General features: G+C 44.2%; 1 long non-coding RNA gene across 1 annotated transcript; it reads right to left on the bottom strand.

Annotated features, from left to right (window-relative positions):
• Positions 1-25809: 25809 nt before the first annotated feature.
• On the bottom strand, positions 25810-39218 carry LOC141165170 (uncharacterized). The gene is made up of 3 exons (XR_012251078.1): positions 38961-39218; positions 38010-38094; positions 25810-26088 (listed from the first exon to the last, which is right to left on the bottom strand). It is a non-coding gene; the product is annotated as an uncharacterized lncRNA (long non-coding RNA).
• Positions 39219-72089: the final 32871 nt, after the last annotated feature.

Genomic DNA, 72089 nt, shown 5'->3' with positions numbered 1-72089 from the left:
CTCCATAGTCAAGTTAACTTGAGATGTTGGTACGAGCTTTTGATGACTGCTGTATGTTCTATACTACAGAAAAGGAAAATGAATTGAAAGAGAAATAATAACAAGAAAAGCAAAGGATATCTTGGGGAATGGACAGAGAGATGATCATGGTAAGCGTGAGAGTGAGCAGAACATGATCGTCAGAATGACGAGTGGAGTGGGGTGAGAAGCTGCCACAAGGCCAAGAGATGACACTTTAAAATGGGAAACATCGCAAAAATGTAATGGTATTTACCAGCCAAGATCTCACTGAAAATGCACAACGGGATCCAGCAGACCTCCTTAATAGAGGTAGGTAACACAGGTGCAGAATGCTGATGAACAATCACTCTCAACCTCTCACTCCATGCCATGGAGGGGATGATTGCCCAGCATAAAAACTGCACACAGGTTAAACTTGCAATAAGTTACTTGCAATGTTACTTGCATGGGGCTGCATGCTGGAAGTCTGCATGGGGAAGGAGGGGGTCCTGTGACTTGCATGGGGCTGCATGCTTTGGGTCTGCGTGGGTAAGGATGGGGTCCTGTTACTTGCATGGCGCTGTGTGCTGGGGGTCTGCGTAAGGAAGGAGGGGGTGCTGGTATTTGCCTTGGGCTGCGTGCTTAGGGTCTACGTGGGGAAGGAAGGAATCTGAATGTTACACGCATGCTACTAGGTTCAGATAGGGGCGATACAGGTTACATGAATTCTTTGGAATCCTGGGGGAACCGTTACTCAGGGCGACCATAGACCATGTGCTGCAGCTTCTTTCAGGCACACAGGGGTATTGACCCTCAGACACAGACACGTAGGTTGTTTCACTTGCTGACCAGACACACTTGACAAGAGTCCTCATAAATGGTAGAACAGTAGAAATAAATAAGAAGCCGCACAGCCAGTGCAAGTTAAGTCTTATGAGCAACAAGCTCCAGTGACAAACAGTACAGTTTCCTTAGCAGCACAGCAGTTCACAGTCTTCCCAGTAGTACAGGACCGCACAGTTCTAATGGAAAGGCACGTTAATGAACACAGTATTCTTTACAGCACAGTGAGATGGAGGAGAGGGGAGGGTTTGCTGAGGGAGTTGATCCCTGTGACACCATTTTTTTCAGTCCTTATCTTTCTGCCTGACAATACTCTGCACTGTTAGTTCAGGAACTCTCCCTGACCTGTGCTTAGCTTCACTCCTGACTTGAATCCTTTTCACTTGCAGGGGTGCTTCTGTGAGATACAGAACACACACCACCTTTCTCTTCGGTTCTAGCCAGACAGTAAACAGCTTCCCCACAATTCCCCTGGGGCTCTGCTAAAACACTCCCCTTCTCCTGTGACTGTGTTAACCCCTCTAGTTGCTGGATGCTTCTGGAGCACAACACTTCCTGTCTCATGTGCTTATGTTCCTTCTATTAGTTGCTGAATGCTTTTAAAGCAACAGCACTACTTCTGCATGTCACACTCTTCCCTCCTTTTTGAATGTCGTCCTCGACATTCATCTTAATTGGTCAATCTGACCAATTGTGAGACAGTGGTGAAAGTTGGATAATTTTATATACAAATTGGCATTGCGAAATTTTTATATCGTTCATAAACATTGATAACAACCTAATCTTACGACCTTTTTCTTGTAGGATACATGTAAGAAATAAACAATTAACACAATTAAAACAATCACAATCTCTTCAGCTGGAGCTTTTCGTATGTCTTCAACCAGCTCTCTCTCTTTCTATGCTTTAACAGTTCTTTATTTCTACAAAGTCTTTTAAGGAAAATCAAAGCATGAAAGCGAGTCTTTCCACCAGACAACATCTTCCATACCGTCTCTCGGTGGTGGATACCACTCAAGTGGGCTTACCTGGTCCGCAGGCAGAGATACCTGATTCCAGTCGACAGTCCTTGGCACTTGACTCGGTTCACCAAGTGTCTCATATGTCAGCATCATGGGTCTCCTCACTTCTCCAGTCGATATCCTCCTGGTGGGTTATTCCTCAGAGACCACGGGTTCTTCAGTCACAGAAGTTTCTTCCGCTGCACTCATTTCCCGTGCTTCCTCAGATTCTCTTGGAGCTGCCTCTGTAAGTTCCTGTACTTGTCCTGAGTCGCTTGTTTCCACACAGTCTGGTAATTCTGCTCCTCCTGAGTGTCGATAGGTATCCTCAGGGGCCATTGTTTGATCATCAGATCTGAATTGGACTTCATCTGTACTCCTTGGTACGAACTCTCCTGAGGCTAGTACATCCTTCTCCTTGCCAGTCCGAAAAATACAACGGTGTGTTCTTCTCCACCGGAGCTTTCAAGGTCACTATCCACCTCCGGAGCATCAGTTTGTGGTGGTCCCTTAGTCGATCTCAGATGATGTCGGTCTACTTCTGGGAAGTCTTGCTGTGGTGGGAGATAATCACAGGGTAGTAGTAAATTCCGATGGACTATTCTGGTTTTCTTGTCTCCCGTTTCCAATCGGATTTCATACACTGGGCTGTCATCAGCTTGCCTCCTTACGACCACATACACCTTGTCTTCCCAGTACGAACAAAGTTTCCTGGACCGCCTTTCTCACGTACGTTCTTGACTATCACCCGGCTTCCCGGTGCCAATTCTGCTCCATAACATTTTCGATCATGGTACTCCTTACTTTTGCTCTATCCTTGCATAACCACTTTGGACGCTATGTTGTATGCCTCTACCATCTTTTCCTTCCATTTCCGAACGTACTTCCGATATGTTCTGTAAGTCTCTGACACTGGTGTATCCAACATGATGTAGATTGGCAGTCTTGGCGATAGTCCATACAATAGGAAAAAGGGTGAGTAACCCGTTGCATCGCTCTTTGTACAGTTATAGGCATGTACCACTTTTGACAGAGAACTCTTCCAGTCTTTCTTCTCATCAGCTGATAAAGTGAGCAACTTCGACAATAATGTCCGGTTAAAACGTTCCAGTTGTCCATTACCCTCTGGGTGATAGGGCGTTGTGTGGGATCTCTGAATTCTACAGTACTTTCCTAGCTTGGCAAAGAGCTGGTTCACAAATTCTCTTCCTTGGTCGTGGTGTAACCTCGTAGGGTTACCCAAATTTGAAAGCAAAATCATTGAAAATCTTCTCTGCTGCTGTTCGACCTGATTTATTTGTGGTGGCATATGCTTGAGCAAATCGAGTGAAATGGTCCATCACCACCAAGATGTATTCGTAACCACCCTTGCGTGTCTCGAGACATAGAAAGTCTATTGAGACCATCTCAAATGGATACGTAGTTTGGATGTTGCCCATAGGTGCCCGGGTTGATGTGTTGGGACGTTTAATCTTTCAGACACCCACACTCCCTGGTCACGTACCTCTCAATATCTTTCTGCATGTACGGCCAGAATAAACGTTCATGGAACCAATTTGTTGTCCTTTCCACTCCCAGATGTCCCATGTTTTCATGGAGTTCTTTGAAGACCAACCTACGGAATACTCTGGGTAGTACCAACTGCCGGTTTTGTCCTCCTTTACGATGCAGGATACAGTCTTCACTGAGGTAGAGCTTCGTCCATTCTTTAACTAAAACAGATACTGCTGGTGTCTCATTGTCTCTATCCTGTTTACTTGGAAACCAATTTTGGTCCACATAAATTAGTATTCTACCAATTATCTGATCTTCCCATTGTGCTCTATGGATTTTCCCTTTTGGTAGTTGTTGAATAGACTGGGGGTGATCTTGTTCTCTCGCTTTTATGGTGGTTTCCACCGTCAACGGACACCACAATGGTGTGTCTTCCTCCTGATAAGCTTGTACTACTTGGGTAGTGCTCTCAATTGCTTCCAGACTGACTTCCTCTGAGCATTCTTGCATGAACTCCTCAGGCTCTAGTGGCATTCTTGCATCCACATTGCATTTGCCTGGCCTGTACTTGATGCTGAAATTGAAGTCAGCTAGTTCAGCGACCCATCTCTGACCCATTGCATTCAGTTTGGCTATAGTAAGGACATAGGTCAAAGGGTTGTTGTCAGTGTATACCTCAAACTCTTTGCTGTAGTAGAGATAATCTCTAAATCGTTCACAGATAGCCCATTTCAATGCCAGGAACTCCAATTTTCCAGAATGTAGATGGTAATTCTTCTCGGCGTCTGTCAGTGTTCTAGAACCATAACCGATGACCCTCAATTTTCCATCTTGATGCTGATACAGGGCAGCTCTCAGTCCAACTTGAGAAGTGTCACAATGAAGAACAAATGGTAAATTGAAATCAGGATATTCCAAGATGGGTGGTTTTACCAGGTAATCTACTAGTTCTTCTAATACCTCCTGGTGATCTGCTGTCCAGAGAATGGGCATTGTTTCTTTTAAGCCCGGTCCTACCCGCATTCTTCTTTTTCTCCGTGGGTGTTGTACTCTCTGTCATTGTCCCCCCAAGAGGGGGTATAGTGGGGCAATCCTGGAGAAGTTCCGAATGTAAGTACGATAGTAGGAGAGGTATCCTAATATCTGCCTCAACTCCCCGACGGTAGAGGGCCGCTTTTCTTTTAAGGCCAGTAATGGAGCGATTTCTGCTGGGTTCATGGAATATCCTTCTCCGAACACAATTTTCCCTAGAAATTGGACTTGCCTTTTGAACAGTTCACATTTCTTTGGGGTCAACTTAACTCCATGTTGTTGATACCGTTTTAATACGGTCCTCACGTGTTCAACATGCTCCCAGATGGTTTTGCTGTGTATCACACTGTCATCCAAGTACGGCTGACAGATATCATCCCTCAATCCTTCTAAACATGTCTCCATGCTCCTCTGGAATTCTGCTGGAGCTGAACTGAGCCCAAACGGTATGCAGATCAACTCATATAATCCTCACGGTGTGATGAATGCTGTCAAGGGTCTACTGGACTCTTCAACAAACCCTTGGTGGTATGCCTTACCATGATCGAGGACAGAGAACCAGGTACTTCCTGATAGGCTATCCAGCATATCTTGGATCTTTGGTATCGGGTGTCGATCAGGTACTCAGGTACTGACTTTCAGTTTAGTTCCCAGTAATCACAGCAGAGTCTCAACGTACCGTCCTTCTTCCTAACACAGACAATAGGAGAGGAATAAGACGACATTGACTTTTGGACCCAACCTCTGTTGATGAGATCTTGTAAATATTCTTTCACTTCCCGGTGTAATGGTTTTGGCACAGACATGTAACTTCTGGTTACTGGGGTCGTGTCTTTCAAATTGATTTTCAATTGCAACGACGGGATACAGCCTATATCAGAGTCACCTTTAGAGAATGCATGACACTCTTCTCTCAGCATCTGTTTTGCTATCGCTAAATCTTCAGCACACAAGTGTTCCAGGGATACTGGGGGATCCCAGGACCCTGAGGTGGGTCTTGCAATTTCCTCCCCTGGGCAACTCCTGTTCCTTGGTGGGGAGACTGAATTCACTGTAGACCCCTGGGCTGGTCTCACACTGGCTGGATATACCGTTTTAAGGGTTTCGATGTGATCTAGCACAGTCTTTGGATTCAGTCTAATTTCGGGTTTCGTAGTATTCATCACAGGTACTGTCACTCGAGCAAACCCACCAGTAGGAATCGTAAGCACAGTCTCAACTTGAACTAGGCCTTCCGGAAGTTCTGAGGAGTCTTTTGGCACTAACAGTCTTTTCTGGACTTTTCTTGCCGGTTCTACCCGGACTCCACACCTCACCCCCACCATTTGGTTTGCAGGGATGATGGTTGGGCGCAAGCCTACCTTGACTTCCTTTAGGTCCATTGTATTCTGTGCTTTCTTTACTCTATGAATCACATTTTCAGCCATGGCGTTGGGTATGACGAACGATGTGGCGATGCATCCACCACCATCGCCCCTGTCTTGTGTTTCGTGATGACCTCATTGATTACATTATAACCCAGGATAGGATCCTCTGCCACGTTCTGATAACTGGTCACGAGAAAAGGTACCAAAAGCTCAATGGTGTTGCTGTTCTTTGTGGCCCTGAGTTGGAAAGTCACTTCCACCCAGCCTATGAAAGGGATTCTGGTCTGGTTGACGGCTTTGCCGTGGAGTTCCACTGGTCCCAAGAGTTCTTTTAGTGACCGAAGGCAAGTGTGTGGCAGGTAGCGCCTTCTCCATTCTTCATTTAAAAGGCTCGCTTGGGCTCCTGTATCCCACAGTGCTTTTACTAGGAGTCCATCTAGCTGGCACTGTATAAAGCACCTTTCACCAATTAGGCTGATGAGGCTATCTTTACTGACCGAGGAATCCTCCTACCAGGAGTACATCGTTTGACCTCCGCACTGGGCATTAAGTAACTGATGCCCCTGTCTCCCTTGCAGCTGTTGTAGATGGGAACACACTTGGTTATAGTACTGACGCAGCCGTTTTGCCTCATGTGCCGTTCTGGGGTTTGGTCAGATTTGGATTTACTTATGGGGCCTCCTCCGTGTCGCGGTTACCAGTCGCCCCACGCTGGTAACCTCCTGTCTTTTAACCCAAACAACCGTAACCATTGGCATTCCTTGGCATAATGTCCTTCCTCACCACATCTTAGACAGTGGACACCCACGGTACTCTGATTTGATGAACGGCACACTTCACAAGCCGGGTATCTTCTGTTTTGGAACCCACTCCTGGGTCTGAGGGATACCGGTTCTGGCCTGGAACAAATCAACTTTTTCACCTCAATCGACTTGGCTTGCAGTTCTCCTATTACTTCCTCCCCGTCAGCGCTGGCAGGCCTCTCTTTTGTTGGTGATTTAAGGTTCCCTCTCGGAGGTGGTACTTGAGGGTCTCTATGATGATCTTCGGACTGGCCACCGGGTGTCCCCAACTTCAGCTGACTCATTTTGGTGATTTTAGGAGCAGAGCCTTTCTGTAACTTCTGTTCGCTCTCTGACTCCAAACTAGCGGCCTCATTCATTTTTTCAATTAGGACTTCGTCCAAAATGCCAGGATCTTCTAGGTACTGTTTCAGCTGCAATTTGATATCTTTGCTGATTAATCCCGTTCCCAATGATCTCAAGAACTTCTTCTGGACTAGTCCAGCATCAAACTTCTCTTCCTCTTCTACATCTCTGGATGCAAGCAACAGTCTATCCTTCAGTGCAATTGCGCTGAACAAGAAATTTTGGGGTGATTCATTATTTTTCTGTGAGAGTCGGAACAATTCTGAAGTACTCTCTTCTTTATAGTGCCCTTTTAAAATCATCTTCAGCTGTTGCAAGGTCAATTGACTTTTCATTTCTAGCATACTACGGAGGTTCAGTCCTGGGCTGATCGTTTTCACCACCCTCTCAACGATCTCATCTGGCTGGTAGGCTTTCTGTAAGCCTGCATCAATCTGGTGCAACAAGTTCATATAAGACAGTCTCTCTTTCTGTTCACATTCTCCAATCTGTTCCAGGATCTTGAATTCTTTCCTTATGGTGATTTGTGGTGTTAGAGAGGACTGTCTCCCTGATTTATCTAACCCGAGCAGGTTAAAGGTCCTGTCCGAGTCTATCACCCGTTCAGAGGATTTGGTCGATTCCTGCAGGGCTGTTGGGGCTTTGAACTGTTCTTTCAATTGCTGTAGTTCAGTCTGTGGATGGAGATTCCCGCTTTTGGTAATTGGTGCCGCCCCTCCATCCTCCAACTTCAACCTGGTTAGAAACTGCGTTAGTTCCTGGAGGAATGTCCCCATGACGTCTTCAGCTTGTTTCTCCCCCAGCTCATCCATTTTTGCATTAATGGCAGCTAACAGTTGCCTGCAGTTGTGTGGTTTGGAAATCTGTTCTACTGACATCTTTATATGTTCTGCTACTGTTCTCAATTCTTCACAGGTTAACTGAAGAAGCAGCTCACTAATTCTGTCAAATAGTATTTCCACATCCATTGCTGCTAGTGAGTTTTTCTTTAACTGGTGTAGCAGAGTTTAGTTGAGGTGCTGTGCTGCTGTGTTTTTCCAGACACTTTTCCTCTTCTCCCTCTACACGCTAATTCCCGCTCAGGATCAGATAGGGGCGAGTCAGGTTACATGAATTATTTGGAAAACTGGGGGAACCGTTACTCAGGGCGACCATAGACCATGTGCTGCAGCTTCTCTCAGGCACACAGGGGTATTGACCCTCAGACACAGACACGTAAGTTGTTTCACTTGCTGACCAGACACACTTGACAAGAGTCCTCATAAACGTTAGAAGAGTATCATTAAATAAGAAGCCGCACAGCCAGTGCAAGTTAAGTCTTACGAGCAACAGGCTCCAGTGACAAACAGTACAGTTTCCTTAGCAGCAGAGCAGTTCACAGTCTTCCCAGTAGTACAGGACAGCACAGTTCTATTGCAAAGGCACATTAATGAACACAGCATTCTTTACAGCACAGTGAGATAGAGGAGGGGGGGAGGGTTTGCTGAGGGAGTTGATCCCTGTGACACCATTTCTTCCAGTCCTTATCTTTCTGCCTTACAATACTCTGCACTGTTAGTTCAGGAACTCTACCTGATCTGTGCTTAGCTTCACTCCTGACTTGAATCCTTTTCACTTGAAGGGGCGCTACTGTGAGATACAGAACACACACCACCTTTCTCTTTCACTCCAGCCAGACAGTAAACAACTTCCCCACAATCCCCCTGGGGCTCTGCTAAAACACTCCCCTTCTCCTGTGACTGTGTTAACCCCTCTAGTTGCTGGATGCTTCTGGAGCACAACACTTCCTGTCTCATTCGCTTGTGTTCCTTCTAATAGTTGCTGAATGCTTTTAAAGCAACAGCACTACTTATGCATGTCACATGTTACTTACATGGGGCTGCCTTTGGGGGTCTGCATGGGGAAAAAAGGTGTCCTGTTACTTGCATGGGTCTACGTGCTTGGTGGTCTGCGTAAGGAAGGAGGGGTGCTGGTATTCGCCTGCAGCTACGTGCTGGGGTTCTGCGTGGGGAATGGAGGGGTGCTGTTACTTGCATGGGGCTGTGTGCTTGGGGTCTGCGAGGGGATGGAGAGAGTCCTGTTACTAGCATGGGGCTGCGCGCTGAGGGTCTGCGTGGGACAGGAGGGGGTGCTGTTACTTGCGTGGGCTGCGTGATGGGTGTCTACGTGGGGAAGGAGGGCTGCTGTTATTTGCGTGTGGCTTGGGGTCTGCGTGGGAAAAGAGGGAGTGCTGGTACTCACGTGGGGATGTGTGCTGGGGGTCTATGTGGGAAAGGAGGAGGAGTACTCACGTGAGACTACGAGCTGGAGGTCTGCATGGGGGAGGAGAGGGTCCTGTTACTTGTGTGGGGCTGCGTGCTGGTGGTCTACGTGGGGAAAGAGAGGGTGCTGGTACTCGCATGGGGCTGCGTGCTGGGGGTCCGCGTGGGGAAGGAGGGGGTCCTGTTACATGCATGGGGCTGTGTGCTGGGGGTCTGCGTTGGGAAGGAGGGGGTGATGTTAATTGCGTGGGGCTGGGAGTCTGCGTGGGTAATGAGTGGGTGCTGGTTTTCGCCTGGGTCTGCGTGCTTAGGGTCTGAGTGGGGAAGGAGTGGGTCCTGTTATTTGTGTGGGGCTGCGTGCTTGCGATCTACGTGGGGAAGAGGGGGTGCTGGTACTTGAGTGTGGCAGCGTGCTAGGGGTCTGTGTGGTGAAGGAGGAGGCACCGTTACTTGCGTGGTGCTGGGGGTCCTATGTCTGTCCCCCCCACTTTCCCGTGTGTTTCCCTTCTTTTCCCGTGTGTTTCCCTTCCTTTCCCATGTCTATTTCCCATCCCTCTTTCCCGTGTCTGCCCCTCCCCTTTCCCGGGTCTGTTCTCCCCCCTCTTTCCCGTATCTGTTCCCCCCCTCTTTCCCTTGTCTATTTCCCCCCCTCTTTCCCAAGTCTGTCCCCCCTATCCTTTCCACTGTCCTCGGCGTTTACCATTACAAAAGGAGGGGTGGGGCGGAGCAGGAGGAGTGAGGGAAACACAAATCTATATAGGGAGAGCAGCTGCCTAGGCAAATCAGGGATTAGCTTCTGCCCTATAAAAAGCCCCACCCTTGTGGATAAGCTGAAAGGCACGGCTGATATTAACCCCTCAAGTTGCTGACCTGCTTAATATAGTGCAAGGGATGAGAATAAAGGGGGGAGGACAGATCCCAAACTAAAATCACTGACAAATATCCCCAGTCCAGGACCCCGTCCCTATACTGTCTGTGGTCCATTAGACTGTTGATATGAACACATGTAGCCGATAAACATAAACTCCCCCTTTATAGAAAGAAACACTGACACCATGGAACTTCTTTATTCATATGAATGTTAACCAATACGCTAATTCTTTCTCTTTAACCAAACACTCGAGCTGAAACGGTATGCACCAGCGGACTCCGGGTGGGCAAGTCAGTCTTCAGATCGTTCAATAAACCTCCACTGGCTTCTGCTCCAAGGGTGCTGAGTTGCCTGGTAGTCTCTCAAAATGAGGCTTTTATCGCAACTAGATTGCAAATTTTGTTCTGCCTATAGGGTACCATGATACTCAACCTCCCCCACCCAGCTTGGGAGTCAGTGGGTAATGGGGGTTGGAGAGTGGGATTTGTGTCCCCTCAAGCAGTTTTCACAGGGTTTATTTTCCTGGGCTCCTGCCGGTGTTGGCATTGCTGCGGGCTCCCTTTCTGCCTGTTTTCTCCTATCCTTGCACTATTCCTTTCCTCGGCAAACATCCAGACAGAAGACCTAGGTGCCTTCTGTCACCATTGCCATTTGGGGACACCGCGTAGTTTCACAGCTCCTGAATCTTTTCTGTTAGTAATATGCGCCCTCCTGAGCCCATTTTCATTTTTTACAGGCAACCCATCATCATGCTGGGAGCCACACAGGCCGCCTCCTGTGGTCATTTCAGCTTGGGGGGACATCTCTCCTTCAGGGAGATCTGGATGGCTCACATGGACACCACCTCCCTGACCCTGGTATATCTCGGGGTTACAAGGTGAAATGCCCATGAGTGGCAGGGCGTATACTCACGCTCTTGTGTCTGATAATGTATTCAACCAGAAGGAATTTTATGGTAAATATAGAAATCACATTTTTCAACAATTTTTAAAACTAAAGCGCTGGGGACTCACCCTAATGTCCAACTTGGCTTTATTCTACATATTGTTTTGTAAAGTTAAATGTTCTACAGTTGTATGTATAAATATATTTATATCTGTCTCCTTTTTGTTATATAAATAATTCTATGTGTTTTAATAAAACTGTTTGAGAACTATGGGCTGAATTTTCATTTCTAGAATTATAAATCTTGGTATGATATTAGTGAAGAGAAACTGCAGGTGGATCTGTATCAGATCGTGTTCAGACATTGCGATTTGTTGAAGAAATGATCTACAGCAAAGTCCTCACATGTAGAGCCACACTAAATCTTTCAGATATCACCGACAATTTCTTTTGTCTTCAGCAGCAACCTTTAACCCCTTTCCGACATGTGCCATACTATTAAGACACATGTCGGGCGCACCTTTCCGGGCACATGTCAGCTGATCTGTACAGCTATCATGTGCCCCTAATAGCCGCAGGTGGAGTCGTGATCCACCCGCAGCTGTTAACTAGTTAAATGTCAATCTCTGACAGCAGCATTTAACTCGCGCTTACAGGAAGTAAGACACTAATGCCACCCGTCGCCGCCCGTGTATATGATGGCAGGTCGTCGATGGGTTGGCATGACAACCTGGGGTCTGCAGGAGATCCCTGCGGTTGTCATTACCAGATTGCTATGAGCGCAGACCGCAAGTGAGCATTTCTGCTACACACAGGCGTTCTGATCATCGCCTGTGTGTAGCAGAGGCAATCAGAAAATTGCAGCTTCTATTGAAACATGCAAAATGTAAAAAAAAAAATGTTTAAAAAAAAAAAAAAGTTTAAATCACTCCCCTTTCGCCCCATTCAAAATAAAACAAACAAAAAATTAAATATACATATTTGGTATTGTCGCATTCAGAATCGCCTGATCTATCAATATATAAAAGGAATTAATCTGATCGGTAAATGGCGTAACAAGAAAAAAAATCAAAACGCTACAGTTACTTTTTTTAGGTCGTCGCAACATTGCAATAAAATGCAATAAAGGGCGATCAAAACATCGAATCTACCCGAAAATGGAATCAGTAAAAACATCTGGTCAGCGCGCAAAAAATAAGTCCTTCCCCGGCCCCAGATCACAAAAAAGTGAGACACTACGGGTCTCGGAAAATAGCGCCATTTTTTTTTTTTTTTTTTTTTTACAAACTTTGGATTTTTTTTTCAACACTTAAATAAAAAAGAACCTCTACATGGCATCTACAAACTCGCAATGACCTGGAGAATCATAATGGCAGGTCAGTTTTAGCATTTAGTGAACATGGTAAAAAAAACACTTTGGAATTTCACTTTTTTTGCAATTTCACTGCACTTGGAATTTTTTTCCCGTTTTCCAGTACACAATATGGTTAAATCAAAAGTACAACTTGTCCTGCAAAAAATAAGCCCTCACATGGCCATAATGACCAAAAAATAAAAAAGTTATGGCTCTGGGAAGAAGGGGAGCAAAAAACTAAAACTGAAAATGGCCCGGTCATGAAGGGGTTAAAAAACAAACAAAAATATACTCGATTATGTGACTTGGCTTTCCATGTGGCCCATACAGCCTGGTGGGCCGTCCAGGTCATATGTGGGGCAAAACATTTTTTGACAGACTTTTTTTGTTTGTAATGAGGCATTTTCGTAAAGTTGCTTTTCGCTGAGGGTCTGACTGCTTGTGCTGCTGCTGTTCCATAGGACAGAATCTGTCAGAAGTCTCTTTACATATTTTACAGAGCGTTAAAATTGCACCTCTTACAAATTTTGAAGAGTATTTTTAGTCAAGGAGGAGGACATAATTTGCAGTTACTCAAATCTAGAGTACGTGGATACAAAATACTGTTTTATCTCATCAATAGTATCTTTACTCATGCTTGATAGCATTGTTATGAGTAGTGTTGAGCGAATTTGTTCGGCATTTCAAATTCGTGTTCGGGGTTCCGGCTTTTTCGGGCCAAAAAATCGACTCCGCCCAAGAACATCCCTGATTTGCCACTTTGTCACCAGTACTGGTTCTCACTAGTAGAGAAAACTTGTTTTCACCGGATCACCCCCTTATCGCTCATCCTATCCGGCACAATGCAGCACTTTTATCTCATGTAGAATTGAGCAGCAGTGCACATGCTCAGTCTGACCTCCATTATCACCCTATGGGGATCTCCAGCGATGCTGTTTTTTTCTGGCAGCCACATAGCAATGGTCAGACATCCAACCTACTTCTTAAGGCGCATTTCAGACATCCGTGTTTCCAGTACATTTGGTGTCCGTTTCCCCACGTACTGGAGACACCGACACACGTAGACCCATTTTAATGAATCGGTCTGTGCACATGTCAGTGTGTTTCCTCGGACTGTGTGTCATTGAGCAAAACACGCTGACATGTCCGTTTTTTTCTCGCAGCACTGGCCGCAAAACTTCCCGCACAAAGTGATGATGTGTGTCATCAGTGTGACACGTAGCGGCGTTTGGGAATCAGTGTACCGTTAGCGCTGTTCCCAAGCGCCGGGTGCTGAAAGCTACCCTCATCATTGTCCCCTGCTTGCTGTGATCAGTGCTTGCAAGGGACAATGATGAGAGTAGTATTCAGTCCCCGCTGTGTCCAGCAAGTGTTAAAATAAGAATATAAAAAAAACAACTTATACTCATCTGTCCTAAGTGTCCCACGCTGTAATCCACCTGATCGCTCACAATGAGGAGCCAGGGAGAATGACTCACTGCAGCGAGCGAGCTCCGAACCTTCACTTAGCTCAGTGAGTGACAGGACACCACTCAGTGAGCTCAGCGGAGGTCCAGGGCCCGCTCGCTGCAGCGAGTCATTCTCCCCAGCGTGAGTGGTCAGATGGATTACAGCGGGGGACATCTTCTGACAGGTGAGTATAAGGATTTTTTAAATTTGATTCTTATTTTTACATCAGGACACAGCGGGAGCAGAATACTACTCTCATCATTGTCCCTTGCTAGCGCTGATCGCAGCGCAAGCAGGAGACAATGATGAGGGCAGTGTTGAGCACCCGGCACTTGGGAACAGCGCTCACTGTATGCTGATTCCCAGGCGCTGATACTTGTGATACTGATGCGGCACATGGCTGCCACACGTATCACACACACGGACACTGATATCTCTAGTACTGTTTTTTCCAGTATCGGAAATATCCGGACGTGTGAAAGAGGCCTAATTCTGTAATTCCCCATTATATTTCCCCTTTTTCCAAGCAGTGTGAGTTGGACACTCATTGATCAGCAAGTTTTCTCCTGTCTCTTGGATCAGTGGTAACTTGTTTTCACTACACAAACCCTGTAAGGCCCATAAACACCCAATCCCTACAATCCTTTAGTGCAATGGTCTCTCATGACAGGAGTGCTTAGCCAAACGTTCTTGTGCTCTGTATTAGAGAGCAGGTGTCAAGCTCCTCTGGTGGCAGCTTATCTTCAGAGAGAGCAAGAGGATCAACTACTGGAATTCCAATGCGCCAGATCCTTCTCTCCCCTGACATCAGTTATCAAGGGAGAGGCAGGAAGCCCCAATACACGTCAGATTGTTGGCTGATCCTGCTGACTTTAGCTTTGTGTGTATGGAAGCCTTAGGCTATGTTCACACATGTTGTATTTTGCTGCATATTTTGCAGCAGATTTTTCTGTAAATTTTCAGCTGCGTCTAGCAGTACCAGCAAAGTCTATGAGAAACCAGAATTCTCTGTTCACACATGTTGCTTTTTGTTTGCTGCATATTTTCTGCCTTGCTTGCGTATTTGGAAAATAGAGCATGTCACTTCTCTCAGCGTTTCTGCAGCGGAAAACGCACCTGCGTTTTTGCTGCGTATTTTCACCAATAGGAAGTAATGGGTGGACAAAAATACGCAGCAAAAAACTCAACCAATACGCACGTTTTTTACTCAGCTGTTTTCCTGCCAGAGAAAAGTTAGCAGATTTGCAGCAGAAAAAAACACGTGTGTGAACATAGCCTTAGAGTAATCTGTGTAAGGGCTCATTCAGACGTCCATGCACCTCAGTCTGATCTCAGAATGCAATGCATGGACTTGCCGAGGCTCTGCCAACCAGAGCATGACAGCCTCATAGAAATATATGAAGGCTCATGCTTGAGTCGGGAGACCCACGGCCAGTACGTGCATTGCATTCCGAGATGTGTATGGATATCTGAATGAGCCATGATAAACAGTACTGGCGGTGCAGAAATCATGAACCTCCGTGCAGTAACTCCGATCTAGTCATCTCTGTAGTGAGATAGCTAGAATGGAGTTGCTGTATGGAGGACGTCCTTATTCTGTGTGCCCAGAAATCTTGAACCTCAATGCAGTAACTCCATTCTAGTCATCTCTGTAGTGAGACAAACCTCAAGAAAAGAAACAAGTTGAGCCTATACCAGGTCCACACTGATGTTCTGCCTTATCTGGCAGATGCCCGTTGGGCTGCTCTGGTAGGTCATAAAATGGGCCGCCTGGCTGCTGTTGTCAGTGTACCATTGTGTAGCAGTGAGTCCTGCATTCTGTGCAGTCTGAGGTCATCTGTTCATCTACTTATTTTTATGGTAGATAAATAAACAAAAATGTCTGGATAACTCAGTGTTCTAAGAGTTTAGGAAGGTCACTCCACAAAGCATCTGGACACAGATTTGACAAGCAAGTCTCCTATATTGTGCACTAATTAGTAGCTTCCAAATCTTCCTGGTTGCAGAGTTTGCCCTGAAGTTCATCATTGTCAGAACAGATATTCACACAGGTATATAAGTGCTAACTTCCTACAGTATTTACTGGAAAAATTTTAATGTGGTCACAAAATGACAAGTGTCCATGAATCAGAGCTGAACAATGTTCAGTTGGCAGGGGTACCAGAAGTGACATGGTGACGGGATGAGACAATTTGAGATGGCCTCTTAATTTTATGGATGATGGGCTCAGAAATTTGGCACATTTACTGAGGCACCTCTGTTCACCGTGCCAGAAATTTTACTCCAGTCGTAGACTGGAGTAATATTTTTGGTGCAAGAAACGCTGCCAGTTTATATGAATTTTTTAATGTGTTTTCTACCACATCTTTAAAAAACAAACATACCTGGTTTCACGTGTTTACCGCGACAGAGAAGAGCCAGAAGACCACAGCATCTGAGTTCACGTACTGCTGGATTTAATAGAAGCACATTTCTGTCTTATTAAATGGTGCTGGCTTCTTTCAGCAGTGCAGGAGTTAAACTGCTCAACCTTGAGTCTCTGTAGCTTCCTTCTTGGAAGTTCTCAGCTGTGCAGTATCAGCCACTTCCCTCTCCTATATAGTCTCTGCTCTGGCAATCTGGATTGCCAGGGTTAAGTCTTGTACTGCCTGGTGAGGAGTGAAGGATTCGTTGTTCGGTAGAGACGTATAAGTAGAGTTGTACTGTGACTGTTTCTTGGTATTTTGGCTGAGTGCATAGTCCCATTGTCTTCTATTTTTGTTTTCCCTCTTAATCCCTTCAGTGTTTCCCTCTGTTGTCTGTGAGTGCATATTTTGTATGTTTGGTATTTTCCTTGTTTATCTGGTTTGTGTATTTTCATACACTATTCCTCCCCACTTCCCTGGGTGGGGAGGGGACAGATAAGGGTTGATTCAGGGGTATAGAAAGGTACGTGGCCCCGGCCTCTTCACCGTCAGATGTAACCTGGGAAGCAGGGATAGCTAGGGCGCCCCTAACGTTAGGGACAGGGTAGAAGCCCCTAGTCCTGGGTTATCAGACAACAGTATTGTGACACCTGGAATCCTAATGAGATTGTTCACACAGCATTTTTGCTGCTTTTTCCATGCTTTTTTTGTGTTTGAAAAAATGCAGCATTTTACAATAGTAGCAAAATAAATGTGATTTCTAAAATTTAATTTGCAGTTTTTTCTTCTTTGCGTTTTTGAGCTACTATGCATTCATCTTACAGCCACAGTGTTTAAATTCTTTCAGCGTTTTTGCTGGATTTTTTATCTATTCAAATGAATGCATCAAAAAAAGCACATAATGTATGCAGCGTTTTTCCTGCCAACATTGTTTTTTTGTGCAGGAAACAATGCTGCAAAAAAGCACTGTGTAAACATTGCCTAAAGGCACATACATGGTTCAATAGCTCTGCATTCACATATTTATTTTTAGACCACGTTCACACGTTTAGTATTTGGTCAGTATACGACATCAGTATTTGTAAGCCAAAATCTGGTTTTGGTTTACAAATACTGATGTAAAATACTGACCAAACACTGATCGAGTAAACGTAGCCTGATGGTCATTCTAGCGATTGACCTAATAGTCCATGCAGTCGTGAAAGCGGTCACAATATAAAGGTTCAGTGATGAGTCTGGGTTTAGGGTCCTTGCTGACTGAGTCATGTAAGTTCTATGTGGGCCGCTGAGGTCTCCTTTTTATTTTAGTAGACTATTAGAAGCATAACATATAGGTTGATATCATAGTGTTTTTTTCTGTTGATAATGATATTTATTGCTAACAAGTATTTCTTCTTTGATTGTCTTTCATGCATATCATGTACAGAATTATGACGTTCTGAAACTTAATGTATAATGCCTGTGGACTCAGTGTTGTGCAGTTCCTCTGTTGTTACTCCTGGAAATGTTTGTGTATAGCATCTGGTGTAAGCAGAGTCACAACTACTTGATCTTACCTAATTGGCTTCAGCATCTCCTAGAGTGCATGTAATTCTCAGAACTGCAGCTGTCAATTAGTAGCGTTGCGAAATTAGCATCTCAGGCCTTACTGACAACTAAGGCTGCATGCCCACTATGCATTTTTCAAGCGTTTTTGCCGCGGAATTTCCACAGCGAAAACGCTTAAACGCTTGGTAATATGTGCCCCGTGGTTCCCAATGATAATCCGCATGTGCTGTGCACATGCTGCGGAAATTTCCGCTTCGGATTATCATTGCGGAAAAATACGCAGCATGTCCATTAATTTTGCGGACACGCAGCGTAATTGCCGCCATTGACTTGCATTGGACCGCAGAACATCCACATGACTAAACGTACACATGCGGATATTAAGCGTTTCGATGTGCGGATGGTACCTGGGTCTGGAGAAGAGGAGACTCTCCTCCAGACCCAGGTACCATAGCACCTGTAAAAAAAAAAGGAATTTAAAATAAAAAATAACGATTATACTTACCTTCCGATGTCCCCCGGCCTCCTCAGCGATGCGTCCGGTCTCTTGTACGGCTTGCGGTGGTGTGAGGACCTGCCATGACGTAATTTGGTCATGTGATAGGTCACGCGACCGCTGAAGTCGGCGGTCGCGTGACCTGTCACATGACTCAATGACGTCATCGCAGGTCCTTCACACCACCGCGACCGATACACCACAAGGGACGCATCGCTATGGAGACAGGGGCCATCGGAAGGTATTTATTTTTTACCATTCTTATTCTTTTTTAACTATTACTTGGTCACACTATATAAATCCATGCCGGTTGCATGGATTTATATAGTGTGACAAAGTTGTCAAGCACTTTTCCAAGTGATGCTAAAATCGCTTGGAAAAGCGCTTGATAACCCCGCATGCAGAAATGCATGCAAAAACGCTTGACAAACGCTTCTACCTGGCGGGAAAAATGCATGTAAAATCCGCATGTGTTTTTCCTGCCAGGGAGAAGCGTAAAAAATATGCAGCATTTCTGCTTCGTGGGCACATAGCCTAAGGGTTACCATTTTCCTTCTCACCTACAGTCTGGTACTACCAGCAATGATTAGGCAAGGTTAGACTGGGTAGGGACACACGAATGGTAGCAGCTATTTGTCAGTTTATTCATATATTTCCAGGAGGAATAACAGAGGAATGCCACAATGCAAGAAAAAAGTAACGTTCCATAATTGTTTTATAGGGAATGCAAGTATTCACTAACAAAGACAAGTGAGGAAGCCACCAAAGGGCCCCAATCTTTCCATTCAGCAGTGGGACCTGCATTTATCGGACATACGCTATATGGCATATCCTTTCAATTTGCCATAAATGCCCCAAATGGGGCAAACTGTGTACCCCACATGTACTGTTCTACTTGTGGGGATGGTGGGGTTTACATATTTAAAGGGAGGTGATCATCCCCAAATTGCATATTACACTAGTTATACAGGGGACTGATCCCCCTATAAAAAAAATCATACTAGCACAATTGTGGTACAGCTAATGAGAAACTAACTTACTTCAAATGCAAATGAGGGGATTTTGGTGCACCCTTGGTGTCGCTAAGTGCTCAGTGCACCATTACTCCAACACCAGAGAGGAGGAGAGGGCAGAGAAGAAATTTTACATATGCGGCTCCAGACTTCATTTGATCACTCTCTCTTTTGAAAGGCAGGAAGAGAGAGGCCAGCGGGCTTGTGTGACATAATGTCATATGAACCCTGGGAGAGTGAGTGCCAACATCGCTGGAATGGCGCCGGACGTGAGTATAAAGGTTCATACTCATATGTGAGAAAAACAGACAAGTGCAATCCGATAAAAAATCTGATTGCACTCTGACCAATGTTATTCTATGAGGCACATCTCATCTGCGATTTTTTTTCTCAGCTGAAATCGGAGTGAGAAAATCGCAGCATGCTGCGTCTAGCTGCGTATCTTGGACGAGACTCGCCAATGCAAGTCAATGGGTGCGAGAAAAAAAAACTGACGGCATATGGACCATCCGCATGTCATCCGATTTTTATGGATAAATTACCATTCTGAAGCATAGAACATTGTAAATGATTGCAGAATAATAGTTGCAGAGAAAAAAAAACGCATTGCATACGGATGACATATGGATGCTAGGTGTGAAAAATCGCATTGTCTTCTCATGAAAATCGCATGACACTTGTCCGATTTTTCCGTCAATATATCGGAACGTTTTTTTTCACACATATGGGTATGAGCCCTAAGTGTTGTTATTTTAACAGGGGAAAAAGTGCTGATTGAGAAAGGGTTGTCAAGAGTTGTGGACAACCCCTTTGAATGAAGTGGTGTTAACATTTTTTGTAATGTAGGAGTGGGGTGGGGGGACAATATTGTATGTGGGATCTATGTGCCAGGGCTGATTTTTAGTCCCAGTCCAGCGCTGGCCTATACCCTATAATAAGTAAATAAATAATTAGTAATAGCACACTATATATTTATATAGTTACATAGGAAGAAAAAAGACCTAGGTCCATCAAGTCCAATCTTTCTCCACCAAATATACATTTTTGTCACATTTTTTTTCTTTTGTTTTCACTCTGAAATGGCCATAGTGTGAACGTGTTCTTACACTTTCCACATATATCAAGTTTATGCTTCGGCTCATTTAGGTTAAGTGCACACAGTTCGTTTTTGGTGCATTTTTTGTATGTTTTTTCAGGGCGGAAAAGGGCCAAAAACGCATTGCATACCTTATTCCATGACTTCCTATGACATTTTGCAAGTTCTGTGCACATGATCTTGCACCGTTAAAAACGGTGGTGCTCCTGGCCAGCACTGGTCTACATTCGTCAAAAGTTGAATTTGGGACAATCAGCACTGAGTGTAATTATTTGTATAATAAAATTGCTAGTTTTATTCATCACAAAAAAACTAAATGTTGCTGATTTTTTATGGCTGCATCAAAATATATAAAAGGGTATTAAATTAATGTACAACTTTGGATGTTTACTCACTTAAAGGGAAGCTGTCACCCCCTGGGACTTATCAGACCTCTAATATGGGCATACATAACATAGGTGATAGAAATGTAAATCTATACATACCTGTATGGCCCGTATTAGAGGTCTGCTTGCTTTGAAATATCTTTTTATAAAATCTGTTTTCCTATGCCTATCTACCTACTTAATTTAAACATCCCCCCACCTCCCCGTCACAGGGCGCTGTGACGTGCAGTCTAGGTCTGCACATCCCGCACATGCGCAATGCTCCTATAACGCAAGGCGCGTTCTTTTTTTCTCCCTGCCCTATTTTACACTGCTGGGCTCTAGTTGTCAGGCACCGGGGAGACACTGTGACTTCTGCTCCAGTGACCTCCGGGGTGCGCAACAATAAGGTTTGGTCTCCACTTCCTCCCGGCATCCTGATTTTATAAAAAAAAAAGTAAGCAGACCTCTAATATGGGCCATACAGGTAAGTATAGATTTACATTTCTATCACCTGTATGCCCATCTTAGTAGGTCAGATAAGTCCCAAGGGGTAACAGATTCTCCTTAATGACCAAGCCAAATTTTACAATTCTGACCAGGGTAAGTTTATGAGGTACTAACCCTGGAACGCTTCAACGGAGCTCACTGATTCTGAGACTGTTTTTTCGTGACATATTGTACTTCATGGTAGTGGTAAAATTTGTTCAATATGACTTGTGTTTATTTGTGAAAAAAACAGAAATTTGGCAAAAATGTTACAAATTTTCAAATTTGAATTCTTATGCACTTAAATCAGAGAGTTATGTCACACAAAATAGTTATTCCCACATGTCTACTTTACATCAGCACAATTTATGAAACATTTTTTTTTTTTTCTTGTTAGGAAGTTGTAATGGTTAAACGATGACCAGTGATTTCTCATTTTCCCAACAAAATTTACAAAACCATTTTTGTAGGGGCCACATCACATTTGAAGTGATTTTCAGGGGTCTATACGACAAAAAAAATACCCAAAAGTGACACCATTCTAAAAACTACACCCCTCAAGGTTCAAAAAACCACATTAATATTATTATTATTATAGATTATTATAGCGGCATTTATTCCATGCCGATTTACATGTGAAAAAAGGGGTATACATACAAAAACAATTACAATGATCTTTAACAAAATGTGATGACGACTGGTACAGGAGGAGCGAGGACCCTGCCCGCAAGGGCTCACAGTCTACAAGGGATGGGTGAGGATACAGTAGGTGAGGGTAGAGCTAGTCGTGCAGCAGTATGGTGGAGCAATGGTTGCTGAAGGTTGTAGGCTTGTCGGAAGAGGTGAGTCTTCAGATTCCTTTTGAAGGTTTCTACGGTGGGCAAGAGTCTGATATGTTGGGGTAGAGAGCTCCAGAGTAGGGAGGACGCACGGAAGAAATCTTGTATGCGATTGTGGGAAGAGGAGATAAGAGCAGGAGATCTTGTGAGGATCGGAGGTTGCGTGCAGGTATGTACCAGGAGACTAGGTCACAGATATATGGAGGAGATAGGTTGTTGATGGCTTTGTATGCTGTGGTTAGGGTTTTGAACTGGAGTCTCTGGGCAATGGGGAGACAGTGAAGGGATTGACAGAGAGGAGAGGCGGGGAATAGCGTGGGGACAGGTGGATTAGTCGGGCAGCAGAGTTTAGGATAGACTGGAGGGGTGCAAGAGTGGTAGAGGGGAGGCCACAGAGCAGGAGGTTGCAGTAGTTGAGGCGGGAGATGATGAGGGCGTGCACTAGTGTTTTTGCAAATTCGTGGTTATGGAATGTGCGGATCCGGGAGATATTTTGGAGTTGGCAGGAAGTGGAAAGGGCTTGGATATGTGGTTTGAAGGAGAGATCAGAGTCCAGGGTTACCCCAAGGCAGCGAGCTTGTGGGACTGGGGAGAGTGAATAGCCATTGACGTTGATAGATTGGTCAAATGGGGGGGGGTGAATGAGATGGTGGAAAGATGATGAATACTGTTTTACCCTTGTTAAGTTTTAGAAATATAGCAGAGAAGAAGGATGCGATAGCGGACAGACATTGGTGGATTTTGGTTAGTAGGGAGGAGATATCGGGTCCATGAGGTAGATCTGTGTGTCACCAGCATAGATGACACCAAGCTCAAGAAGTTTATTAACCCTTCAGGTGATTCACATGAACTAAAGCAATGTGACTTCCGCTCCAGTGACCTCCAGGGTGCGCAACAATAAGGTTTGGTCTCCACTTCCTCCCGGCATCCTGATTTTATAAAAAAAAAAGCAAGCATACCTCTAATATGGGCCATACAGGTAAGTATAGATTTACATTTCTATCACCTGTATGCCCATAGTAGAGGTCTGATAACTCCCAGGGGGTGACAGATTCCCTTTAAAAAATCAATTTACTTCAATTAAAAACACCATGAAATCAACCACTGGGATTTAGCTTTCTTAAATAAAGCAGGCTGAATCCTAGAGGGAGGAAGAACCTGGTGCATTGGGCCTTTAGTTATAGTATTAACCCCGTCACAACATATATGATGCAGTTACATCATATGTCATAAAAATATAAGAAAAAAAAAACAAATATCCCTTTTGCTCCATTAAAAAAAAACAAGAAAAAATACACAAACTTGGAATTGAGGTGTTCAGAAAGGTCTGACCTAACAAAATATAAAATAAATTAATCGGATCGCTAAACGGCATGACGAGAAAAAAATTGAAACGCCAGAATTAAGTTTTTTTGGCCGCCACAACATTGCAATAAAATGCAATAAGAGGCGATCAAAACACGGTAGCTACGCAAAAATGGTATCAATAAAAACGTCCCACCAAAAAAAAAAAAAAAAGCTCTCAACGCCGATGTGGACAGAAAAATAAAAAAGTTATGGGGAGGAAAAAAATTAAAATGAAATAAAAACGGAAAGTCACCCGAGGGTTAAAACACCCCTAGGTACATGCATGGAAAAAATCTGTGGCCGTGTGATCCACAAAAATGATTACCAGTAAATGAAACGGGATGTGGATGTGATCAGAGCAGGATATTGTACAGACTGAAATCAGGGGGAAAATTCCTGCGTATAAACGTCCCATAAAAATAAATATCTGTGATCAGACGTCCTATCTAGTCCGCGCCTCAACATTACAGCGAAAAATAACATTACAGTATTCATATATATCTATATACAATAAGTGTCCTGCAGCCCAGTGGGATTCAGCATTGTTATATAGGGCAGTATAAATCCTAGTGGCCAGAAGGGCCTGGTCCCTCTGCCCAGTAGGAAATAGCCAGCTCTGTGTGAGACAGCAAAATCCTAGTGGCCAGAAGGACCAGGCCCTTCACCGCACTGGGATATAGCCACAACCCTGATCCAGCCCCCGGGTGCACCGCTGCCTCCGGCTCCTCTGCTATCACGTGTCTCTGCGCGCCATGCAGTGACGGCAACGCGCTGCCCGACGTCCCCTGCGTGGCACTGTGGCGCCCCTGAGGGTTCAGTCGCCATAGGGGTACTGCACCTCAGATAGAGGTGTAGTATCTCCTCTTTCAGGTAAGGATGGAGCATCACTCAGGACCCCACTTCACACTCAACACTACACCACTCCTGTCCTGTAGGGGGCCTAAATGCACCAGGGTGCTGCCCCGGCCCGGGATAGAGGAGATGGGGGGGAACCAAAGATAGGGGGAACCAAGTAGTGGGTGAGGGTGGAGGACACACTTACAGGAAGCACTTATGAATCTATATAACCTATGGCCATCTTAAGTTCAAGGTCTTTGATTGTGGTTTTCTGTCAGGGTCCAGCAAGAGTCTGTAGCTCGCTGAAGATTCATGGTCCTTGTTCTCTGGCCTTGAGACGAGGAGCGGGTCAGAGTTAACCCATGTCTCTGCCCGGTCAGGGTCCTGTTCTGAGAAGGCCTTGGAGGGGAGCAGAGGAGATAGGCTCCACAGGCAAAAGGATCCCAGGGAGATATGGACGGAGCGGAGTCACCACCTGTATTCTTCATTTTGGCCTAGCCAGAGGGATTCCTGCTGCAAGAGGGGTGACCGGCCCCCGATATCTGACTTTGTCACTTCAAGTCTCAGTCAGAAAAGCCCGGAGGCTTAGTGGATCCCAGGGGGATACGGACAGAGCGGAGTCGCCACCTGTATCTCTCACACTGCGTTTATCCAGTGGGACCCGGCCTTACACCACGTTCAGACCACACACAGCAAGGAGAAGACTCAGTGGGAGAACAAACTAAGGAGAGGAACACACCAGCGGGGTCTCGACCGGTGCTCCTGATCTACCTGGAAAGTGCTGAACCCCCTACCCGGTGGCCACAGTATGCTGTGAGAAGCAGAGAGAAGCTTTGCGGCTGAAAGTTCATCTAAAGTGAGTAAAGACCTGGGTGACTTCATACTCCGCCTCAGCTTGTTTATTCCTGCACGGAACTGCACCCACCATACTTCTACATAGTCCTCCTACCCACTGCCCTGAGGCCTGCTCCGCCTGTGGGGAGTAGTACCAACTGTGCTGCCAGAACACCGGCCTCAGAGGACTGCCGCAGCGCTGGTGGCCATCACCAGGAACCGCAGGTGGCGTAGTCGAATAACCACTCATCCTTGAAAGCCCAATATTTTTATGTGACAGCCCTGGGCACGGAACGGGTCGAGGCCACGACTGCATCCCCCCACCACATCTACACTGACCCGGCTCCGAGTAACCCCCAGCAGCCCAGGGAGGGCGTCGCAGCACCGGATTCCAACTGCCAGAAGTACCCTGCGTGCTGCAGAGGTGACAGACGACGGCTTCTGTACCGGGCGACGCTGACACCGCAGGGGGTACCGACGGCGGGGGGCAGGCATAGGGCGATGTTAGGGGCCGCCTGCCCACCCGGCCGTCACTGTGCTGGAGCTGGGGGAAGGAGCCTGGTGGCCAGCGCTGGCCAGCGACAGTTGATTTTGTTTACTCATGTTTTTAAAACGGCGCCATCTACGGCCAGGTAAATGTATTCACAGGACATGTAATGTGCGGCTTTATGCAGCTCGCTCCAGCGCTCCCTCTACTGGTGGCTGCAGGTAGTGGTCTTGTCACCATTTGTACCATGAAGTACATATATAGATTATATCATGTGCACTATAGTAGAGATTCCGGGGCACATCCTATGCTGGGTATATCGGGGGTGGTTGTTCTATCAGAGAGAAGTTTCTAAATAAATATTTATTCCAGATTACAAAGAAAATGAAGATGTTTTCAAAGCACAGACAATAATGAATTGCTCTTCTGGTCCTGGGCTTCTCTCTTCACCTCATCGCCTTCTGCCTTATGACATCGCTTGATCCTCCACTCGCACCAGCTGCAGCCGATCACTTGAGCAGAGCAATCGTCTCACCGGCAGATGTGTCCTCCCCTTAGACGCCAAACAAGAGCAGCATTTTCTCCAGGCCACAGATGGAAGATTGTGATGAGCTTTTCCTGCGGAGCCTGAGATCAGTAAATCACAAAGTGACAGATAAGTGTCAATGATCCGTGTCCGTATTCCTCTCTCCACTACCTTCCCTGTGGTATAACTTTCTAGGACCCCAGTACAATGGCCGCAGTATACAAGGATTGCAGCAGGTGTCACCCCTCGCCCCTGGTATCACATCTGTTACTGTGCGGCTGAAGCTGCTGCAGAGACTGTGGGAGAAATCATAAAAACACTGTCCCATATTACTGCCGCCATCCTGTGGACACTTTCACAGACAGATTTTGGCCTGGATTTGGGTCAGGAATTTGTAAGCCAAAATCAGGAGTCGGAACAGGTATCTCCAAGATAGATTTTATCTGTTTGTTTCACTCCTGGTTTTCTCTTAAAAAAATACTGATTTAATCCATAGAGTATATGTGGTGGTTGCATATCTGTAGTATAGATGTGCTGTCTATTTACACACAGAATGTGAAGTGTATGCGTTAGGCTACCTTCACACATCCACTTTTTAAGGACTGCAAATACGGACACACGCACACCCATTGTATTCAATGGTGGTGCATGAATGTCAGTTTTTTCACGTGTCCGTGTGAAAAACTTGCAGGCATGTAATTTTTTCTGGCAGCACGAAGGATATACGTGCGTGCCGCACACATGCATACTAATGACACACGTGCACACTGATGACACACGGTTGACAGCTTGACCCAGGGGAATGCATTGGGGGGGGGTGATAAAATGTAGTGAACAACCCCTCTAAGGTCAAAATTGGCTTGCTCACTAAGGGGATAAAATATATGGTGGGAGTCCACAGTTTTTTTTTTTTTATCATCAGCGTTGCCTGGTCTTGCAGGTCGCAGGAAGACCAGGCAAGGCTGATGACAGTTGTCAGCACCCGGGGCCTGGTATTAGCGCTAACCAGGGCTGTGGAGTCGAAGTCGGAGTCCATTTTGGTGAGTCGGTATAAAATGGACCAACTCCAACTCCTAAACTATATAATAAATTGGGTACAGTAGTTCAATGCAGTTTATGGGGAATATTTTTTTTCGTAAGAATTTGGGAAAGTTATGAAATGTCCTATTCCTGATCTAAGGGTCTAGACTTTTAGCTGAGATGAATCTGTGCTACAGTAAATTTATCACTTAAACATGAGCCATGTATGAGGGAGTCGGAGTCGGTGTCATGGAAATTGAGGAATCAGAGTTGAAGTCGTAGTCAGAGGTTCGGCTTATCGACTCCACAGCCCTGGCAGAAACACCCCCACAAGTGACCCCATTTTGGAAACTAATTAAGGAATTAATTTAGGGGTATACTGAGCATGTTTACCCTACAAGTGATTCAAAAAACTTTATAACATTTAGATGTGAGAACAAAAAATAGTTTTTTTTCCACTAAAATACTGTTTTAGCACTAAATTTATAATTTACACGAGTGGTAATGGGAGAAATTGGACCCCATATTTTTTTATGCAATTTCTCCTGAATGTGGCAGTACCCAATATGTGGTTGTACACTACTGTTTGAGCACACAGCAGGGGTCGGATGGGAAGGAGCGCTACTTGGCTTTTAGAATGCAGATTTTGTTTGAATAGATTGTGGGCTCCATTAGCTGAGCCCTTGAGGTGCCAGAACAGCAGAATCCCCCACAAGTGACCCCATATTAGAAACTTCACTGCCTAAAGAATTCATGTAGGGGTGGAGTGAGTATTTTGAACCCATATGTTCACAGAATTTTATACGATTGAGATATGGAAATATGACATTTTAGTGGTAAAAATTACATTTTTGTATTTGCTGCAAATTTTTCAGGTACACAAGGGTTAATAGTTGAAAATGGACTGCATAATTTATTGCGCATTTTCTCCCTAATGAGGTGCTGCCCTATATATCGTCAGAAACTACTGTTAGGCCACACTACTGTTAGGGCTGAGATGGAAGGAGCGCTATTTGGCTTTTGGAGCACAGATTTTGTTAGAATAGTTTGCGTGCGACATTTGCGGAGCCCTGAAGTGCCAGAATAGCACAAAAAAAACAAAAGTAACCCCATTGTAGAAATTGCACCTCTCAATGAATTCATCTATGGCTGCAGTTACTATTTTGTGACATCCACGCCAAGCTTTTTTTCTGGAGAAATGCAAATATGCCAGTTTAGTGCCCATACATTGTGCCCCCATATATTGTAGCGCCCCCATACATTGTGCCCAGCTTGTGATTCAGGAGACATGCACCCCGTAAATTAAGTGCTCTCTCCACACTACTTATTGGTAACATTTTGGGGTACATACTATTTTTATTATATTATAGAATATATTCTGGCATTTGCCAAATATTAAAATTTATGGTAATCCTAATTAACCTAAAACGGGAAAGGTTTATTCTGATTTCATGTCAGATATTGAGAAAAACATACACTATATAAAAAGACACATATGCATGTAAACTTCTTGTTTCAACTGTAGATAAGTTCCTTGAGGGGTCTAGTTTCCAAAATGGTGTCACTTGTTGGGGGTTTCCACTGTTTAGGCACATCAGGGGCTCCCCAAACGCGACATGGCGTCCGTTAATTATTCAAGCAAATTTTACATTCAAAAAGTCAACTGGTGCTCCTTCCCTTCCGTACCCTGCCATGTGTCCAAACAGTGTTTATCCCCACATATGGGGTATCGGCTTACTCAGGGGAAATTGCACAACAAATGGTATGGTGCAATTTCTCCTGTTACCCTTATGAAAATGCAAAATTGTGGGCTAAAAAACATTTTTTGGGGAAAAATGTGAACATTTTATTTTTACGGCTCAATGTTATAAACGTCTGTGAAGCAGCTTGGGGGTTCAAGGTGCTCACCACACATCTAGATATGTTCCTGAGGGGTCTAGTTTCCAAAATCGTGTAATTTGTGGGGGGTTTCCACTGTTTACCTCTATGTGAACAGGCCAGCTGTACTGCATTAACCTTAGGGAGTTCACAGCAGAGTTTCTGTAAATTTGTCTTCAAATATGTATATGTACGTATGCCTGTATGTGTACTTATCTGTGTATATATTTGTATATGTGCGTGTCTCGTATTGTATGTGTACATATATGTGTACCGTGTGCAAGCATGTTTGAGTGCATGTCTACGTACTGTGTGTGCATGTCTGCCTTCTGTATGCGTGCATGTTTGCGTACCGTACGTCATGTCTGCATCCTGTGTGTGTGCATAACTCTCACTCACTGACACACACATGTATGCACTCTCACACACTCCCCTCCACACTCTCCGACTCTCTTTTTCTCTCTTGCTCACACATTCTTTCACACTCTCCTACACACAATCTCACACACAGACACTCTCTCACACAAACTCACTATCACGTGCGCACACACACTGTCTCACACACATTATCTCACAGTCACAAAAACACACACATACACTCTCCTACACATTCTAATTCACATTGTCTCTCGCACATTCTCTATCAAACACTCTCATACACATACACTCACACACTCTCACATACACACCCTCTCACACACTCACTATCACGCTCACACGCACTCACAAAAACACATTCTCGCACACTCTTACACACTCTAATACACATTCTCACAGACATACACTACCATGCACGCGCACATACATTCTCTCACACACACACATATTCTCTCAAAGACACACACAAACACATTCACTCTCCCACAAACTCACTCGCACACACACATTCTCACTTACACAGTCACAAACCCACACAATCTTTCACTTAAAAACACAGCCACACAGAATATCACACACACTCTTTCTATCACACTCACACCTACACTCAAACATTCTCACACATTCTCTCACACACACACATTCTCTCTCACACACATATTCTCAGGCTGCATGCCGACTATGCGTTTTTCAAGCGTTTTTGCCACGGAATTTCTGCAGCGAAAACGCTTAAAAAATGCTTGGTAATACGTGCCCCATGGTCCCCAATGATAATCCGCATGTGCTGTGCACATGCTGCGGAAATTTCCGCTGCGGATTATCATTGTGGAAAAATACGCGGCATGTCCATTAATTTTGCGGCCACGCAGCGTAATTGCCGCCATTGACTTGCATTGAACCGCATAATATCCGTATGAACACATTTTCACAAGCGGATATCATACGGTCCAATGTGCGGATGGTACCCGGGTTTGGAGAAGAGGAGACTCTCCTCCAGACCCGGGTACCATAGAACCTGTTAAAAAAAGAATTTAAAATAAAAAATAAAGATTATACTTACCTTCCGATGTTCCCCAGTTTCCTCAGCGATGCGTTCGGTCTGTTGTATGGGTCGCGGTCGTGTGAAAGGACCTGCCATGACGTAATTTAGTCATGAAACAGGTCACGCGACCGTCGTTGGTTGCGTGACCTGTCTCGTGACTAAATGATGTCATGGCAGGTCCTTTCACACCACCACGACGCACACAACAGACCGGACGAAGAGGAGAAAACACCGGGGGCCATCGGAAAGTACGGTAAGTATAATCTTTATTTTTTACCATTCTTATTCTTTTCTTTAACTATTACTTGGTCACACTATATAAATCCATGCCAGTTGCATGGATTTATATAGTGTGACCAAAGTTGTCAAGCACTTTTCCAATTGATGCTAAAATCGCTTGGAAAAGCGCTTGATAACCCGCATGCAGAAATGCATGCAAAAACGCTTGACAAACGCTTCTACCTGGCAGGAAAAAATCATGTAAAATCCGCATGCGTTTTTCCTGCCAGGGAGAAGCGTAAAAAATATGCAGCATTTCTTCATCATGGGCACTTAGCCACACACACACACACTCACACATACACTCACACATTCTCACACACAAACCGTCACACACTCACTCTCTCTGACATACTACACACGCTCTCTAACACACACATTCTCACACACACACATTCGCACGCACACTATCTTTCGATCTCACTTTCTCTCTCACATTCTCTCACTCACAGAAACACTCACACAGGCACTCCACATACACACTCTCTCCTACACAAAGGCACTCACACACACACGTTCACATATAAGTACTCTCAGACCAGACACTCTCACACTCATACACACACACTCTCACACACAGAAACCCTCACACAAAACATTCTCACACTCCACACACACCCACACTCTCCCCCACTCTCACACAAACACTTCTGCAGAAGCACACATGCTCAATCTCTCACATACACACCCTCACACAAACACACTCACACGCTCCTACACCCACACACGCACTCTGAAACATGCACTCTCACACAAACACATTTTCACACATTCACTCTCACACGCTTTCCTACACACACTCATCTACACAGAATCTCCCCCACTCACAAACTTCTACACAAACACACATTCTCATACACACTCACTCTCACACTGTCTCACACACACACTCTCTCTCTCACACACAAAAACACTCTCTCCCCCAATCTCACACACACTCTCACATTCACACAGACACACACATTCTTAGACCAGACACTCTCTCACACACACTCTTTTTCTCTAGACACTCTCACTCTCTGACACTCTCCTACACACATCGATACTGAAAAACAAATGGGTGGATTCTGCGCTGTTGTAGGAAGAATGACGAATGCCACTCTAATTGTAAATGGTTTAATGATTTGACATTTGTTTTCTAGTATCGATGCTTTTATCTCCTCGTGGGTCTGCAGCAGCCTTAAGTGTTTTCAGTGGTTGTGTGTACAGAATGCAAACCAGATGAGCGCAATTGTGCTATCTTTTCCATATCTGCGCTTTGTCTCCTTCCAGTCTCTCTCTTGGACTCTCCTACACACACACACTTCCCTTTGCACACTCCCCTCCACACACTTTCTCACACACAAAAAAACTTCTCACTCACACACACAGGCATACTCAAACGCACTCACATTCACACAAACATACTCTTTCACACACACATTCTCAGACCAGACACTCTCCTTCATACACACTCTCCCCTCCACACACTCTCACACGAAAGCATACTCTCACACACACTTTTACATACTCTCTCGCACTCACACACAATCTCACATGCACACTCACGAACACACTCTTGCACACAAACACAATCACACTCTCGCATGCACGCTCACATGTACACACAATCCCACACACACCCTTACACACAAAAACTCTCTGATACACATACACACACTCTTACACACTCTCACATGCACACCATCTCTCCTTCACTCACACACTCCTGCACAAACACATTCTTACACAATCACTCGCTCACACACTCTCCTACACACTCTAATACAGTCTGACACGCTCACACACATACACTCAAATACACTCTCATACACACACTCACTCTCTCACCCACATACTCACCCAATCTCACACAAACACACACAAACACACTCTTAACACACAAACTGTCAAACATTTTCTCTTACACACAAGCACACTCTCTCTCACACACACTATCCTACACCCCCACTCTCAGACACACACTCCACACTCTCTCATACAGACACACTTTCCTACACACATACTCTCTCTCACACAAACACACACAATCTCACACACACTGCTTCACACAATTATCACTGACACACACTCTCTCACACAAATGCTCTCTCATTCACACACATACGCACTCTTAAACACAAAAACTATCAATGTACTACTACCTGCTAAAAAATGAAGTAGTGTAGGTCAGGCATATAGAAAATGGAAGTTTCGCAAATACATATTACAACTATTGTTTAATAGGCAAACATCACATGTAGGGTTTGCAAGATATACCTTCTAGCTACTTTGTCTAAATTAGAAGCAAATTGTTTGAAGATTACTTCTACCTAAATGGCAGAAAACGCATCTATCTTGGTGATGGATAAGACAGCTTGAGTGCATATGGAGGAGGCTGTTTTTTTTATAGCAAAATGTTTAAATTACACCTAATAATTTATGGAAAGTATCAGATTTTTCTAACTATTTAACTCACATTAATTTAAAACAAACTCACATAAACACACTCAGACAAACACATTCTCACACTCTCCCACACAAACACTCTCCCACACAAACACTATCCCACACACTCACATAAACACACACTTTCTCCCACAAACACACTCACTCAAATACAAGCACACTCACATAAACACTCACACACAAAAACTCACACAAACACGCTGACAAAAACATGCTCATACATACACGCCCACACAAACACACTCACACAAACATGCCCACACACAAACACGCCCACACACAAACACGCCCACACATGCACACCCACACTATCCCACACACTCACAAACACACACTTTCTCCCTCAAACACTCTCACATAAACCTATAAGCACACTCACATAAACACACAAACACGCTGACAAAAACATGCTCACACATACACGCCCACAAACACTCCCAAACACACTCCCACAAATATACTCAAACAGTCACATAAACACACACACTCACCCAGACACTCACACAAACGCTCTCACACACACACTCACGCTCACACAGACACACTCAGACAAGCTCACACATACACGCTCACACACACTCACACAAACATGTGCAAAACCTGAGATGATGATAGGCCAAACCTGATGAGGGCGCGAGATGATGATAGGCCAAATCTGACAAGGGTGGAGATCATGGTGGGCCAAACCTGATGAAGGCGCGAGATGATGATAGGCCAAACCTGAGATGATGATAGGCCAAACCTGATGGGGGCATGAGATAATGATAGGCCAAACCTGATCAATGCGCAAGATGATGGTAGGCCCAACTTGATGATGGCGCGAGATGATTATATGCTAAACCTGAGATGATGATAGGCAAAACCTGATGGGGGCGCGAGATGATGGTAGGCTAAACCTGAGGAGATGATAGGCCAAATCTGATGGGGGCGCGTAACCTATCATCTCCTCAGGTTTGGCCTACCATCATCTCGCGCCCCCATCAGGTTTTGCCTATCATCATCTCAGGTTTAGCATATAATCATCTCGCGCCATCATCAAGTTGGGCCTACCATCATCTCGCACCCTCATCAGGTTTGGCCTACCATCATCTCGAGCCCTCATCAGGTTTATCCTATCATCATCTCACGTTCTCATCAGGTTTGGCCTATCATCATCTGGCACTCTCATCAGGTTTAGTCTACCATCATCTCACGCCCTCATCAGGTTTATCCTATCATCTAGCGCCCTCATCAGGTTTGGCCTATCATCATCTCGCGCCCCCATCAGGTTTGGCCTATCATCATCTCAGGTTTGGCCTGATGGGGGCGCGAGATGATGATAGGCAAAACCTGATGAGGGCGTGAGATGATGTTAGGCCAATCCTGATGAGGGCGCGAGATGATGATAGGCCATACCTGATGAGGGCGCAAGATGATGATATGCCAAACCTGAGATGATGATAGGTCAAACCTGATGGGGGCGCGAGATGATGATAAGCCAAACCTGATGAGGGCATGAGATGATGGTAGGCTAATCCTGATGAGGGCGCGAGATCATGGTAGGCCAAACCTGAGATGAAGGTAGGCCAAATCTGATAAGGGCGTGAAATGATAAGCCAAACCTGATGAGGAAGCGAGATGATAGGCCAAACCTGATGAGGGCGCGAGATGATGGTAGTCCAAACCTGATGAAGGCTCCAGATGATAGGCCAAACCTGATGAGGGCTCCAGATGATGGTAGGCCAAATCTGATGAGGGTGCGAGATGATGGTAGGCCAAATCTGATGATGGCTCCAGATGATGATTGGTCAAACCTGATGATGGAGCGAAATGATGATAGTCCATACCTGATGAGGACGCAAGATGATGATATGCGAAACCTGAGATGGTAATACGCCAAATCTGATGAGGGTGCGAAATGATGATAGGTCAAACCTGATGGGGGCGCAAGATAAGCCAAACCAGATGAGGGCATGAGATGATAGGACAAACCTGATGAGGGCTCGAGATGATGGTAGGCCAAACCTGATGATGGCGCGAGATGATGATATGCCAAACCTGAGATGATGATAGGAAAAATCTGATGAGGGCGCAAGATGATGGTAGGCCAAATCTGACGAGGGTGCAAAATGATGATAGGTCAAACCTGATGAGGCCTCGAGATGATGGTAGGCCAAACCTGCTGAGGGCGTGAAATGATAAGCCAAACCTGATGAGGGGGCGTGAGATGATGGTAGGGCAAACCTGATGAGGGCTTGAGATGATGGCAGGCCAAATCTGATGAGGGTGCGAGATGATGATAAGCCAAATCTGATGAGGGTGCGAGATTATGGTAGGCCAAATCTAATGAGAGAGCGAGATGATGATAGGCCAATCTTGATGAGAGAGCGAAATGATGATAGGCCAATCTTGATGAGAGAGCGAAATGATGATAGGCCAATCTTGATGAGAGAGCGAAAGGATGATAGGCCAATCTCGATGAGAGAGCGAAATGATGATAGGCCAATCTCGATGAGAGTGCGAAATGATAGTAGACCTAACCTGATGAGGGCGCGAGATGATGGTAGTCCAAACCTGATGAGGGCGCGAGATGATGGTAGTCCAAACCTGATGAGGGTGCGAGATAATGGTAGTCCAAACCTGATGATGGCTTCAGATGATGATTGGCCAAACCTGATTTGGGTGCGAGATGATGATAGGCCAAACCTGATGAGGGTACGAGATGATGGTAGGCCAATCCTGATGAGGAACAGAAAAAAACATGAGTACAAAATGGTATAAAAAGTTCAAGTTTTATTTAGTCAATCTGTAAATAACTTATATTTATATTATGGATATATTAATGTAATACATGACAAAGTGCAATGTGCTGGAAGAAAAACGCAGTCCTACCTGCAAAGGCATATCATACCCAAGCTAAAAAGATAGAGTCCATATACATAGTGTGGTATCTTTCCAGAGATATACTGGATAGAATAAGGCTGTATATTAGAAGTGGAGCACATAAAAATGTTTAAACCAAACCCAGGTTTACCAGATGCTTACCACAATTGTATATGGTGTCCAGGGTGACACGGAGGACAGGTGGCAAAGGTGTCTCGACGCATGTTTCGCTTGTAAAAAGCTTCATCAAGAGACAGGTAAATGAAAGAGAATGAACAGGACCTTTATAAATACACCCACAATTGGTCACATGGTGCGTCATGTGATTGAAACACATAGCTCAAGATAAATAAGGATCTTAGACGGAGCATGCGTGGTAGTTTTAAACCCGCTCTGCCCCATGAATACTGAGCATCATCATGCAACTCAGGATCAAATGAAGGCCTGAAGCGGCGCATGCGCGGCAGTACCAAACCCGTTCGGCCCCATGGATAATGGCCGTCACGCCCCCTGTATGCATCTCCAGCACGTGCGGTCACGCATCCGGAGACCACACACAGGGGATAAAGATAGCCAAATCCATGCGCGGAAGTCGGGGGGCAGCGGCGCAGGCGCACATCGGCCCGTAATAGCACAGGCAATCACCGAAAATCAAACATATGTCACCAACAAATATTACCTCAGCTGGTGTATACAGTATTTGGTGACATATGTTAATATATTAATGTAAGTTATTTACAGATTGACTAAATAAAACTTTAACTTTTTATGCCACTTTGTACTCATGTTTTTTTCTGTTCTAAATGCTATATGAGACTATTCCGGCTGACTCTGGATTTACCGAGGTTTCAGCCATCGTTTCCTTAAGATATGTTGGTCGTTGTTTGTACAATCCTGACCAGGGCGTGATATGATGGTAGGCCCAATCTAATAAGGGCGCGAGATGATGATAGTCCAAACATGATGAAGGCACGATATGATGGTAGGCTAAACGTGATGAGGGCGAGAAGTCATGACATACCAAACCTGATGAGGGCGAGAGATGATGATAGGCCAAACCTGATGAAGGCGCGAGATGATGGTAGGTCAATTCTGATGAGGGCGAGTGATGATGATAGGCCAAGACTGATGAGGGCGTGAAATGATGGTAGGCCAATCCTGATGAGGGCACGAGATGATAATAGGCCAAACGTGATGAGGACGCTAGATGATGATAGGCCAAACTTGATGAGAGTGCAAGATGATGATAGGCCAAACCTGTTGAGGGTCGCAAGATGATGATATGCCAAACCTGATGAGGGCAAGTGATGATGATGGGCCAATCCTGATGAGGGTGCGAGATAATGATAGGCTTAATCTGATGCGGGCGCGAGAGGATAATAGGCCAAACCTGAGATGATGATAGGTCAAGCCTGATGAGGGCGCAAGATGCTGATAGGCCAAACGTGATGAGGGCGCGAGATGATAATAGGCCAAACGTGATGAGGGCGAGAGATGATTATAGGCCAAACCTGATGAGGGCGCGAGGTGATGATATGCCAAACCTGATGAGGGTGCAAGGTGATGATAGGCCAAATCTGATGAGGGCGTGAGATGATAATCAGCCAAACGTGATGAGGGCGAGAGATGATTATAGGCCAAACCTGATGAGGGTGCGAGGTGATGATAGGCCAAACCTGAGATGATGATAGGTTAGCGGGGGAGGGGGGGGTCACATGCTGCCTGTGAGCAGCCAGTGATAGCGCAGCTCACAGGCAGAAACAGCAGTGGGTGGTAATTAGAAAGAAGCTGCTTTTCATCATAAAAACAAATTGGGCTATTTTAAATAGTAGTGGACAACTATTTTAAGGCGTTCCAGCTTCCCACTACTTTGGGATTGATAGGGAACATGGAAAGCCTGTTCGATCCCCAGAGTTGCCGTGATCTGTTTCATCAGTTTTCAAGTGAAGTGTCTGCCTCTGTCACTCTCTATGGTTTGGACACTCCATATCTGCAAACCACCTCACTTTTCAATTTTTTTATTTTTCCTTTTGCGTTAATTTTGGTCACTGCCCAAGCTTCAGGCAACCAAGGGAAGAGATCAATGAATACCAGGACGTATTCATAAGTACCCACCTTAAGTAGCTAAGAAGTTCTGGGTGAGCGGCTGCTTCATGATGTCATAATATCCAGGCAGAGGTGACCATGGTGCTGATCTGATCTAGAAAAAAATAATGATGTAGCAAGTTTGCTAGCTCTTGAGACCTGGATGTCGTCATGACAATGTCGGGTCATCATTACAACGATCGGGCCCATGTGATGACGTCGTGGGGCGCCAATCGGAGGGCAGAGGGGGCTTCCTCCTTCTGTCTATTCTCTAAATGCTGCAATCGATATTGACCGCAGCTTTTAGGGGATTAAAGCACCGGGAGCGGTGTGGGTACCGCTCCTGGTGCCGGGTGTCTGCTGTCAGAATCAACTGACATCCGGCGGCAATCGCACGTACACAACCTCTGTGCGCGCAAAATCGCCTGCATGTATACATACGTCCAAGGTTGGTAAGTACCAGGCGAACTGGACGTATGAATGCAGCCAAGGTCGTGAAGGGGTTAACTGCACAAACAATTTACTGTACATTTAAATGTATACCTATATATAGATATGTACAGACATCTAGAAAACAAAGGTCTACTGCATGCATTGCATAATTCTCACTTATCACACATTACTGTGTAAGTATATGCAATTAGAAAAGTTTTTTAGAAACTGCATTATGCAACAGATTTTTTGTTACTTCAATCAATCTAAAATAAAATGAAAATTAGAGAAAGTTTGCAGCCAGTCATCATTGTGGCTTCAATTTCTACAGAGACCTACAGTATGAGCTTTTCTGCATGCAAACTTTACATCATCAAGCACAAGGCCAAAATGGGTTATTGCCTCTGTGACAAACATATCTGAGCGAGCTACAATTAATTTACCTTCTGGGTGACCCCCCTGAATAAATTACAAGGAAATGTTCCAATATTTTCTGCAGGGAATAACTGGTTAATTGATAATTTGTAGGTATGAAAAATCTTCACCTACCAACGTTTAGGAGCTTGGAAACAATCTTGTCAAATACTCCTCTGTCATTCTCTTCATATATTCTCTTAGCAATCTTCTGAACAAGAACTTCTGCAGTGAGTGGAGTTCCATCTAATTGGTGAAGCCCATAGGGATCATCTAAAAGAATACATTTCTGACCTACTTTCAGCCATCTAATTATGTAATTTCTGGAGAGCTGCACTTAATGTCTCCTTCATTAATGCTGAGTGCTTAAACTTAAACTCAATTAGGCATTCAATTCCATTCATAAAATAGTAACCTAAATAGTAGTGATGAGCGAGCACTAGAATGCTCGGGTACTCATTGCTCGAGTCGAGCAAATCATAATGCTCGGGTTCTCGACCCGAGGAACAAGCCCAATGTAAGTCAATGGCAAACTCGAACATTTTTCCGGCGGCCCCCTGGAAAAATTGGCCAAATCGATGGGAAAAGTGCCAAAATGATATAGGAACAGCATGGGGAAGACCCCTGGAAGCATCTCTGACTCCCAGGTCACTGCTGTGAACATGTTGTCAGAGTATTACGTCACTTTTAAGCCAAAATGGAAAAAATGTTAAGGAACATTCTTTCCAGGGTAATTACTTCTATATAAGGCAAAATAAATAACCAAAACCAAAAATGCTCCTCCATACCTTGGGCTATGTTCACATGTAGTGTTTTTTATGCGTTTTTGCACTTTTGCATTGCTTTCAACGGTGAAAAATACATTCACCCGTAAATGTCATTTTAACACCTTATCTGGCCATGTGGTGTGAGACATGATCAGACACATCATTTATGAAGGAGGGACTGTGAAAGTCACAAAGCCTATTTTTACAAGGCCATCAGGTAGCTCTTACTATTGTTAGAGGGCCATCAGCCGGCTATGCTTTGTTGTTCCAATTATTAAGGAGTGGGTCTCCGTCTACTGTTATTGCATATGCAGAAAGTTCGAGGGCTGCCAAAAATTAGGACGCACTCCAATACCCCCTTTGAAGAGACGTCAAGGAGGGCCTCATTAAAAAAATTGTTACCATTGTTAAGGAGTGGGTCTCCAAACTGGTAATGCCCATGCACTAAGTTCATGGGCTGAAAAACATACATGAACATTCTATATAACATACAGAATGTTAGAGGTAGACCTCTAAAAAAATTTCCTACGGGCATCATAAACACCCTTAAAAAAAATTATGTGGGTGTTGCATCACAGTCACCCTGGTGATATGGTGGTGGAGGATGAGGAGGAGAAGGAGGAGGACAACAGAAAATAGACAAAATCAAGAAGCGTATACCCATGTCTGGGTTTGAAGAGGTGCATGGGAATAGACCCCCCAAAAATGCCACTGGATTTGAGTTTATATTCTGCTGCTATCATCCGATGGTGTTGAGAAGTCTGGCCCAATCCAGCCCTTGTTCGTTTTGATGAGTCAGCCTGTTGGCATTTTCAGTTGAGAGGTGGATGCGCCTATCAGTTATAATGCCCCCGGTGGCACTAAAAACCCGCTCTGATAAAACGCGAGCGGCAGGCTGGCCAGGACCTCCAAGGCATAGAGAGCCAGTTCATGCCACATGTCCAGCTTGGTTACCCAATAGTTATAAGGCACAGAGGAATCACGAAGGACATTGGTACGGTCGGCAAGGTACTCCTTCAGCATCTTCCAAAACTTTTCCCTCCTTATCAGAATACCCCACGCATCAGGGCCTGGGCGCTGGGAGGGTCTGAGAAAACTGTCCCACACCTTTGACAGTGTTCCCCTGCCACTGCTGCATCATATTTGTGTCTCCCTCGCCTGTACTCCTTGGTTGTCCAAGGAACTGTGACCTCTGTCACCAGCGTTTTCAGATGGGAATTTTTTTTAATTCCTCAACAAGGGCCTTCTGGTACTGCAACATTTTATTAAACCTCTCCACCACGGGAAGGAGAAATACAAAGTTCTCCTTGTGGCGTGGGTCTAGAAGTGTGACCAACCAGTAATTACGGTCGGTCAAAATGCGTACAACGCGAGGGTCATGGGAAAGGCAGTGTAACAAACTCAGCCATGTGTGCCAGACTGCCAACAGCCAAGTCATCCCTGTCCTGACCAAGAAGACGACTGTCCATGCTCTCCTCCTCTTCATCCTCCTCCTCATTCTCCCTCTCCTCAGGCCATCCACGCTGAACAGACGGTATGACTGTTGTGTGGATAGGACTGTCTGTAGCGCAGGAAAACAGTTCCTATTCCTCCTCCTCCTCCTCCTTCTCATAATCACCCAATCCGAGTTGAGATGAGATGAGGCTGGGCTGTGTGGCATCACTCTGTATGATTCCTTGCTCCATCTCATCGTGCTCTGCCGGCAACGCCTCCTCTTTAATTGTGAGCAGCGAGTGTTTCAGTAGACAGAAAAGCGATATGGTGACGCCAATTATGGTGTCATCGCCGCTCACCATCTTCGTGGAGTCCTCAAAGTTTTGGAGGACGGCACAGATGTCAGACTTCCATGCCCACTCATCAGCTCTTATATGCGGAGGCTGACCTGAATACTGACGGGCATGTTGAATCTGGTACTGCCCTCTGCTGCTCACAAATGCTTCCCAACATATGCATCATTGAGTTCCAATGCATGGCGACATCACACACCAGTCGGGGAGCTGGAAGCTGCAAACGCTGGTGAAGCACATCGAGGGCGGCGGAAGCTGTAGGAGACTTTCGGAAATGGGCACACACGCAGCGTACTTTCACAAGCAAATCATGCAGATCTGGGTAGGTTTTGAGAAACCACTGAACCACTAGGTTGAGCACATGGACCAGTCATGGTACATGTGCAAGCTTGCCTAGCTTCAGAGCCGCCATCAGGTTCCAGCCATTGTCACATATGACCATGCCTGGCTGTAGGTTCAGTGGTGACAGCCACAGATCTGCCTGCTCTGTTACAGCTGTCAAATCAACAACTCTGCAGCGGTGTGAGGTTTGGCCCCTAAGCACATTAGCTTCAGCACAGCCTGTTGTCACTTGGCCGATGCAGTGCTGCAGTGCTTCCAGCTTCCAACTGATGTGGTCATTTCAAAGATGGAGGCTGAAGAGGAGGAGGAGCAGGAGCTGTGGAATGTGGGGGTGACCCTGATTGACCCAGGTCCATCAATCCTCGGCATTGGGAGGACGTGATCCATCCCAGGGTCCGACTGGGTGCCGGCTTCCACTATATTAACCGAGTGTGCCGTCAGCGAGATGTACCGTCCCAGCCCACAAGCACTTGTCCATGTGTCTGTGGTTAGGTAGACCTTCCCCGTAACTGCGTTGTTGAGGGCACGGGTAATGTTCTGGGACACTTGCTTGTGTAAGGCGGGGATGACAAAATAGGAGAAATAGTGGTGTCTGGGGACAGAGTACCAAGCGATGGCCGCTGCCATGAGGTTGCGGAAAGATTCCTTCTCCACGAGCCGAAAAGGCAACATTTCAAGTGCAAGCAGTCTAGAAATATGGTAGTTTAGCTCTGAAAGCAAGCGCAAATATGCAGCCAATGCCCCACAGTTCACAAAGGACAGAGGTAGGGACAACTGAACGCTGCGCTGGGACAAGGACGTGGTTGCGAGTGGTGGTTGCGAGTGAGCAACGACAGGTGCAGGGCGGGAGGAATCTTCGCCTGCACCATGTATAGAGGATTGGCGTGCACGCACAACAGGCAATGGTGTTACCCGAAGACACTGATCCTGGACCCTGGTGTTCGACCCAACTAGTCGGGTGCTTTGCTGTCATGTGCCTGAGCATGCTGGTGGTGGTTAGGCTGGTAGTTTTGCTGTCCCTGCTGATGCTGGCATGGCAGATGTTGCAAATGGCCTTTTTGGGGTTATCTGAACAGTCTTTAAAAAAGAGCAAGACTCTGGAAGACCTAACAGTTGGACTGGCAACTTCCTTTCTGTTGGTGTTCCGGGGAACAGTTGCCTGCCGTGTGTCTGTGGCCACCCCACTGCTTGTTCCTGCCTGTTGTGCTGCTACGCCTCCCTCGCCCCCCGTGTTGCTGTCCTCGCTATGCATGTCACCTTGCCAGGTTGGGTCAGTGGCTTCATTGTCCACCACCTCGTCTTCCACGTACGCATCCTGGGCCTCCTCCTGACTTGCTGGCAATTGTGTCTCATCATCATCATTCACCTCTTGCAACACTAATTGCACTTTCCCACAGTCATCTTCGTGTGACTGTGGCTGCTCAAATATTTGGGCATCACTACATGAAGTGGGCTGGGCAAGAGGCCCGAATCTATAAATGGAAAAGTGAAGAGCTCTTCAGAGTGTCCAAGTTTGGGATCACTTGTCTCTGGGCACTCGGCATGCTGGGAGAAAGGAGGAACAGGGTGAGGAATATGTAGTCCAGACTCACGGCTACTGAGACTGGACCGTGTGGAAGACAGGGTGGTGGTGGTGGTGGCAAACTGACTGGAAGCATTATCTGCTATCCAACCAACAACCTTTTCACACTGCTCTGGCTTCAAGAGTGGTGTTCCGCGGCCCCCTAGAATTTGGACCGGAATGTAGTTCGACATGATGTGGGTGTTTGTTGTGCTCCCTCAGCAGGCACAGTTTAATCTTGCCAAAGGGCTCGGCCTCTGCGTGCACCATTAGCATCACATCCACTTCCCCATCCCTTGCCCATTTTCAATGAAGTGTGATATTTGGCACGCTCCAAAAAAAGTGACGATTATTACGGCAGTAATATCGGATCACGTCTGATGACCACAGTTTTAGGCAGTGGCGATATAGATATAAATAATCAGGATTAAGAGCAAAAGAAATAAAAAAGTAGCCCTGATTTCTAGGGCTATGGATATCTGTAACAGCAGAAGACAGAACTTGCTCCTTTTCTGTTGTATACAGTGTCCTCAAACTCTGCCTGCCTAACTCCTACTATCACCAGGAATAATATATGCAGCTGGATTAATCCTTAGAAGGACTGTTAGTTCAATTGTGTGTATATATATATATATATATATATATACACAGTATATATATATATATATATATATATATATATATATATATATATATATATATATATATATATATATATATATATATATATATTTATTGCAGTAGATGTGGAATATTTATACCTAACTAATAAACTGCCAATTCTCTCCCTAGCTAAGCAGCACCTCTCCCTACTCTGACTGTCTGAAGGGTAGACTGTGACGTGCATAGGGTCACAGAGTCTAATATAGACCCGATAACGCTATGCAGCCAGCCAATCACTGTAATGCTACAACCAACATGGCTACGGCATTACAGTGAGTGGCAGGCAATCTCTGCATGTTTATTCACTGTTAAAACAGCGCCAAACATGCGGGGCAGGGACTCGAGCTCCCGGCCGAGCATTTCGGAAGTAGTCGCGGAGCGCTGAGCAGTGAGATGCTCGGGCGAGTACAGAGCAGAAGTGAGCACGCTCGCTCATCACTACTAAATTGGGAAAAATCTATGCTATTAAATTGGTTATTAGAGGTAGTTATAAAAAGAAATACATTTACAGTATGATTTATAATAAAAGAAGTCTCATTAGCTTATTCAATCCTTCCATCTAAAATTTTATTTAAAAAGTACATGTCCACGAAACTTTGGTCCCGATTCATCGTTTGCTGCTTTTTTTAAGTCACTTTCCTTTTTTGTTTTGTGTTATTAGTACTTGTTTTTGCTGCTAAATTCTTCAAAATGGCGCACAGGATTCATGAATTTGGCATTAGTGATGAGCGAGTATGTTCTGTTAACCCTTTCTGCGAGTATGCTCAGGCGAACACCGAATTTCTTCAGCAACATGACGTAAAAAATGCACCAAAATACTGCCATCAAAAATACACCAGGGGGGACTGGAGTGGAGTTGTGTTACATTATGTGACTTTCTAAAAAGTTACTATTGATGAATCAGGCAAAACATCTGTAATTGCTAAACTCTGCCCACAAAACAGAAAACAAAAGAAAAGCAGGCGAGCACATATAAAATAGCCTTAAAATAAGGCAAAAATAGAATAGTGAATTGGGTCCAAACTAAAAAACGCAAAACGAGACAAAAAACAGGAGCAAATGCAATGATGAATCGGGCCTTTGCTTATTCGATAAGCATGGTCATTACATGATGTCATTTAGTAAAATACGTTATGTAATATATGTCATTAATGTAAGTATTTTAGATATTACTTAGCTATTTAGATTTTGTACTATTTGTTACAGCTTACATGCTTAGTTGTATCTTCAAGCATATAATTCGCTGCCCAGTATTTAATTATGCGATTTATGTTAATGGCTTTGTGTAGATTGATGCAGTGTGATTTAATGGTACATTCTACTGATGGATAAATTACATTTTAAATAAATTGAATACTATTTGGGGGATTTAACTTCTAGACCGAGTACCTCTGAATTTAGTATTTATAGGTTATAAATAATATGTCATTCACATGAATGAATTCTTAAAGGGAAATCCACCCAAAAGTGATCATCTCTTTTATGTGTACCACTACTGTAGTCTTTGAGTATGTTGGTGACTTTTTTCTTTTTGTTGTTTGATTTGGTAATTTTTATTATTACTACATAATAACAATGTTGTTAAGAAAGAGCTTAATCAGTTTCTAATTGTTTAGTGCAATAAACCATTTCAGCACCACTGAGAGATTTCTTTTATCAGTGGAATGCTCTAAACACATTGCTGTTCTAACGAACGATGAGATTTCCAGTAACTGAAATATCAGAGCAGAGGCAAAGGGGCTTAATCATTACCTTAAGCCATTTTATTCATATAATCAATACCATTCTGAATCACAGACTGCACTAATGTGGTCATCCCATCTGTGTCCTATGAGAAGATCATTTTTGCTGGCTTTCTCATGTACATGATACCTGCTTCCACTAAGTGGATTGATTCATCATGAACTACAGTGTTGAGCAGGGTTACCATCTTTTAATAAAAAAGGGAAAAGCTATGTGTTTGGCCACCCAGTTGTTGGGTTGTTATCTGCAGCCGGTCAAGGGTTCTGCTTTTATGTTGTGATATTTGTTTTTTGAGAAAGTCTTAAACCAAATTCAAAGATACACAGCAATATATAACGTTTGGAAGAGTATTTTATCACTAGTAATAATATGAGATGGCTATGATGATTATCAAATACCTTCATATTTATCATCCAATCCACTTTTAGTGGAATCAAAATACTCTACAGGCTTTAAGCTTTTTGTTGAGTCTGCCTCACCCGTGGAGGTCTTGTGGTAACTGCCTGTGGTCTTTGTCCACCACTTCTTTTGACATTTTTTTTTCTCTTTCTCTGCTACTGACATCTAGAAACTAAAATATCATCCACAAGGGAATCATTTTTTACTTTATCTACAGGATGGAAAAACAGGAAAAACTGTAGCTTTTACTGTTGCTTCTCACTGTTAGTAGCAATGAATGCCTGAGGTTAATACATTTTACCTTTACTTGTTCCTCTGTTTACTGTATCGGCTTCGGCAAGCTAATAGATCCCACTACCCAAAGTATCTATGCTCCTAAATACAAGTGTTTGTTTGCAAGAATATTGCTGTGTCCGATAGTAGTCTAGTCTGTGCATCTGTTGCATGACATATTAGTCCATCTGTTTTAGAATCGATCAAGGTTGTACAATAATTATGGTAATTTATTAACAGTCACAGTACACATTATATGATATTATTAAATAATTATCGGCAGCCCACTAAGCACAACACATCTGTTTGGAAATGTTTTCTATAAATTCTCTGCACAAAATGCAGTAAACCATGTAAAAGTCTGGAAACTTGCCTGTTTTTCCAGTGGTCTCTCTACACTTAATGCTCTATTATGCAGCGCCTTGTCTAGAAGGGATAAAGAGGCAGAAATATTACAATTAACTCATCGCCGAGTTTATATATGTAAATTAAATATGAATAAATTCAGGAATAATTACTAAACATAAACTATAGAAGAATAATCCTAAATACACAACTACACGTTACTAAGACTGCTTTCTACAAAAAAGGTTCTTTATTCCTTTAAGAGTTGATTTGTGAAGATGGATTTAGTTAAATTACTTTAATCGTTGGGTTACAGTGAACATGTCAGCTGCATTCTCCCCATATACAGTACAGACCAAAAGTTTGGACACACCTTCTCATTTAAAGATTTTTCTGTATTTTCATGACTATGAAAATTGTACATTCACACTGAAGGCATCAAAACTATGAATTAACACATGTGGAATTATATACTTAACAAAAAAGTGTGAAACAACTGAAAATATGTCTTATATTCTAGGTTCTTCAAAGTAGCCACCTTTTGCTTTGATTACTGCTTTGCACACTCTTGGCATTCTCTTGATGAGCTTCAAGTGGTAGTCAACGGAAATGGTCTTCCAACAATCTTGAAGGAGTTCCAGAAATGCTTAGCACTTGTTGGCCCTTTTGCCTTTACTCTGCGGTCCAGCTCACCCCAAACCATCTCGATTGGGTCCAGGTCTGGTGACTGTGGAGGCCAGGTCATCTGGCGTAGCACCCCATCACTCTCCTTTTTGGTCAAGTAGCCCTTACACAGCCTGGAGGTGTGTTTGGGGTCATTGTCCTGTTGAAAAATAAATGATGGTCCAACTAAACGCAAACCGGATGGAATAGCATGCCGCTGCAAGATGCTGTGGTAGCCATGCTGGTTCAGTATGCCTTCAATTTTGAATAAATCCCCAACAGTGTCACCAGCAAAGCACCACCACACCATCACTCCTCCTCCTCCATGCTTCACCAGGCATGTAGAGTCCATCGGTTCACCTTTTCTGCGTCGCACAAAGACATGGTGGTTGGAACCAAAGATCTCAAATTTGAACTCATCAGAATAAAGCACAGATTTCCACTGGTCTAATGTCCATTCCTTGTGTTCTTTAGCCCAAACAAGTCTCTTCTGCTTGTTGCCTGTCCTTAGCAGTGGTTTCCTAGCAGCTATTTTACCATGAAGGCCAGCTGCACAAAGTCTCCTCTTAACAGTTATTGTAGAGATGTGCCTGCTGCTAGAACTCTGTGTGGCATTGACCTGGTCTCTAATCTGAGCTGCTGTTAACCTGCGATTTCTGAGGCTGGTGACTTGGATAAACTTATCCTCAAAAGCAGAGGTGACTCTTGGTCTTCCTTTCCTGGGGCGGTCCTCATGTGAGCCAGTTTCTTTGTAACGCTTGATGGTTTTTGCAACTGCACTTGGGAACACTTTCAAAGTTTGCCCAATTTTTCAGACTGACTGACCTTCATTTCTTAAAGTAATGATGGCCACTTGATTTTCTTTACTTAGTTGCTTTTTTCTTGCCATAATACAAATTCTAACAGTCTATTCAGTATCACTATCAGCTGTGTATCCACCTGACTTCTGCACAACACAACTGATGGTCCCAACCCCATTTATAAGGCAAGAAATCCCACTTATTAAACCTGACAGGGCACACCTGTGAAGTGAAAACCATTTCCGGTGACTACCTCTTGAACCTCATCAAGAGAATGCCAAGAGTGTACAAAGCAGTTATCCAAGCAAAAGGTGGCTACTTTGAAGAACCTAGAATAGAAGACATATTTTCAGTTGTTTCACACTTTTTTGTTAAGTATACAATTCCACGTGTGTTAATTCATAGTTTTGATGCCTTCAGTATGAATGTACGATTTTCACAGTCATGAAAATACGGAAAAAACTTTAAATGAGAAGGTGTGTCCAAACTTTTAGTCTGTACTGTACATTCTGTCTTCTTTCTAGAGGGCAATACACATTTCTAGCACACAGGATCTGGTTTATAATTGCTATAATAATTGCTTATAATAACTGCTTATAATCTGGCCCATAAACACTATCTAAGCGATGCTAAATTATAGCATTAATTGCATATTTAAGAGTAAGTTTACCTTGGCTACTTTCTGGTTTAGGAAGTCCATGAACAAAACATATCACTCTAATAAGGGCACAGAAGGAAATTACATGCTTAAGAGCCATTTCACACCAATACAAATAGCCTTGTCCAATCCTGCTGTATACTTGGATTCAGTCGCTGACTTATTCTTGTGCCAATAACCAGTGCATTGGTTTATAATTGAGGATATCAGAGAGGGGCAAGAGGAGAAGGACATTTTCTTCAAGGTAGAAGTGAAGCTGGAGCTGTCCTAGGCAGAAGTGCTGAAACTGTTGCAGCCAGAGGCACCAAAGAAGTCCACTAGTGTCATGCTGAATCTGGATGGCACTGCCCTCCGTGGTGTTGCACCAAAATTTGACTATAATGTCCAGCTGACCAGCTGCTCACTTACGTGGTGCTGAATCTAGACTGTGCTGCCCAGATCAGAGCTGCCCATCAGTGTGGTGCTGAATCCAGGACTGTACTGCCCAGAGGAGAGCTGCCCATTGGTGTGGTGCTGAGTCCAGGACTGTACTGCCCAGAGGAGAGCTGGCCACCACTATGGTGCTGAATCTAGGACTGTACTGCCCAGAGGAGAGCTGCCCATCGGTGTGGTGCTGAATCTAGGAATGTAGTGCCCAGAGGAGAGCTGCCCACCGGTTTGGTGCCGAATCTAGGACTGTAGTGCCCAGAGGAGAGCAGCCCATCACTGTGGTGCTGAACCAGTACTAAACAAGGGAAAGGACACAGGAGATTGCCCCAAATGCTGAGCAGAGATGCTAGATGTGCTGTAGCTGTCTTCTATTGTTCATCAGCAGATCGCATCAGTCTATAAATGGGATGTGCTCTGCTATATCCCTGCAGCTTACTTATAATTCTCAACTGGTGCTTATTAAATGAGACAAAATAACTCACACCTGAGGATGCTAATAAGGGTAAATCGTCACCCATATAGACTCATAGAAGAAAAAAGCGATCAAGATCACCCAAAAGAATGTTTCTCAATATAAAAGACAAATTTTATTGTATGAATATAAAATGCAAAATGTAATACACATGCTTGACAAAAATGGTGCAAATACATACACTATAAAAAATCCATCGTAATGTAGGACCGACGGGGTCCGTTCTGTGAGAATCACAACAGCTCAGTGGCCATGTTCACTGTCATTAAGTGACCCACCAAGCCATACTAGAGTCCAAGTAAATGTACAAGTATTTAAAGATGTCCAGGAAAATAATACTGGTCTATAGTAAACAGTTCATTGAATGTTCACCAAATAGTTAAGCATCAAACTATCCACAAGAGATAGATGTATGAACAATTAATTCATACCTGGACACAGGACCATATGGTGTGGGAGCTCACAGGGGGGCCACGCGTCCACCCCAACGCGCGTTTCGGCGCTGCCTTCTTCAGGGGGCGTAAACCAACTCAGGAGGTGTGTCTCTTTAAATTATAGCCCAGCCAATGGGTGAAGATGGGAGGACCATGAGTGACGCATGTAGCGTTGCGGTTGCCAGGGCGACCCATGACGGCGTCATTCGGCGCATCACGCGGAAGTCACTTGGGCCCATGTGACTCCGCAGGTCCTTGCAGGTAGACGCCGAAGACCACGGGGCGCTGTGCCAACCCGCGAAGCGCATGCGTTCAGGTCCTATTGGCCCCAAACACTATCCCAATGCTCAAAGAATGCAGTACATAAACAGCATACCCGCCCAAGTTACATGTCACCTTTACCACAACTCATACAATGCGATCTGAAGGTCAGTTTAGCAATACATTTAAATCTGGATAATAATACATTATCATATAAAACACAATATATCAGATATGTTATAATTAATAGAAAAGTTTCATACATTAAACAACCCAAAAACAACATGTACATACTTTATAATGTCTTCATTCATATAAATATAGATAGTTACCATAGCAGTGTACAGACAATAGCTCACATATCTGGCAGGGTACTGTTGAAGCTTTATTTGAGTTCATGGAATTCCTCAATAAGAATGATATGAACATTTTTATCACATTTACGTGGGATAGAAATGTAATTAATTTCTTAGATGTGACCCTTACTAGGGATCAAAATAATTTCTTACAGACTAGTATCTATAGGAAAGACACTTCTACAAATATGCTACTCCATGCGACATCCTCTCATCCCCCTCACATGATTCAGGCTATACCAACAGGCCAATTCCTACGTTTGCGTAGGATTTGCTTTGACGACATGGAATTTGTTAGACAGTCAGAAGACCTGAAAAATAGATTCTACGAAAGGGGCTATAGCAGACGCATGGTAAAAAGAGCATATCATCGTGCCAAATACTCTAGTCGACATGAATTATTATATAAAAAAAAGAGCCCCAAGATAGATGGAGGACAAAGTGAGATTCATAACAAATTACCATGGGCAGTTTGGACGTATGAGGGAATGCTTGAGCAAGGTGTGGCCAATTTTATTGACAGATCCCACGCTGTCAAAAATTCTTCCTGATCGTCCATCTATCACTGTACGTCGCTCCAAAAATCTACGGGACCAACTGATACACAGTCATTACCAGACTGAATCCGTGACTACAATTTTGGGTGCCTCAAGTCCTGTGTGGAAGTTTTCCTTGCGGTCGATGTGTTGCCTGCCCTAATGTGCAAAGAGTGAATACCTTCACTAATGCAGCTGGCACTAAGATATATGAAATCAGGAGCCGCATCACCTGTACCTTACGCTATGTCATCTACTATGCCACTTGTCCTTGTGGACTAATCTACATTGGCCTAACTACGCGCCAATTGAAAGGGAGAGTAAGGGAACATGTGTTGGGTGTTTTGGCAGCCACCGACAGCATGGACACTTCCACACTCAGGACAATACAACGACACTTCAAGCTATGTCATGGCTGTGATAGTTCCCTATTAAAGATCAGAGGGATTGATTTACTTAAGTACGGAATTCGTGGAGGAAAACTTAGTCAGCGTTTAGCTCAACTACAGTCACGATGGATTTGGAATTTAGGTACGGTACATACAAATGGATTGAACGAGAACCTCAGTTTTGTCCCTTTTATCTGATCCCTCTCTGCCTGCAACATACATCTATATTGTTTTTTAAATTGTTTTTAATTTTGATTTTATTTTTCACAGTGTGTATCCATCTATATTTGTTGCTAAATCTTCTTGGGATGGATGTGACCTAGTTACATCTCTTCTGATGCCTTTTATCTTCGACCATGGGTGGAGAGGAAAATTCACTTGATCTGGGAATGACAAGTGCCTTACTGTGCATCGATTGGCTTTCTGACCCGTTGATATTGTAATAATTTTTTTTGTACCCATTGTATGACAGCTTATCCATTGCAGTTTGGCCAGGTGTCTCATGCAGTGCAGGGGGTGTCCACGTCGAGTCATGTACGGACTCCTTTGGGGTTTTGTCATGCCAGGCGTGGACACCTCCTGTCTATGATATTCTGTCTATATTTGTGGGTGCGCACATGTTCCCCTATAGGGACACTTACATTCTTGTGGGATGTAGTGCATGATTATATATATATTTCGGACCCCATAATGACTACATCACATGTATGGATAATTTAGGAGTGAGGACTGTAGTGGTTGTGATGTTTGTCACTTTTATTATATGTAAGCTATTGTCTGTACACTGATATGGTAACTATCTATATTTATATGAATGAAGACATTATAAAGTATGTACATGTTGTCTTTGGGATGGTTAATGTATGAAACTTTTCTATTAATTATAACATATCTGATATAGTGTTTTATATGATGTATTATTATACAGATTTAAATGTATTGCTAAACTGACCTTCAGATCGCATTGTATGAGTTGTGGTAAAGGTGACATGTAACATTGGGGGGTATGCTGTTTATGTACTGCATTCTTTGAGCTCTGGGACAGTGTTTGTGGCCGATAGGATCTGTACGCATGCGCTTCACGGGCTGGCACAGCGCCCCGTGGTCTTCGGCGTCTACCTGCAAGGACCTGCAGAGTCACATGGGCCCAAGTGACTTTCGCGTGATCCGCCGCATGACGCCGACGTACCGGGTGGCCACGGCAACCGCGACGCTACGTGCGTCACTCATGGTCCTCCCATCTTCACCCATTGGCTGGGCTATCATTTAAAGAGACACACCTCCTGAGATGGTTTACGGCTCCTGAAGGCAGTGCCAAAACGCGCGTTGGGGTGGACGCGTGGCCCCCCTGTGAGCTCCCACACCATATGGTCCTGTGTCCAGGTATGAATTAATTGTTCATACATCTATCTCTTGTGGATAGTTTGATACTTAACTATTTGGTGACCATTCAATGAACTGTTTACTATAGACCAGTATTATTTTCCTGGACATCTTTAAATACTTGTACATTTACTTGGACTCTAGTATGGCTAGGTGGGTCATTTAATGACAGTGCACATGGGCACTGAGCTGTTGTGAATCTCACAGAATGGACCCCATCGGTCCTACATTACGATGGATTTTTTATAGTGTATGTATTTGCACCATTTTTGTCAAGCATGTGTATTACATTTTGCATTTTATATTCATACAATAAAATTTGTCTTTTATATTGAGAAACTTTCTTTTGGGTGATCTTGATCGCTTTTTTCTTCTATGAGTCTATATCCCTGCAGCTTGTAGATCAGGAATCAGAGCTCCATTGTGCGTCACCTGAATGACAGCAGTCTGGCATCACCAATGCTGCTATGCGGCACATTGCGCCCTTTACTACTGTTTGCGATGTAAACCCCTTCTAATTGGAGCGAGAGGATCTGTGATAGCTTATTGAAGACACACCCTCGTACATGGTGGACTTGTGTGTTCCCTTTAAAAATATGAGTGGTTCTCGGATGTTGTGGCTGATGCCTGATAACATAAGTGCTATCCCCTCATTCTGCATGACTGCAGCTGTCGTCTCATGGGCGGCTGATGTATTCCGTCACTATAGTACAGGTGAGATCACAGCTATCTGTAGGAAAAAAACACCATCTTATCCGTGTCATGTACAGATTGTGGTAAATCGACTCTCTCGGCTTCTTAAAGAGGCAGACACAGGAACCGTTTCTATTTAAAGTGCGGCTGATTTATTGCAATCTTCATAAACCACGTCACCAGAAAACATAAATACAGCTTTTGTCCGGCAGAAGGGTAAACATAAAATAACAAGTCCATACAATAGTGCTGGTTAGCCAGCCCACCTGGCTTAGAGTCCAGCTTTCATGTCCTTTAACAAAGGGATTCAAACCAGGAGACCTGCAATCTCCATACATCCAGCACGTGTGAAAACAAACAGCTCAGAGCTTTCACCTCCAGGCCCTCCCCACACCAAATGCTCTGAAAGGCTGTGAATTATATCCTCAGAGTTCGTCCCTCTCTATAGGTGTTCAATCATCCCAGCACCAAAGATGGCTGTTTAGCTCACTTGTGTGCTGGAACCTTTTTCCTATGTACAATTACTGCAGCTATCAATCTCAGTGCTACATATCTCCCCTCTAGTACTTTGCCAGTGACTTTGTCACAAGATGCATGTCACTATGCAAGTCGTCCCTGTATTCCTAAACATCAGCAATAAAGTAGGAAGGAGTGAGTCACTGAATGCAAAATGTGACAAAATAAAACCAACCTTGTAAGGCTGCATGTGTAATGGTCATAGCAACCTCCAGTTACAGTCACATAAAATCCCTGGTGCCAGTGATAAAGGAGGGGAGATCTCTGTAATACCATATATGTGTAGGTTTAGTCCACCAGTGTCTGGAAGGCATGTTGAGCTCAGCTATGTTGCTCATGAGAGAGCTGGGTCCTAATGTCCACCATTACCACTCCGTTCTTAGTCTAATTTTACATATCACTTGATCAATGTATTTCTTCCAACATTAGATATTAATAATAAAGTGTTTAATTGAAAATATAATGAATAAGGTTAAAGCTTTAAAAGAAGAGACGTGTATGATAAACTATACAGTGGGTACGGAAAGTATTCAGACCCCTTTAAATTTTTAACTCTTTGTTTCATTGCAGCCATTTGGTAAGTTCTAAAAAGTTCATTTTTTTTCTCATTAAAGTACACTCTGCACCCCATCTTGACTGAAAAAAAAAAAACAAATGTAGAAATTTTTTCAAATTTAGTAAAAAAGAAAAACTGAAATATCACATGGTCATAAGTATTCAGATACTTTCTCAGTATTGAGTAGAAGCACCCTTTTGAGCTAGCACTGTCATGAGTCTTCTTGGGAATGATGCAACAAGTTTTTCACACCTGAATTTGGGGATCCTCTGCCATTCTTCCTTGCAGATCCTCTCCAGTTCCGTCAAGTTGGATGGTGAACGTTGATGAACAGCCATTTTCAGGTCTCTCCAGAGATGACCAATTGGGTTTAGGTCAGGGCTCTGGCTGGGCCAGTCAAGAATGGTCACAGAGTTGTTCTGAAGCCACTCCTTTGTTGTTTTAGCTGTGTTCTTAAGGTCATTGTCTTGCTGGAAGGTGAACCTTCGGCCAAATCTGAGGTCCAGAGCACTCTGGAAGAAGTTTTCATCCAGGATATCTCTCTACTTGGCCGTATTCATGTTTCCTTCAATTGCAACCTGTCGTCTTGTCCCTGCAGCTGAAAAACACCCCCATAGCATGATGCTGCCACCAACATGTTTCACTGTTGGGATTGTATTAGGCAGGTGATGAGCAGTGCCTGTTTTTTTCCACACATACCGCTTAGAATTATCACCAAAAAGTTCTATCTTTGTCTCATCAGACCAGAGAATCTTATTTCTCATAGTCGGAGAGTCCTTCATGTGTTTTTGAGCAAACTCTATGCGGGCTTTCATATGTCTTGCACTGAGGAAAGGCTTCCGTCGGGCCACTCTGCCATAAAAGCCTGACTGGTGGATGGCAGCTTGACTTTGCGGAACTTTCTCCTATCTCCCTACTGCATCTCTGGAGCTCAGCCACAGTGATCTTGGGGTTCTTCTTTACCTCTCTCACCAAGGCTCTTCTCCCACAATTGCTCAGTTTGGCTGCACGGCAGGTCTAGGAAGACTTCTGGTGGTCCCAAACTTCTTCCATTTAAGGATCATGCAGGCCACTGTGCTCTTAGGAACCTTGAGTAATGTAGAAATTCTTTTGTAACCTTGGCCAGATCTGTGCCTTGCCACAATTCTGTCTCTGAGCTCAAGATTCTCATTTGGTCTGACATGCACTGTGAGCTGTGAGGTCTTATATAGACAGGTGTGTGCCTTTCCAAATCAAGTCTTATCAGTTTAATTAAACACAGCTGGACTCCAATGAAGGAGTAGAAACATCTCAAGGAGGATCACAAGGAAATGGACAGCATGTGACTTAAATATGAGTGTCTGAGCAAAGGGTCTGAATACTTATGACCATGTGATATTTCAGTTTTTCTTTTTTAATAAATTTGCAAAAATTTCTACATTTCTGTTTTTGTTAGTCAAGATGGGCTGCAGAGTGTACTTTAATCAGAAAAAATGAACTTTTTAGAATTTACCAAATGGCTGCAATGAAACAAAGAGTGAAAATTTTAAAGAGGTCTGAATACTTTCCGTACCCACAGTTTATCTGTTGTGAATAAAAGTACTAGTAAATTCACTCTGCATCTCAAGTGTCATATCTACAGTGCCAAAGGTTTTCTATCTGAATCTTATTGCTATTCCTTCTGTGCACTACATCTTCTAATTAGGAGTGCAAAACTTCTAACGCTTTACAGTATGATAAACTGATTGTATATACGAGTACTTCTATATATCTCTTTGTACAAAACTATTGTGATACACCTTTAAATCATTGAATTCAGAGTTTTCATTCAGTTCCATGGCTGCAGGCGTATGAAATCCAGCCAGTAGTTATGTAGTCAGAGTTTACATATAAACATATGTGAATGCATTATTCTAAAGAGTTCACTGAATTCAAATCTGGTCCTGTAATAGGAGGTCAACATTGTAACAACTCAGTTTGTAAAAGTTCTTTGTTCCTAAATATTCCACAAGCAATCATCTGTGTATGATATTATTAAAAAGTGGAAGCAGTTAGGAACTACAGCCACTCAGCCACGAAGAGGAGACCACGTAGAGTTACAGAGCGGTGTCACCATGTGCTGGCACATGGTGGATCGATAAAAATCACCAACGCTCTGCTGAGTCCATAACTCCAGAGTCTAAAACTCCTTTGTCATTAACATCAGCACAAAATCTTTGCCCCAGTAGCTTCATGGCATGGGTTTCCAGGTACTACATCCCCTGGCAAAAATTATGGAATCACTCAATTCTGAGGAAAAAATTATGGAATCATGGAAAACAAACACACAAAAGAACACTCCAATACATCACTAGTATTTTTTTGCACCACCTCTGGCTTTAATAACTCAGTCTCGGAGGCATGGACTTAATGAATGACAAACAGTACTCATCAATCTGGCTCCAACGTTCTCTGATTGCTGTTGCCAGATCAGATTTGCAGGTTGGAGCCTTGTCATGGACCATTTTCTTCAACTTCCACCAAAGATTTTCAATTGGATTGAGATCCAGACTATTTGCAGGCCATGACATTGACCTTATGTGTCTTATTTCAAGGAATGTTTTCACAGTTTTTGCTCTATGGCAGGATGCATTATCACCTTGAAAAATGATGTCATCATCCCCAAACATCCTTTCAATTGATGGGATAAAAAAACTGTCCAAAATATCAATGTAAACTTGGGCATTTATTGAAGCTGTAATGAGACATCTCCCCAGTGCCTGTACCTGACATGCAGCCCCATATCATCAATGACTGTGGAAATTTGCATGTTCTCTTCATGCAGTCATCTTTATAAATCTCATTGGAACGGCACCAAACAAAAGTTCCAGCATCATCACCTTGCCCAATGCAGATTCGCGATTCATCACTGAATATGACTTTCATCCAGTCATCCACAGTCCATGATTGCTTTTCCTTAGCCCATTGTAACCTTGTTTTTTTCTGTTTAGGTGTTAATGATGGCTTTTGTTTAGCTTTTCTGTATTTAAATCCCATTTCCTCTTGGCGGTTTCTTACAGTTCGGTCACAGACATTGACTCCAGTTTCCTCCCATTCGTTCATTTGTTTTGTTGTGCATTTCCTGTTTTGGAGACATATTGCTTTAAGTTTCCGGTCTTGACGCTTTGATGTCTTCCTTGGTCTACCAGTATGTTTACCTTTAACAACCTTCCCAAGTTGTTTGTATTTGGTCCAGATTTTAGACACAGCTGACTGTGAACAACCAACATCTTTTGCAACATTGCGTGATGATTTACCTTCTTTTAAGAGTTTGATAATCCTCTCCTTTGTTTCAATTGACATCTCTCGTGTTGGAGCCATGATTCATGTCAGTCCACTTGGTGCAACAGCTCTCTAAGGTGTGATCACTCCTTTTTAGATGCAGACTAATGAGCAGATCTAATTTGATGCAGGTGTTAGTTTTGGAAATTTCCCTTTGCAGCAGCTGCCTGACACTGGCCACCAACAGTGAGCTTGTCGTCCACCAATACACCCAGGTCTTTTTCAGTGACAGTTTTGCCCAGTGTTTTACAATTAAGCATATAATTATACATTTTATTTCCTCTGCCCAAGTGCATTACCTTACATTTATCCCTATTAAAGCTCATTTGCCATTTAGCAGCCCAAGCTTCTAGTTTACATAGATCCTCCTGTAATATAAAATTGTCCTCCTCTGTATTGATTACCCTGCAGAGTTTAGTGTCATCTGCAAATATTGAAATACTACTCTGTATGCCCCCTACAAGGTCATTAATAAATATGTGAAAAACAAGCGGGCTCAATACAGACCCCTGTGGTACCCCACTGATAACTGTGACCCAGTCTGAGTGTGTTCCATTAATAACCACCCTTTGTTTCCTATCACTGAGCCAGTTCTTAACCCACATAGATACATTTTCCCCTATCCCCATTGTTCTAATTTTATGTATCAACATTTTGTGTGGAACCATATCAAAAGCTTTTCAAAAGTCCATATACACAACATCCACAGCATTTCCTTGGTCCAGTCCGGAACTTACCTCTTCAAAAAAGTTGATCAGATTAGTTTGACAGGAAGGGTCCCTCGTAAACCCATGTTGATATTGGGTCATGAGGTTATTCTTCTTCAGATACTCTATTATAGCATCTCTTAGAAAACCCTCCAGGATTTTAGCCACTGTTGAGGTTAAGCTTACTATCCTATAATTTCCAAGTTTGGTTTTTGTCCCCCTTTTGAATATTGGCACCACATTTGCTATACGACAGTCCTGTGGTACAGACCCTGTTATTATGGAATCTTTAAAGATTAAAAATAATGGTCTATGACTATTAATTCCTGCAATACTCGCGGGTGTATCCCATCCAGGCCCGGGGATTTGTCAACTTTATTGATTTTTAGATGTCGCTGTACTTCCTGCTGGGTTAAGCAAGTGACATTTAATGGAGAATTTTTGTTATCACTGATCATGTTTTCTGTCATGCGATTTTCTTGTGTAAAAACTGTTGAAAAAAATAATTTAGTATATTGGCATTATTCTCATCCTCATCCACCATTTCACCCAGACTATTTTTTAAGGGGGCCAACACTATCATTTTTTAGTTTTTTACTATTTATGTAGTTAAAGAATATTTTGGGATTATTTTTACTTTCTCTGGCAATGAGTCTCTCTCTCAATCTTTGCTGCCTTGATTTGGTTTTTACAGAATTTATGTAATTTTCTGTATTTATTTAATGCCTCATCACTACCTACTTGCTTTAGTTCGCTAAATGCTTTTTTTGTCACTTATTGAGCCCCTTACAGCTCTATTTAGCCATAATGGTTTCCTCCCATTTCTTGCATGTTTATTCCCATAGGGTATATATTGTGCACAGGTCCTATTCAGGATGCTAATAAATGTCTCAGGATATCGTCCCAGTTTATTGCACTAAGATCATCTCTCAACCGTTGGAAATTTGCCTTCCTGAAGGTTAGTGTCCTTGTAACCCCTCTATTACACATCTTATTAAAGGATACATGAAAACTTATTATTTTGTGATCATTATTACCCAAGTGATCCCCAACTCGTATATTTGATATGCGGTCTAGCCTGTTGGTTAATATTAGGTCTAGCAGTGCCCCGCTTCTCATAGTTGTCAAAAACCTATTACCTTTGCTGGAACTAATGTTCCCCAATGTATTTCAGGGTAGCTAAAGTCCCCCATAATAATGACTTCTCCTTGAGTCGCTGCCACATTGTACTTATAAAAGTGATGGACTGTTCTGCTGCATTCCTACCCCTGAAGACAACAAATCGAGCTATGTGTACAGTGCCATGCAGTTTTACATGTGATGTGAATAATGATGTGCGTCTTTTATATTGTCTTATAGTAATGTACAGCGTATAAGTACTGTTCATATAGTTAAGTGGCTTAGCAAAGATACAAGACATATGATAAAGATAATGGGTTTAGTCTTTAGGAGAGGATAAAGTTAATGGATAGAGATTGCAAGATGGCGGGGGAGTGGCGCGAAATGGTGACATGGACCCATCCCATCATGGGCGTAAGAGAAGTGAAAGATATCTAAAATGCATCCAGCCTGGGAAGTGGCTTGTTTGGAGAGACTGGCCTGTAGTTAGTAGTGCCCGCCCCCAATGGGTGCCGTGGAAGAAAGAGAAACCACGCCCATTGTAACAAGCCAAGGGAGAATGGGTGGAAACTCCCAGGAAATGGGCATGTGAATCAAAAGTAGCCTCACCCAAGAACAGGCGGAGCAATGGAAGAGCACACCCACTGCAGAGTGGGCCTGGATCATTGTTGGGGAGGAGGCGAAACGGCATGAGAAGATGGAGTGCTACAGCTAACCTATTGAAAGCGATGGCCGATGCAACGGCATCGCACTCTACGGTGGGCCTGGACAAGCCGAGTGGAAAAGGAAGATGGCGCAGCAGGAGCAAGAAGTGCGGCTGGGTTGACTGACTCAGTAAAGCCCCCCACCAAAGTCCAGGGAAGGCACAGGATCCAATTCCGGACCCCAAGACAAAAGGTTCTTCTGCAGGTCCCAAAACTGGAACCTAATTCCAAGGTGGAGGCAGACGTGTAAGCATGACAGAGGTCCTGCGACCAGGCAGGGTGGCAGCCTTGGTGGTGAGTACACCACAGCCCCCTGGAGAGGTATCAGCACTCATCCCCTGGCCACAGCAGTACATGGAAAAGACCCCAGCCCCGGACCTCGCTATGGCCAGATGATGGTGAAGGTCACTGAGGGGAAGAAAGAGCGGGAGAAATGGGTGAGGGGTCAACTCGAGCGCCCAGGAGGAGGTGAGGTCGTTGACCGGATGACCAACTGTCACATCCACTATTTTAGCCCTCAATGGGGAGACCATGTCCAGCAATGACTCCTCCACATACACTAACACGGCCTTGGGCCTGACTGAGGCAGTGGGTGCTGCGACTGCAGTGTGCGTCTCCCAGGGCCCCTACTGTACATGCTGTGTGTTGTCTACCAGGTTCCAGAATGGGCGAGGACAACCATGTCCAAAATGGGAAGGAATGTAAGAGCGATGGACTGTTCTGCTGCATTCCTACCCCTGAAGGCAACAATCATCCTATGTGTACACTGCCATGCGGTTTTACATGTAACGTGAATAGCGATGTGCGCCTCTTACAGTGGCATGTAAAAGTTTGGACAACCTAGTTTGGGCACATATTTTTGCTCCGTCCAAAGCGCTGCGTTCGAGCATGCAGATAAATCCGGATGTGTTCATCGAACACATGCAGAGTTAATGCATCTGTGTCGATACATCTTATAATCTTAATCAGCCAGACGATTAGATTTGTTAAGCCAAGAGAAATACATTCATAAGTCAACAGAAACACAATAGTGTTTGTGTATTTCTGTGGCTGGTCAAGAAGAACAGACCAGTATTTGTATAAAACTAAATGTTGACTTCTCTTTGTTTGGAAACAATGATGTTTGTTAATATGCTAATGACATACACTGTGTGCAGAATTATTAGGCAAATTAGCATTTTGAGTACATGATGCTTTTTATACATGTTGTCCTACTCCAAGCTGCATAGGCTTGAGAGCCAACTACCAATTAAGTAAATCTGGTGATGTGCATCTCTGTAATGAGGAGGGGTGTTGACTAATGACATCAGCACCCTATATAAGGTGTGCTTAATTATTAGGCAACTTCCTTTCCTTTGGCAAAATGGGTCAGAAGAGAGATTTGACAGGCTCTGAAAAGTCCAAAATTGGGAGATGTTTTGCAGAGGGATGCAGCAGTCTTGAAATTTCCAAACTTTTGAAGCGTGATCACCGAACAATCAAGCGTTTCATGGCAAATACCCAACAGGGTCACAAGAAGCGTGTTGGCCAAAAAAGGCGTGTCAGGAATTCCAACACATAGAGGGACGACACAGGGGAGATCACGCAATATCTCACCGTGCCGTCACGCTGTCCGTATTTTGTACGGAGTCGCGAACACGCGATCCAGACTACTCGCTACGTAGGTATCGGTAAGCGACCAGTGAGCATATGGCGCAACACCCTGGGTTCCACAGCCTGGAATCCGTGTTTAACGCCCTCCGTACGGTCACTGTCAGCGTCACGATAGCCCAATTATTAATACTCTCTGCCACCACCGGCCGAGTTTGAAATATAATACAGGCCTGGCCGGACGCCTGCATTTTGGTAGCGTATATGGCTTCGGGGAAGGGAATGATTACAGAACAAAAGAAACAGAACTATTACATTTTATGTTTAATCCAAAAGGGAGGCAGTGTTTAGGAAAAATATATACATAAGGATGTTACAAAGGAGACATTAAAATACATACTAAGTTACATAAAATAAACAGGAGGAAAGAAGATAACATTACTTACACTATACGATCGCTGAGACGATTCAATGTAGGTGGAGGAGGGGCTCTCCAGTTAAATTATGCTGTTATTGAACAGGACCAGTTGCTTATAATTCTTATTCCCCCCTGGCAATGAGTGCTCCTGTCTTCTCCATGGATTCTCTTATACCTAAGGGGAGTTCTGGCCACACGCCCCTTGTGGTGACACCATGTGGGCCGGTCTCCAGCCTGTACATTTTTATTAAAAACGCTAAATTCTGCAATAACACACCGCTCGTTGATTGCAGAAGCTTGCAAACTATGCCATTTTTTCCCTTATGATTTTATCTTTATTTAGAGACCACATATCGCATAGCTGCAATCTGCTATTCTGGTGTTTTTGCGCTACAGCTCCCTGATTTTGGTTACAGCCCTGGAAAACTACCTATACATTCCTGGGCTGATTTGGTCACTAAACATATGGGTCCCGTTACTGTCGGACGTATGGAACTCATAATATTTCATAATTCATATCGGAGTCAGTTCGTCTGTAAATTCCCCTTTGAGGCTCGGGAAGCAGCCTCACGGGTACACGCAAATTAGTGCAAGCCAGCGTTTTAATTACCTCCTGTGTCTTTCAGAGACAAGATGCTTGCTTCCTAACAAAGTTATAACACTCCTTGCCTGGCATCGTTTGCATAAGCTATTTCCCAGGTGTGTGCTAATTGGTGCTTTTGTGCTGAGGAAAATGGGACAGCTCAGTGCTGACAAGTGGTAATAATTTGCAGTAGACACTGTATAATTGTCATCTCTGGACAAACACTACAGCAGAGGGCATGGGAGAAGGGGCTAATATTCTGTTAATATGTCCCTGACATTAATATTTTCCTGACAAGGCGCAAAATAACGGCCCATGAATTGAGGAAAATCAAGTGTGAAGCTGCCAAGATGCCATTCGCCACCAGTTTTGCCATATTTCAGAGCTGCAACGTTACTGGAGTATCAAAAAGCACAAGGTGTGCGATATTCAGGGACATGGCCAAGGCAGGAAGGCTGAAAAAAGACCTCCTTTGAACAAGAAACCTAAGATAAAATGTCAAGAACTTGTGGGACCTTTTTGGGTTGAGGATGGAGTGAAGCTCAACTCGCAGACCTACTGCCAGTTTCTGGAAGACAACTTCTTCTAGCAGTGGTACAGGAAGAAGTCGGTATCATTCAAGAAAAACATGATTTTCATGCAGGACAATGCTCCATCACATGCATCCAACTACTCCACAGCGTGGCTGGCCAGTAAAGGTCTAAAAGAAGAAAAAATAATGACATGGCCCCCTTGTTCACCTGATCTGAACCCAATAGAGAACCTGTGATCCATCATAAAATGTGAGATCTACAGGGAGGGAAAACAGTACACCTCTCGGAACAGTGTCTGGGAGGCTGTGGTGGCTGCTGCATGCAATGTTGATCGAAAACAGATCAAGCAACTGACAGAATCTATGGATGGAAGGCTGTTGAGTGTCATCATAAAGAAAGGTGGCTATATTGATCACTAATTTTTTTGGTTTTTGTTTTTGCATGTCAGAAATGTTTATTTCTAAATTTTGTGCACTGATATTGGTTTACCTGGTGAAAATAAACAAGTGAGATAGGATTATATTTGTTTTTTATTAAGTTGTCTAATAATTCTGCACAGTAACAGTTACCTGCACAAACAGATATCCTCCTAAGATAGCGAAATCTAAAAAAAACCCCACTCCAACTTCCAAAAATATTAAGCTTGGATATTTAGGAGTCTTTTGGGTTGATTGAGAACATAGTTGTTGATCAATAATAAAAATAATCCTCTAAAATACAACTTGCCAAATAATTCTGCACACAGTGTATTGTACTAAGCCAGCTGAATGTTGATTTATAGAGCCCCTACTATAGCAACTATGTAAATTTGATCGGTTCAAACAATGAGACCTGAGCCCTGTGAGTAATGCCCTCCCTAAACCCTTGACCTGTGGATGTGTACTTAAAAGGAGATATGCTTCTGTAGCAGTCAGACTTAAAACAGATTTAAAAGAGACTTTACAAAGAGAATCAAAGACTAGCAAAAGATCAGAGAGACTCTGTCACACCATCAGCTTAGGAGCATGGCTTTACCCAAAGAGACACAGATTTGGATTCTACATGATTCCGGCCTAAGGGTACAAGGCCCTGACTGGAAAAATACGGATCTGCTCCATTGACCATCTGAGAGCCCATGGATACATTTGGGACGACCAAGTTGGAATGATGAAGTCACCTGGCCCCATGGATATGTTGTTTGGGGTTGCCAGGTGGGACCCTCTGGTCGCCTGGAACCCATGGAGACATTCGGAGAAGCCACAGTGGGACCAGTCGGTCATTTGGCCCCGGGGAAACTCTCGGAGAGGCCAGGGTGGGACCCTCAGGTCTCCTGGCCTTGTACCTCGATGGACTGCTAGCTTCCTAAGCTTGCGTCTACCTTTTCTCTGTGAGGGCCCGCCAGAAGCGGGGGGCCACTGGTTGAGGTAGTTGGCCCTGGAAGTCCTAAAGTCGCAGCTGTTCTATCCCATGCGGGCCAGCGGAAGGGTGAGGACTGTGTAATATTATACCATCTTGGGGATATGCTGGGACTGTTCTATGTGTTTATTGTCCACTTTGTGGTTCAATAAAGTATTGCCACACTGTTTTACCCTCACCCTGTGTTGTCTGAGTAGTGTTACGCCCACGGAAGACCCTGGGTCTTCACGGCATCTAATACATTGTATTGGGGAGATTTCTGTTGCGGAGACAGCATCTCCGCAACAGAAATTGACACGCTATAGCTCGTAAAGCCGCGCCACGGGCGAGTTTTTGCGGTGTCAAATAGAAGCACAGCGGGCATGGGATTTCTATAAATCCATCCACTGTGCTTCTAATGTAGAACGCAGCATTTTGAACGCAGCGCAGGTGATCTGCATCCAAACCGGTGCTATTACGGATCGTGGGCACGCAGCCTTAGGGTTATGGCTTGTTCACCATCATCGTTAGGAAAGGTTAGGTGATACACATTTCCCAACTTTATAAAAACCCAGCCTACTCTAACCTTGTGCTAAAAACAGCAGCTATGGTTTCTTCTCAGCAGCAGCCTAGCACTCTGAAAATGAAAATGATGGAGGCCCACAAAGCAGAAGTAGGCTGTAAGAAAATAGCAAAGCATTTTCAAGTTGCAAGCTTATTGACGTCACCGCTCGTCACTGCAGGAGTGTCCTCACGCTACTGTCAGTGAGTTCCAGCTGGCTTGCTGAGCAGACGCATTCTCATGCAACCGCTCAACACACCATCCGGATATAGCAGAGCTGGGGATCATTGTGCTACATCATGAGTATGGATTACCTGCGGACAGGTGAGGATTAGTTTGTTTTTTTATTTTTATTTGGATCTTAATAAATGGGTAAAAGAGGGTCCTCGAGTGTTTTGCTCAAATGACGGACTTTGTTCTGTGTGAGTTTTTTTACTTGAACTAAAGGAGTCAGTAATGGGGATGTCTTATTGATGCCTCTCCATTACTAACCCCTGGGCTTGATGTCAGCAAACATGAAATAGCTGACATCAACCCCAAAACCATTACTCCACTTGCCAACGCACCAAGGCAAGTGAGAAGAGCCGAGGCTAAGCACCAGAATTGGCCCATCTAATGGATGTGCCATTTCTGGGGTGGCTGAGGGCCGATGTTATTAGTCTGAGAGGAGGCCAATATCCATGGCCCCTTCTCAACCTATTCATATCAGCCCACAGCTGTGTGTTTAGCCTTTGCTGGTTATTAAAACTTGGGAGTACCCCAAGTAATTTTTTGGGGGATACCCCCTTTTAATAACCAGTAAAGGCTACACAAACAGCTGTGAGCTGTTATTTATAAGCTGGGAATATCCATAAATAGTGGCCTATTCCCAGAACAACACCACCAGCCCACTGCTTTCCCTCAGCTGGTTAAGAAAATGAGGGGGACCCCACCCGATTTTTTTTTTAAATAAATACCCAAATTTGTAAGGAAGTAAAACAACGCCAAAATGTTGTAGACTAGACTACATATGAATAGACAATATAAGATCCCAAGTTCCTGGGCCAAGTCATCACTGCTATAGCCCTACTTATGTACTTGAAGCCCCCCCCTTTCTCAAAATCTTTTTAAATTTCCCCAAGATTTCTGTGAAATTCAGATATGCTTTAACATTACATTTAAACTACCATTTTGTATAAGGTAGCAAAGAAAAAAACAAGCAGATAAGAAAAAACAAAATGTATTAAAAATGATGAAAACATTAAATAAAACAAATATAAATATAAAACAAATAAACATTACAAAATTATAATAAGGTCAGAACTGTAATCAGGGCCAGGAGTGGGTGATCGGCAACAGGAGTGGAGACATAGGGGGTAAGTGAGGGAAGTGGACTAAAGGGTGGAAGCTCATCTTTTGGGACAAAGGATGATATAAAGTGAAAAAAAAAAAAAACACGCCTCTACAGAAACCAACAACATGGCTAGCACCATTGATGTCGAAATGATGCTGGTTCTGGTTCAGCAAAGACCAGAATTGTGGAACAGAAGGGATGATGGCTATGGGGACCAGAGTCACCTGCAGGCACCGTGGAACTATATTTGCTGCCAACTATATCCTAATTTGGAAGACAGCTCACAGCAGATTCAAGAGGATATAAGAACGGCAAATATGAACGGGATATTAGGATTGTCTGAATATGTGTTATTTTGTAGGTGAGGTCTAACAAATAACTATTGAAGCCAGAACATTAGGTGTGTAATTTTTGGTCCAAAAAATATCGCCAAACTCGAAAATTTGGCAACCCAGCATAAACACACAAAAAGACAAAGAAAAATAACCATTATACTAGCAGTAGTGATCTTAGAATACACATTATACATGTTATTGCATACAGCATCCTTTACCTATAAAAAAATTATATAATCTCTTCCTATTTTCTTTCCAGTGGGTGTAGTGACAAGGTTATGTAGGAGTTGCTGGGACCAGTTCTGCTGTGAGCGACAACAGTGTAGGAAGAGTGGGTGTGGTCTTAAAAAAACGGCCATACCTATATTATGACCGGCTCCAGTTTTTGGCCCCAGTCCTAGATCTTCGTCCGTAAGTGGCTACCTTTTTCAGTTTGTTTGTGTAATGTTTTGATTAGGATTTTGCATAATAATAATAATAATAATAATAATAAATGCTTTTTACCCTTTCATCCCTGACCTTACAGATCTAACCGGACCAAAAAGGGAAATACCGCCAGCTCGGAAGAAGAAGAGCCTGTGGAGAGCACCAGCACACCACAGCCCCTCGACACCTCCCTTCATGCACCAGTAAGCCAGCTTCACTACTGCCGAAAGAGGGCCCCCCCCATCACCACCACTGGCGTACACCACATGGGAATACCTGTGAATGAGGATGGGCAGGAGGATTTTTGTCTGAGCCTGGCCCATTATTTCAAGCATGTTCCCTTTTCTTTGAGGCTGCAGAACAGGACCACCCTCCAAATTGTATTGTCCGTCACCATGCCACCAAATTTACCAATGGCAATTTTTGAATTCCTCGAAAGTGAAGCTTTCTGAGGTCAACAAAAACCGGTGATTAGACCCCCAAGAAGGTCACTCAGCAGACCCACCATCACGGCAGCCACCATCTCCATTGTCAGCATCACGGCAGCCACCATCACCTAAAGTGCCAGTATCACGGCAGCCACCAATACCACCTCCAGTTACAGCATCTTGGCAGCCATCACCACCTACAGTGACAGCATCATGGCAACCACCTCCAGTGCCAGCATCTTGACAGCCACCACCATCTCAAGTGCCAGCATCTTGGCAGCCACCTCCAGTGCCAGCATCACGGCCGCCAACAACCCCCTCACCAACATGTCTCTTGCCCCAAACACCCTTGTCTTGTTGACATGATGGCCAAAACACAGAAAACAAGGCCAGATGAAGATCGGAGACTCAGAATTTCTGCGCCGAGATGCCACCACAGCCACTGAAGGGTGTTACATAGGTGCGTATTATATGGATGCTATACATAGTTTTTAAGGTTGAAGGAAGACTATGTTACTAAGTCCATCTAGTTCAACCTGTAGCCTAACATATTGATCCAGAGGAGGCAAAAAAAAACATGTGGCAAACACTAAGCTCCACATTGGGGAAAAAAATTCCTTCCTGACTCCATACGACAATCAGACTAGTTCCAGGATCAACACCCTATCAAGGAATCTAGTATATATAACCTGTAATATTATACTTTTCAAGAAAGGCATCCAGGCCCTTCTTAAATTTTTATAGTGAATCACTCATTACATCATGCGGCAGAGAGTTTCATAGTCTCACTGCTCTTACAGTAAAGAATCCGCATCTGTGATTATGATTAAACCTTCTTTCCGCCAGACGTAGAAGATGCCCCCTTGTCCTCGTCTCAGGCCTCAGTAAAAAGATCAGTAGAAAGGTCTTTGTACTGTCCTCTCATATATTTGTACATAGTAGTAAGATCACCCCTAAGCCTTCATTTTTCCAAACTAAATAACCCCAGGTGTAATAACCTGTCTTGGTATTGCAGAACCCCAGTCCTCTAATAACCTTGGTCGCTCTTCTCTGCACCCGCTCTAGTTCAGCTATGTCTTTCTTATACACTGGAGACCAGAACTGTACACAGTATTCTAAGTGTGGTCGCACTACTGTCTTGTATAGCGGTAAAATTATGTCCTCCTCATGAGCATCTTTGCCTCTTTTAATACATCCCATTATTTTATTTGCCTTTGTAGCAGCTGCCTGACACTGGCCCCCAAATGTGAGCTTGTTGTCTACCAATACACCCAAGTCTTTTTCAGTTACAGTTTTGCACAGTGTTTTACAATTAAGCATATGTGGCACCCCAGAGGGTCTGGTTGCCACAGTGGTAGTAATACCATGTCTGGGAGCAAAACAGGAGTTTCCTGGTCAGGAACACATAACATGCAACACCTCCTGCCCCAGACCAGAAAGGGGAGGATCCTGCCCTTTATAACTGGATCTGGAGGCGGGGATAGAGAGTCTGAGTCTAGAGTTCAGTGTGTGGAGTCAAGCAGGACATGAAGGAGTACAGAGCCAGGGACTGGAGCTGGAGCTAGCTCGTCCTGGCTAGTATCCACAGAGGACCGGAAGCCGGAGTCCGAGGCTGTGGAGATTGCATACCCAGCAGCAGATACCGCAGGGCAGGAGATTGCAGGTCTCCTTGCCCAACAGAAGCTCGGAGGCTCAGCCACACGAAAGGACCCGTACCACCACAGAGGAGCGAGGAATACACAAGGCCCGAGTCGCCAGCCATACGGGTGAGCACAGCACGTTACACTCAGGGACGTGGGCTACAACATGACTATAAGCGGGATAGCCAAAGAGTATAGTCAGAACGGCAGGCCTACAACTTCACTTGGCCAGGAGGACTCTAGGATTGTTCCCAGACTGATCAGGCCCTCATCACTAGCCGGTACTCCCGTTGGGGCCCATATAATTGCCGACAGTAAAGACCCTGGGACTGCACTGCAAAGACTCCATGTTGTCATTACTGATACCTTGCACTACCACCACCATCATCCATATACGCTGCCCTGAAGCTCCACTCTTCCTGTGGGGAGTTACATCACCTTGCTGCACATACCACCAGCTTCAGCGGACTGCTCCGCAGCGGCGGTTCCCAATAACCGCATTCCACAGGTGGCGTAGTCGGACTATACATAACAGATATACATAAACTACCCTTAGATTGACCACCTGGGTCACAGACCGGGTCACCACCATGGTGACTACAACCCCCAGCATCTACAGGCCCGGCTCCGGGTACCCCACGGCCCAGGGGGCGCGTCACATATAGTTATACATTTTATTTCCTCTGCCCAAGTGCATTACCTTACATTAATCCCCATTAAAGCTCATTTGCCATTTATCAGCCCAAGCTTCTAGTTTACATACAGTGCCTACAAGTAGTATTCAACCCCCTGCAGATTTAGCTGGTTTGATAAGATGCAAATAAGTTAGAGCCTTCAAACTGCAAATGAGAGTAGGTTTTATGAACAGAAGCATAAATCTTACAAACCAAAAAGTTATGTTGCTCAGTTGAATTTTATTAAATTTTAAACATAAAAGTGTGGGTCAATTATTATACAACTCCTATGTTTAATATTTTGTGGAATAACCCTTGTTTGCAATTACAGCTAATAATCGTCTTTTATAAGACCTTATCAGGCCGGCACAGGTCTTTGGAGTTATCTTGGCCCACTTCTCCATGCAGATCTTCTCCAAGTTATCTAGGTTCTTTGGGTGTCTCATGTGGACTTTATTCTTGAGCTCCTTCCACAAGTTTTCAATTGGGTTAAGGTCAGGAGACTGACTAGGCCACTCCAACACCTTGACTTTTTCCCTATTGAACCAGGCCTTGGTTTTCTTGGCTGTGTGCTTTGGGTCGTTGTCTTGTTGGAAGATGAAATTACGACCCATCTTAAGATCCTTGATGGAGGAGCGGAGGTTCTTGGCCAAAATCTCCAGGTAGGCCGTGCTATCCATCTTCCCATGGATGCGGACCAGATGGCCAGGCCCCTTGGCAGAGAAACAGCCCCACAGCATGATGCTGCCACCACCATGCTTGACTGTAGGGATGGTATTCTTGAGGTCATATGCAGTGCCATCCAGTCTCCAAACGTCACGTGTGTGGTTGGCTCCAAAGATCTCGATCTTGGTCTCATCAGACCATAGAACCTTGAACCAGTCTGTCTCAGAGTCCTCCAAGTGATCATGAGCAAACTGTAGACGAGCCTTGACATGACGCTTTGAAAGTAAAGGTACCTTACGGGCTCGTCTGGAACGGAGACCATTGCGGTGGAGTACGTTACTTATGGTATTGACTGAAACCAATGTCCCCACTGCCATGAGATCTTCCCGGAGCTCCTTCCTTGTTGTCCTTGGGTTAGCCTTGACTCTTCGGACAAGCCTGGCCTCGGCACGGGAGGACACTTTCAAAGGCTGTCCTGGCCGTGGAAGGCTAACAGTAGTTCCATAAGCCTTCCACTTACGGATGATGCTCCCAACAGTGGAGACAGGTAGGCCCAACTCCTTGGAAAGGGTTTTGTACCCCTTGCCAGCCTTGTGACCCTCCACGATCTTGTCTCTGATGGCCTTGGAATGCTCCTTTGTCTTTCCCATGTTGACCATGTCTGAGTGCTGTTCACAAGTTTGGGGAGGGTCTTAAATAGTCAGAAAAGGCTGGCAAAAGAGATCTTTAATCCACACATGTGAAGCTCATTATTCTTGGTGCCTGAACTACTTCTTAATACTTTAGGGGGACCAAACAGAATTCTTGTGGTTTGAGGGGTTGAATAATAAATGACACTCTGAATTA

This window comes from Phyllobates terribilis, unplaced genomic scaffold, assembly GCF_046119375.1.
Source record: "Phyllobates terribilis strain yellow unplaced genomic scaffold, ASM4611937v1 Scaffold_11__3_contigs__length_659146591, whole genome shotgun sequence".
NCBI classification, from domain to species: Eukaryota; Metazoa; Chordata; class Amphibia; order Anura; family Dendrobatidae; genus Phyllobates; species Phyllobates terribilis.
The sequence above is the reverse complement of the archived record's forward strand: the minus strand, read 5'-3'. Positions and strand labels throughout refer to the sequence as shown.